Source organism: Schistocerca gregaria, chromosome X (genome assembly GCF_023897955.1).
Source record: "Schistocerca gregaria isolate iqSchGreg1 chromosome X, iqSchGreg1.2, whole genome shotgun sequence".
In the NCBI taxonomy this organism is placed as follows: domain Eukaryota; kingdom Metazoa; phylum Arthropoda; class Insecta; order Orthoptera; family Acrididae; genus Schistocerca; species Schistocerca gregaria.
In genome coordinates, this window is record NC_064931.1 from 719,234,467 (window position 1) to 719,306,555 (window position 72,089).

Below are 72,089 nucleotides of genomic sequence, written 5' to 3' on the forward strand. Positions count from 1 at the left end.
GGCGTCAGTGCCAATTACCATATTCACATTGCCAATGAGCTCCAGACATCACCCTCCACACTGCCGGGTATGTCCACAGTAACTTTGGGACTCACATTCAAGTTGCAACGACACTGCACTCATGTATACTCTCCGGGCCTCCATTGTCTCGAGGGTCAAGACCAGATCAAGCGCCACGCTGTGCTTCTGTGACTGATTCAGTCAGCGAACTTGTGGGGAAGTACAACAAATGAACACTTGACTTGATACGTATATGCAGTGTCACTCTGAAAAATTTAAATAGTGAACTTTCTTCTATTGCAGTGATTAACTGCAGTACTAGTGAAGTCTCTGCATCGTTATTAAGATATCAGTGCATCTACCTTCGAGATGTCTTCCCAGGTGACTCATAGCTGCACGCCTACACTGTGCATTATTATGGACAGTTTGTAGCCAGTGCCTGCTGCCACCACTATCACTAGCTAACCATGCAAGGACACGCCTATGGCATGCTCGCGAGTCTGGCACACTGCCGTCATGGGCTGCCATCCTTCCACCACTAACCGACTCGCCGCCACCATGCCTCCACTGCCACCATGCAGCACGTGAACTTTAAACAAACATGTGCCACAGACCGATCGTCGCATTTTTCTGCAGCAATGGAGTTCCACTGTCCAAGGGGGGATCTGTGTGGTGGCCTTACCACAGAAATGTGCAAAGGGCAGAGCTGTGGTGCAGCCGACAGAACCAAAGAGTGCCTCTCATTCACGTGGCCTGCGTGCACAGCTTTCCCATTGAGCCAGATCTTGGCAATGATGTGTCACAAACCGGCCCACATGGGACAAAGCAGTTGGGAAGTGCAAGCTCATCAACATTACGTGGTACATATCTCTGACCTTTCTCACCACATGGATGAAGTTAACGTAACTCCACACAAACGAATACGTGAGGTCTTGCGCATTTGCTCATTTCACAGCATGCATCAGTTTGTTTTGCGGTCCTTTTTCTCCTATCCGTGAAAGAAGCATTTGTGTCATGCAGTCCACATGGTCGCGTCATGGCTCATCACTGTAGTGTATCCCCTCCAGGATCAATGCTCAAGCTGTACCACTGGTGCAACACGCCTTTATGGATGGACGTTAATGATCAACATTCAGTGTTATAAGTAAAATGAAATTCGAGGAAAATAAGGACACAAATAATGAATGCAATTACATAGACGAAAAATAGGGTTATGAAACGAAAAAAATTAAATCGAAGTTAATACATAAAATTAATTAAAATCACGTGAACAAATATTTCAAGTGGAAAAAGAATGACAGGAAGAAAAATGGCAGCAAATGAACTTGACCTAATGATTAAAATGGCGTGACAAAGGAACAGAAATAAAAAATTACATGCAAACCAATTAATTGAATAAAAATAATGATCAAAATAATTTCAATAAAAATTTGAAAGTAAAAAAAATTTAAAATACCAGCTACAAATCGAACAAATGATCTTCTGAAACTAGATACCTTACCCTATCAATTTCACCACACCAACTGTCAATAAGATGTTGCTTTTTTATCTTATTCAGCATGACATAAAATTCTGAAATTTTTTTCATCAGGACCTCGCAGGCGAGGACCGACCAGGGTAAATCGCTCCAGGGTGTGATATCTGGGATCTTAACCTACATAATCCTATAGAACATTTCAAAAAGTCAATCCCACCGCTGGGGACCTCTCCTTGTTAGTCCTAGTCTGCAGAAACAGTGTGTCAAACTATTTGTTTGAGGATATTTTGCGGCTGGTAAATACTGTTAACTGTAGTGTACTTGCATGTATAATAGGGTAATGACCTATCGTGAAATTAGTTAAAGGATCAGGTACTAGTTGTCTGACCAGTAACAAATCTTTATAGATTTTCGAATAATGTATGGGGGGGGGGGGGGGGGAATGCAACAGTTTCCACTCATAAACAGCTTCAGATAGAGCGACAGAGCAGCTACAACAGATGTACGATTGTTTTCCAAGGAAGCAACAAAAATATATTATGCCTTGAAAAGATAAAAGAGTCTATAGATCAATTGCGCCCCATACGTGGAATACAAGTTGCAAGTTGTGTACAATGAAATATACGATTCGGTAAAGTTGTCAAGAGAAGGGCGTCACAGTCAGTTCTATTCAGATGCAAGATTTCTAGACATGTCAGTATTCTGACATATGTAGCTGTATGGTAAATGATGAATTGTAAGTAGGCACATAATATAATTGTTTTTTTTTTCATTACAGCAGCAATGGGTGCTCTACAACAAGTACGTTTTTATGAATTATCGAACATTGTGCATCCACTTTTGCAGTTTTTGAGCATATATAAATTCTGGTCCTGTGATGTAATTATAAATATTTGTACTGTGCATATATAAGAACAATGAGATACCAACATTTACAATAAATAACCGTTATCTTTATTTTAATCCTTACGTAGAAATGTACCTATGGCACATATCCAAATTGGAGGTGGTTGTTATTGTACCTCACCATAAATGTTTCAAGAACAGAAACTATTTCATATGTCATTTTAGCTTGTGCAATCATCTCTAGCAGCTGTATGTAGTTTGGAAGGGAATGGGAAGCAACTGTTGGCATGGCGTCTTCACTGTGGTCTTCTTTATTTCCTACAACCATCGACCTTAAAACTGTCAGTTTTGTTTTCAGAATAAAAATAACTGTTGTCAAATGTGAAAGAATTCACAGAGTTGCACATGGTGCTGCTTTAAAAATAGCATGACAAGAACCAGAGAAGAGAGGATGAACTGTATTGGTTAAAAAAGAGCTCAATATTAGGATCAGAAAATAAAAATTAAAAGAAACGATTTCTGAATAAAAATATATTAATCCATATATGTTTGTGTATTTTATTTTCATTTAATTAAACAGAGAAGTGAAATAATTAACAAAACTGCTTCTTGCACATGTTTTCCAGTGTTGTACACATCATTTTAATAATCCTGCTGGCTGTCCGCTTGCCAATACCAATGAAGTCTCTAATCAACAGAAGGAAAATACCAGATGCAAAATATTTGAGTGTCAGTAGAAGTTGGTCCATTGATGGAACAGTCATTTCTGAAAGAAAGAGAAGAATGATGTGAGACAATCTGTGCAACAGTTGAAGAGAAATTTAAAAACCCAGCTTGCCGGCCACTTCTTCCACTGTTATGATTATGTAGACTCAATAGCTAAAGATTCCAGTTAGCTAAATGACAAGTACCTATGTTCTTATAATATGATAAATGATAAATATAGATGCGGTTATGTGGATAATACTAAAAGCTGAAAAAAACAACATGTACAGGGTTATTACAAATGATTGAAGCGATTTCACAGCTCTACAATAACTTTATTATTTGAGATATTTTCACAATGCTTTGCACACACATACAAAAACTCAAAAAGTTTTTTTAGGCATTCACAAATGTTCGAGATGTGCCCCTTTGGTGATTCGCCAGACATCAAGTCGATAATCAAGTTCCTCCCACACTCGGCGCAGCATGTCCCCATCAATGAGTTCGAAAGCATCGTTGATGCGAACTCGCAGTTCTGGCACGTTTCTTGGTAGAGTAGGTTTAAACACTGAATCTTTCACATAACCCTACAGAAAGAAATCACATGGGGTTAAGTCGGGAGAGTGTGGAGGCCATGACATGAATTGCTGATCATGATCTCCACCACGACCGATCCATCGGTTTTCCACTCTCCTGTTTAAGAAAAACCGAACATCATGATGGAAGTGCGGTGGAGCACCATCCTGTTGAAAGATGAAGTCGGCGCTGTCGGTCTCCAGTTGTGGCATGAGCCAATTTTCCAGCGTGTCCAGATACACGTAACGTTTTTTCGCAGAAGAAAAAGGGGCCGTAAACTTTAAACCGTGAGATTGCACAAAACACGTTAACTTTTGGTGAATTGCGAATTTTCTGCACGAATGCGTGAGGATTCTCTACCGCCCAGATTCGCACATTGTGTCTGTTCACTTCACCATTAAGAAAAAATGTTGCTTCATCACTGAAAACAAGTTTCGCACTGAACACATCCTCTTCCATGAGCTGTTGCAACCGCGCCGAAAATTCAAAGTGTTTGACTTTGTCATCGGGTGTCAGGGCTTGTAGCAATTGTAAACGGTAAGGCTTCTGCTTTAGCCTTTTCCGTAAGATTTTCCAAACCGTCAGCTGTGGCACGTTTAGCTCCCTGCTTGCTTTATCCGTCGACTTCCGCGGGCTACGCGTGAAACTTGCCCACCCGCGTTCAACCGTTTCTTCGCTCACTGCAGGCCGACCCGTTGATTTCCCCTTACAGAGGCATCCAGAAGCTTTAAACTGCGCATACCATCGCCGACTGGAGTTAGCAGTTGGTGGATCTTTGTGGAACTTCGTCCTGAAGTGTCGTTGCACTGTTATGACTGACTGATGTGAGTGCATTTCAAGCACGACATACGCTTTCTCGGCTCCTGTCGCCATTTTGTCTCACTGCGCTCTCGAGCGCTCTGGCGGCAGAAACCTGAAGTGCGGCTTCAGCCGAACAAAACTTTATGAGTTTTTCTACGTATCTGTAGTGTGTCGTGACCATATGTCAATGAATGGAGCTACAGTGAATTTATGAAATCGCTTCAATCATTTGTAATAGCCCTATATATCCTATAGCTCTCTAAAAAACTAACTTTCGTTTTAATTTTACTGTGTTAAACGTCGTTTGGGTAAGCACAAATAATTTACATGCTTATGGGAATAATGCTAGTTGGTGGAAAATTTTGTTGCTCTGAAGCATTCATTAAATATGGAAAGTTGTAATCCCAGTGGGAAATATGAGTGAACAATATTTTTGGCTGAGTGAACTTGGGAAATCAGTCTATTATCGAACTTTTTGTTACACTAAATAATCATAATAAGCCATCAATTTCAGAAAAAAGGTACATCACACAAGTGCAATATAAGAATTTAAATTTAAATTAAGTTCAGTTGGCTAGAGTTTGAAATGATGGAGGACACTGAAAATAACTTGATAATCAAGGAAAGTTAAAAACACAACATTACAGGCACGTCTTTCACATGCTACAACTATGTATATTCATTAACTAGATTCCTGTTCCGCTCTTATAACCTACATAATAACTACTGTTTTATGATAAATATGGATAGGCTTGTGTGGATAATACTAATAATTCAGAAACGCAACCCCCATTTTCTGTAGCTGAGGGGGCATCACCTTATTTTTTTTTTTAAAAAAAAAGGGGGTCATGCAAATAGAATTGCGGCTGAGTGACATTGTGGACTTGGCTGATCAGGTGCATGACGAGCAGGCTATGGAGCCCAATACCGCTGCTGCTGCAGCAGACTACAATGCCGTAGCTGCGCTGGCAAATTTGACTCCATGGCAACACACATCTCCCACAGCTACAAGCATGGCAACTGACCTGCCCCGCCTAGTGCAGCACTTGGCCACACAGGTGGTAGCACTTAGCATACAAGTCGACTAGTTGGCATACTCATAGACAGATGGCGGCAGACGCCATAGAGGCAGCAGATCCTGATACCGCTGATCAAGCTCGTACAGCTGGCACTGCAGTACCAGCCATTTTGGAGGTACACTGATGATGTTAGAGCAGCAGCCAAGTGGGTTTTGATGGTATCATTCCTACTTCTGCAATGAAGCAACGAAGTATTGTCCTCCCTGCTCACAACCAAATGCCAGCTGCAACCGCACCTAGGTGCACCTGGCTGCTGTGCAATATCCAGGCATCTCTTCATAACCTAACAGGCTGACAATGTGAAGTACTTTGTCGACACCAGTTCCAACTATTTTCCCCTGGTTTACCCTAAGACACTGCCAAAAGGCCGAGTGGCTGACTCTTATGGTGCCACACAATTCAACATTAAAAACATATGGCACTTATCACTTAAATTTGGGCCTTGAACAGCGCCACATTTTCCCATGGACATTTACTGTGGCTGATGTCAACAAACCAATCCTGGTTGCAGATTTTCTCAGCTACGACAACTTATTAGCCTGTGCACTGAACAAAGAGCATGTGTGTGATAGTAAAGTCAGCTTACTGCATGACTGACATGAAAGCGGCGATGCCCACATGTTCCCATTTCCACTACATTGTGACTATACCTGACCCACCCACCTCATGAATCCACATTGACTTGTGCCTGAGCAGCTCACTGTAGCAAAGGCTGAGTTTGAGGCTATGTTGCGACAGTACATTTTTGAACTATCATGCAGCCCATGGTCCTCTGCCGTGCACGTAGTGGCAAGGAAAGATAATTCGTGGAACCCATGCATAGATTATCATGCCTTCAATCCACAAATAGTGGTGGACCAATATCCGGTACTGTATCTGCAGGATTTTAGCCACATGTTGGTGGGCTCAGTTATATTTAGCAAAACTGACTTCGCAAAGGCGTTCTTGCAGATCCCTATGGCACCTCAACACATTCAGAAAATAGCAATTATCGTGCCCTTTGAGCTTTTCAAAAGCTTATACATGACGTTCAGCTTTTGGTATGTCGCCCAGACCTGGCAGCGTTTCCTAGATGGCGTCTTATGAGGCTTACCGTGGAATTTTGTATAACTCAGTGTCATCCTTGTCTATTCAAAGTCACCCAAACCACACCACCGCCACCTAACGACCATCTCTTGGCGCCTAAGCGAGGCTGGGAAAGTATATTAAGAGTAATGGAAATTGAGTTTCTAGGACATATAATCACCCATAACGTATCCATGCCAATGCCAATGCCAATACTGGGCACTGTACAGGCGATACTGATCATGCTGCGCCCACAGACACACAAAGACATTCACTGCTATCTCAGTATGATAAATTTTTGTCAGCGACATCTGCCTAACACAGCTGTGGTGCTGGAACCCCCAACTGCAGCACTGCACGGCCCTACCTTGGAGGGAAGGACCCCTGTTAATTGGATGGATGTAATTGGGAGAAGCTTTATTAAATCCAAACGAGACCTCACAGAAGTGACACTGATGCACAACACTGAACTGATCATGGACGTTGGCCACATGGAGTGGCCACTCAGTTTGAGGCGCCATGTCACGGATTGCATGGTCCCTCCCACCAGAGCTTCAAGTCCTCCCTTGGGCATGGTTGTGTGTGTTGTTCGTAGCACAAGTTTCTTTAAGTAGTGTGTAAGTCTAGGGACTGATGGCCTCAGCAGTTTGGTCCCTTACGAATTCACATACATTTGAACATTTGAACCATGTACGTGGACGCTAGCCAGACAGCCATAGGCTCAGTGCTTCAACAATGCGTTGGTGGCAGCTGGCAGCCACTCAGTTTCTTCAAGTGGAAGCTTTCAGAGTCACGGTGCACTGGGAGAGCTTATGATCATAAGTTTCTTGATGTGTTTGAGACTAAAATACTTCCACTTGTCAGTAGAAGCGCGTCCCTTCGTAATTTTCACTGAAAACAAGCTCTTAACTCATGTGTTTCGGAACAATAATACCAAGTGTACGCCATCTCAACTTCGGGAGTTTGAGTATGTGTTGCAGTTCTCCATGGACATCCGCCATATTTCCAGAATCTCCAACATCATTACTGACTGCTTGTTCCATGCTTGTGCCATTATCTCTCCTCCTGTGAACTTCGAGGACATTGCCCAAGAGCAGGACAATGGTAAACAACTGGACAGCCTCTGCACGACATCTCCAGTGGCCTACAGCTCAAGCTAGTGCCCATTCCTGGGTCTGCCCATAAAATTTTGTGCAGCATTTCAACAGGCACACACCGCCCATTTCTCCAGGAGAAATTCAGGTACAGTGCTTTCGACCATGTCCATGGACTGTCACACCCCATCATCAACACCACTGTGTCGCTCACGGCCATGTGTTTTGTCTGGCCAAGACTATAGGAAAACTGCCATCAGCCAGCATGCCAAAGCCGAGAGGCACATCCATGCACCTATCAGTGCCTTTTCCGACACCACATGACATGACACTTTGAACATGTCCATGTTGACATCATGTGCCCTCTTCCTCTGTCCCAAGGCAAGCATTATCTGCTGATGATGGTATACCACTTTACATCTTGGCCAGCAGCAAAGTCCATAGCGGATATCACTATATCATTGCCGGGATCCTCACTACAGCCTTCGTCGACACCTGGGTGGCATGCTTCAACTGCCCCAGTCACATCAAAATGGATCACAGCTACAAGTTTGACTGTATGGTGTTCAAACAAATCGCCTGTGTGGTGTGCAGTTACATAGAACTACCAGCTACCACCTGGCATCTAATGGCATGGTCAAGCGGCTCCATCAAACACTAAAAGCTGCCCAAACTTGCCACAGTGCTGCCTGGGCAGATGCACTCCTGCTGGTACTACTCGGCTTGCAAGTAACACTGAAAGAAGAGATCAGAGCTTCACCTGCTGACTTTGTATATGGGCAATCTCTTGCCATCCCTGGTGATTAATGGAGGAGGTACCACCGCATGGGATTAGCTGAACAGTCTAAGGCGCTGCAGTCATGGACTGAGCGACTGATCCCGGGGGAGGTTCGAGTCCTCCCTCGGGCATGGGTGTGTGTGTTTGTCCTTAGGATAATTTAGGTTGAGTAGTGTGTAAGCTTAGGGACTGATGACCTTAGCAGTTAAGTCCCATAAGATTTCACACACATTTCAACGTTTGGAGGAGGTACCATCACTATGTGATGCATCAGCTCCTCCAGTGACAGAACATCCATGCGCCCACATGGCCCGCCTCTGACCACAAGCACTGACATGGCATGCCACTAGCAAAGTCTTTGTACACGGCAACCTACAGTGCTGCATAGATGTCATGCTGCACACTGACACAATACAGTCACCACATTGGCTGCCTCATTCAGGTCCACGCCATGTCATCGTCTGCAGGGAGAGAACGTTAAATTCAAATGCAATGGCAAGCCGACTAAAGTGTCAATTGACTGAGTCAAGCCGGCTTACATCTTGATCACTGCTGCTGCCATTTGCTTCTTTGATCCGGAGGGAGACCTGTTAATGGATGACGCTTCCTCTGGCACCAGTCAGACAGAGCCTGCACCTGTGTCTGCCAATGACGTTGCATACCACTCAGCTGTCATTGCACAGCCAAATGTGTTGCAGCCCTCCTTCGCTTTGCCCAGCTAGCTGGCACAGCTGCCCATGCTGCACTCACCACAAGCACCCAGGCCACCCCTACCTCAGCGCCAGCAGACTACATCACATGCTCTGGCTACTGCATCTGCTTCAGATACCAGTCCTGTGTCATAACAACCTCTCAGTCATCACATGCTGTAGACACCCATCTCCAGTGAGCTGTGTCATCAGCACATCTCCAGTCAAGCTCTGGAAACCATCTCCCATGTAACTGGCTGCTTGTTCATCACAGCTCCTGGACTTGTGTTCACGTCCCTGTGCCTCTGCCATGTCGAGTGTTGATGCCAGATTAACTTCTGCATTGGGTTTCTGTATCCTTTCCCGTCGAGCTCCAGACATCTCCCTCCTTGGCACTGGTCTTATCTGTCACAGTTCGGAAACCGTGTTCATGCGACCAAATCTTCCTCATGCGAATACAGACACTTTGCATGATCTCACTACCTCTGCTGTGCCGAAGCATCAAGTCTGGACTGAATTCCATGCTGTGCTTCTGCGACCAAGTACGTCTGTGAACTTTGAACAGAGAAACTTGTGAGCGCTTAATCATTTTTTTCGAGATTACATCTTTTCATGCAACTCTCAGCCAGGGCTGTTCCTGCCGCTACTGTCACCAGCCTCATGCGTGACAACAGGTAAACCATACATCCACCCGCTGATATCATGCGCCACCACCATTAGCGTTCATCACCCTGCGCTCACACTGACGTCACAACGAAGCACATGAAACCCAAACATCTGTCACACAAGTTGAACGCCTACACTTTCTTGCAGCTTCCGAGCTCTGCTCTCCAAATGTGTCACAAAAATGCATGAATTGTCCAGAGCCATTCATGGCTGGCCGAAGTTAGCTTCATCTGATACTCGTTGGTATACATGTCTGCTGATAGGCAAAATAGTGGGAATGTGTGGTGCGCACAGACATGGGGCAGAAAAGAAACAATGGCAGTACGAACTGAGCCACAGTACAATACAGAGACGTTTTTCGAGAGTCTGTAACTTCAATTCCACAGAACTCATGGGTCGAACTTAATGTAAGTTCTCACAGATGCATACAGAAGTTTGTTTTCGGCTCTCTGTTTGTCTCCACATTCACTTTGTCATGTCCAAAAATACACACCACCCCACAATCACGAGAAAAAGGTTCATTTCATTCCAGACACATGCCCACTGCTCTCATGTGCACACACAACTGGATGACGCACTCGTCACCAAGGAATGTACACCCTCCAGGATCTGTGCTCGAGTGGAACTGTTATGCGAGGACAATTATTGCAACTGGCAGTTGATGGATATTACAATCTGATTTCATTTTTGTCACTTGTTCATTGACGCATTTGAAAGAATAAATACATTTTCAGTAAGTGTACTTATCAACTTTCGTTAACACACCGTCACCATAGTATATGTCCTGAACAAGGTGTGTGGGTGCGACTGTGAAGTCAGCTCACTGCATGACTGATATGTAAGCAGCGACACCGACAGGTTCGCTCTTCAGCACTGCTAAATGAAACGAAACAGTCCTTCCACTAAGGAAGGAATTTAAGCACGCGCCAGATAAATCAGACTATTTTGGCACGAATAGTCATTTTAATGTGTCTTATTTACATAAATAACAAAACGGAATTCGCAAAGTACTGAAATCAAATGCCTGTTACTACAAATAACAGTACTATTTTAGAAAACAAGGAAATAGTCTCACCTGTCGGTCATATGCTTCAGGTTCTCACATACAAGAGTGGAAAGACGAAGATGGGTGCCATTGATAAGCGAAATTTGGATATAAATTGGGAATCGGCGTCGTTTCATTTTCTTTTCCTGCCTCATTCTCATGAACGATTCATCCAAAATCTAGTGATCGCTGTCTGCAATTGCATGTGTCACTATTCCTGCCATCTTGGAAACTTATTCCCCGGTTAAGTTTGTTAACCAGCCAGAAATCGCCTGTTCAGTTATCCCAAGTGTATTTTCCAGTTACGCAGTATTCTGGTTTCGTACAATGTATTTCTCGCGCTATGTCGAGCATAGAGCTGAACCGGCTACTAAATGAAGATTGTACAGCCGGCACTCATTGAGGCATACACAATGATTGCGTATTCGCAAACAGCATTTCTGAAATGAACATAGTCTCGTTAGCCACAGTTATATGCTTGAAAGTAATTAGGTATTAATAACAAGAACGAGTCACATTGTTTCTAAGGATCATTAATTTACGGTAGTAAGTATACGAGAAGCGAGCTCGTGCTAAGGGGACACGGGATAATGGATGCCTCACAGCGCTCAGATTCGATACCAAAACCAAGGTCGATAGACATCCTAGCGATACACTCGACCAAGGATCCATGGCGCTCGAAAAAAAAATAGAAATAAAACATCCTCGACGATAGAAACTGGGCATGAATACATCGTCGTTTAGGTGATGGAGAAGTGTCACCGCGATCAATCTAGCATGTCCCGAATGCTCGTTCCAGAGATCTTTCTACTTGTTGCGTGTATGTAATATATGTCTGTGGTTTGGTGAAACTCAAGATCAGTGATATATGCAACAACTGTTCAGTGCGTTGCGTCGTTTGTTGCGTGGAGGGTGTTGCAACAAAGCACGTGCATTTTTGTTTTCCGAGATGGCCAGTTTGAGAATTAATGGCCAGTTGTCTGAAGATCATACCGCATTTTTCATGTGTGATGTACAAGAAAAATTTAGAGGTGTCATTGCATATTACGATGCGGTTATCAGCGTGGCTGATAAAATGGTAATGTGATCTTATCTTGTCTGTGATTGTCAGGTATTGTATTTTAGTTTGTTAAACTTAAACGGAGATTGCATGAAACTGTAGGTATGATTGTTAAGTACACGAAGAGAACACATGTAGTCTGTAGTCACTGATACAATGTGAACAATGTTAAGTACGGTATCCTCTACATTGGACTTCAGAGTGGCTTGCAGAGTATGGATACAGATATTTGTGATTACGGAAAAACGGGTGTAGACTTCATAACTTTGTTTAAACTACTGAAAGCCGTGGCCCATTGACTTAGAATTCATACCGTACTGAAAAATTACCGTGGCAGACATTGAATGTTTTTATAGCAGATGTTTAAAAGGCACCTAGAAATTCTTGCAGCGTATTCATAGATCTGAGCGGTAAGATTAGCCATGTTACGCACGCTCGAAGCACTAGGATTCGCTGATATATTCGTATATTGTGGATACCCTTCCTATAATGCTACCAATGGTAATCACTCATTTATTCATCTCTAAACAATATCCTTTGTGTATATGTAATCAGGCCACACTGAATTTCAGTTATATCTATTTATATATGTAAATCTACACAGGCATATCAGCATTCAGTGTCTCCACAGTTGTCATCAAGTTCCTTCCACTTCACCACAGATAACTTCAGGATCATGACCATGCTGTGATACCTCTGTTACATCTCTGTTTTTCACTCTTGCCTATATTCATAAATCATCTGCACAGTTTCAGATTTTGTGTCATGCCTGACTTTTATTTAATTTAGTAGGGAAGATGTATAAGGGTCATTTCATGTCAATTCAACCAATTTGAGAAAATTTTCCAGCTGGTAGTTTCAGATTTGGCTGAAATTTAGCACACCAATGCTACCAAGTGTGGAACACTCATGTACATAATTTTAAGTTCCCCTGCCAATTAGTTCCAGAATTATGGTTTGTGAAAGAAGGTGGCATGACCCAGAAACTGCAACCCCTATCTGGCAATCTATCTTTAGACCCAACTTCAGGTCTTAATAACTTTGGAACTATTCCACACAGTCCAGTGAAATTTTTACAACCCAGTAACATCCACTTAGAGAACATACTCTGCGAATCAAAACAGCAACAATGTATTTCTGAGGGAAAATAAAAAATTCCAAAATGTGATTTTAAAAAATGTAAGATGTTAAAAAGTACATAGTGTGGGTGCCCTCTATGCCAAATATAATTCACTCAAAAAGGGTATACATTTTTTTGTGGTAAGCTTAATGTGGCCTAAACACACACAGAACTCATCATGCCCATATCAGTCACAAAAACTGAGTTACATGCACACGAAAATACAAAAATTTGAAAAATTGCCTGAAAAACATGGATTTTCGAAGTGTGGTAGCACAAAAAGGACAAGTGGTATCCAATCCAAATTTCACACACTGCATAAGTAGACAATAATGATATATATCTCAAAATTTCAGCATGTTATTGCAAGACATTTGTGTATAATGGAAGTTGACAAATGTACTTGGTGATGTGGCCATTGTTTCTGAGGGAAAAACATGGATTTTGTAAGTGTGGTAGCACAAAAGGCACAAGTGATATCCAGGTCAAATTTCAAACACTGCATAAGTAGACCGTAATATAATATGTGGCAAAATTTCAACTTCTTATTGCAAGGCATTTGTGTACAATAAAAGTTGACAGAGATGTATTTGGTTACGTTTCTTTTAACATGATTTAGCAAGTAACAGTGATAATGCAGACAGCTTGTTTCAGATAAAGCTGCAGCAATTGTTGGGAACCATTAGGCAACATAAAGTTAAACAATGCTAATTTACAGGGACAGAATGAGTCATTGTTAGGCAGGAACAACAAAGGAAACAAGCAACAATTACAGATTACTCATGTTTAGTTCAGACTACTGTTGTGGAAAGTCAGTATGGAGGTAGAAGAGTGTACTAGTGGTGCTTTTGCTCAAACAAGTTGCAGTATTGGTAGAGCACAAGCATCTGAATGTCATGAAACAACATGTGGAACAAAATGTGGCATTCGCTTTGCACTGTATGATCTGGATGAATTGGACCAAGATTTGTTGCTATGGAGATCCGGGATACACCCTGTGGGCACAAGAAGTACAGTTCCAGGAATGTTTAGTGCTTGTTATCATCATATGAAAGTGTTTCTGGATAAGTATTCTTTCCTACAAAGAAGTTGTTTTGATCCATTTCGGATTCATAAGAAGATAGAGATGTGTAGCCTCAGAGAAATTGATATAAAATCCGTATTGAAAGTGAACCAGTGCATGGAACTTAACATGAAACCAGGTGTGTTAAACTGCTAAAAAATGAAGACTATATTCTTATAATTTACATGACAGTGATGAAGAGCATCAGCCACCTACAACCACAGCGGATGAGCAATTAAATACTTCAGTGACCGCTTTTGGTTTGTCTCCCATGAAGACACACAAAGTTGGGAAAAGAGACGGGCCCAGCTATGGTAGAAGAAAACTACAACAAGCTCAAATGGAATTAAAACACAAAATAGCTGTCACACTAATGGTGGAAGGGGAAGAACTATCTGCTCCAAAGGAACAGAAATCATGCAGAAATGCTCTGATTTGGACAAAATTGTGTGTGATTTGAAAGAAAAATGTGCCATACCCACAAGCCAGAAAAAAGTAGCTATTCTTACCCTTGCACCTTCCAGCTGGTCTATTGACTACATTGCAAAGTAATTCAGTGTTTCTACATATATGGCAAAGCAAGCTAGGAAAATAAAAGTAACCCATGGAGTGCTTCCACAACTTCAGCAGGCTCAGGGTAAGCAATTGAGTTCAGAAATAAAGGTGCTAGTGTCAGAGTTTTATGAAAATAATGACTACAGCCGAATAATGCCTGGAAAAAAAGACTATGTAATGGTGAAAATGGGAAATGTACATGTACAGATGCAAAAAAGGCTGTTGCTATGCAACATATCAGAACCATATGTAGAATTCAAGGAAAAGTATCCCAATACCAAAGTAGGTTTGTCATCTTTTTTCAATCTCCGTCCAAAATGGGTTGTGCCTGTAAGTGCAAGGGGCACACACAATATTTGTGTATGTGAGACCCATCAAAATACTAAGCTGATGTTTGCTGCTATAAAGGATTCTGGTCTGGATTACAAAGGTGCAATGAAGCTGCTAGGGTGTGACATCAGTTCCTAGCAGTGCATGATACACTGGTGTGAAAAGTGTTCTGGTAAGGCAAATCTTGCAGAACACATGAATAACAAACTGTATGGTGAACTCCTTATGGATGACAATGAACTTGTTTATTATAAACAGTGGACACACATGGATCATACAAGTCTTGAAACAAAGCAAAGTACAGTGGAAGATTTTGTTGAAATGTGTTGTCAAAAAATGGACAAACTGACCACACACAGCTTCACAGCAACAGCACAGTCGGCTTATCTCCAGTTTTGTAAGGATAATTTGAAACAAGATGAAATTATAGTAATACTAGACTTTTCTGAAAATTATGCATTTATAGTTCAAGATGCCATCCAAGGATATCATTGGGACAACAGTCGAGCAACTCTCCAGCCATTTGCGATTTACTATAGAGGTGAAACAGGTGATGTGTCTGTCATGAAATTGTGCATTTTTAGTGACTGTTTAATTCATGATGCCATTGCAGTTCATGCCCGCATTCACACTGTCATGGCATATGTGAAAAACAAGCTGCCTCACATACATTTTGCGAAATACTTCAGTGATGGGGCAGCTAGTCAGTACAAAAACTGTAAAAATCTCAAAATTTTATCCATGCATTACCATGATTAAGTTCTTCAAAAATGGTTCAAAAGGCTCTGAGCACTATGGGACTTAACATCTATGGTCATCAGTCCCCTAGAACTACTAAAACCTAACTAACCTAAGGACATTACACAACACCCAGCCATCACGAGGCAGAGAAAATCCCTGACCCCGCCGGGAATCGAACCCGGGAACCCGGGCATGGGAAGCGAGAACGCTACCGCACGACCACGAGATGCGGGCCTTTACGTTCTTCGTGATTTTCAGATTCACACAGAATGGAATTTTTTTTCGCAACAAGTCATGGTAAAAATGTATGTGATGGTATTGGTGCTACCATTAAGTGCATGGCATCACGAGCTAGTCTGCAGCACCCTACATAAGGTCACATTCCAACACCTCTTCAATTATTTACTTGGGTACAGAAAAATATCTCTGGCATACTATCAGTCTATGTTTCGAAAGATGAGGTGAACTAAGTCGAAGAGCAGACTAGAACATGTTAAAACTGTTGCAGGGACAAGGAGCCATCATCACTTCTCTCGAGTGGACTCAGACAATGTGCAGATGAGTAGACTGTCCAGTTCTAACTATAGGTTTATGCACAACATGTGTCTTCACAGTGTGTCTGACTCAGGATTCAGAAGCAAAAGCAGCAACATACAACCAGGTTGCTATGTTATTGCTGTTTATGATGACAACTGGTATTTAGGATGTGTTGCAGAGTGCTGTGAAGCAGAAGCAGAAGGTGATGCATTTGTGAACTTCATGGGACCAGCAAGATCATTTCATTGGCCATGTTTGGCAGACAGGTGTTGGATTCCTTTTGAACATATTCTTGTGACAGTTCCAGTTCCTACCTCAGTGCCAGGAAGACAGTACAATTTGCCACTCAATGTACAGAGTACAGTAGCTAAAGTATGGGAGAACTTCTATTCGAAGCACAATCGGCTGGTTTTTAGCAGTTAAGATGCAGTAAACATTAACAATAGGTTGTGTTAATCTGTCTATATGTTGTTGCTTAGTGATTAAACAGTTGTGGGAGAGGATAAGAAGAGACAGAACAGTTTACGATATGTTTTTACAAAATTGTGTTGGGGAACAATGGCCACATCACCAAGTACATTTGTCAACTTCCATTATACACAAATGTCTTGCAATAACATGTTGAAATTTTGAGATATATATCATTATGGTCTACTTATGCAGTGTGTGAAATTTGGATTGGATACCACTTGCCCTTTTTGTGCTACCACACTTCGAAAATCCATGTTTTTCAGGTAATTTTTCAAATTTTTTTATTTTCGTGTGCATGTAACTCAATTTTTGTGACTGATATGGGCATGATGAGTTCTGTGTGTGTTTAGGCCACATTAAGCTTACCACAAAAAAAAAATGTATACCCTTTTTGAGTGAATTATATTTGGCATAGAGGGCACCTACAATATGTACTTTTTAACGTATTACATTTTTTTAATCACATTTTGGAATTTTTTATTTTCCTTCAGAAATACATTGTTGCTGTTTTTATTCATGGAGTGTGTTCTCTAAATGAATGTTACTGGGTTGTAAAAATTTCACTGGACTGTGTGGAATAGTTCCAAACTTAATAAGACCTGAAGTTGGGTCTGAAGATAGATTGCCAGATGCGGGTTGCAATTTCCGAGTCATGCCACCTTCTTTCACAAGTCATAATTCTGGATCTAATTGGCAGGGGAAACTAATACTTTGTACACGAGTGTTCCACACATGGTAGAATTAGTGTACTGAATTACAGTCAAATCTGAGACTATGAGCTGGAGCCCCTGATTGAACTGACATGGAATCATGGAATCTCAGGTTGGCACTTTGTAAGAAAACACCCAGCCATATGCCTTGAAATGTTGTCCATCTTTGTTTAGGTATTATCGCTATGTTAACACCACATTTTAAGATAAAGATTATACAAGCAACTTAGGCTTTGTTTGTCTGAGAATGAATGTGTATGAAAGCAAGGGAGGCTGGAAGAGGGCAAGTGGCCTTTTAACGAACATTACATGCTGTCAGTGTTTCTTTAATGTACTTTAATAGCAGGTATCATGGTCTTGTTCAGTGGATGTTTGGAAGTTATCCATTTATCAAATATCATTGACTGTTTATAACATGTTAAAGGTTTTAAAGCCTCAGTTTAGTTCTGAGAAACATGTTGCAATTGCTTGATATTTTAATACCTCTTAGTACACTGTGATTAGTCTATTACTGATTTTACTGCAACTATGACATATACTATGTGATCAAAAGTATCCGGACACCTCAAAAACATAAGTTTTTCATATTAGCTGCATTGTACTGCCACCTACTGTCAGGTACTCCAAATAAGCGATCTCAGTAGTCATTAGACATTGTGAGAGAGCAGAATGCGGCACTTCACGGAACTCATGGGTGATTGGGTGTCACTTGTGTCATACGTCTGTATGCAAGATTTCCACACTTCTAAGCATCCCAAGGTCCACTGTTTCCGATGTGATAGTGAAGTGGAAACGTGAAGGTATACATACAGCACAAAAGTGCACAGGCTGAGCTCATCTGTTGACTAACAGAGACTGCCAACAGTTGAAGAGGGTCATAATGTGTGACAGGCAGACATTTATTCAGACCATCACTCAGGAATTCCAAACTGCATCAGGGTCCACTGCAAGTACTATGACAGTTAGGCGGGAGGTGAGAAAACTTGGATTTCATGGTCTAGCAGCTGATCGTAATCCACACATCACATCGGTAAATGACAAACGACACCTCGTTTGGTGTAAGGAGTGTAAACATTGGACGACTGAACAGTGGAAAAGTGTTGTGTGGAGTGATGAATCACAGTACACAATGTGGCGATCCGATGGCAGGGTGTGGGTATGGTGAATGCCTGGTGAATGTCATCTGCCAGAGTTGTGTAGTGCCAACAGTAAAATTTTAAGGTGGTGTGGTTGTGTTTTTTCATGGAGGGGGCTTGCACCCCTTGTTTTGTGTGGTACTATCACAGCACAGGCCTACATTGATGTTTGAAGCACCTTCTTGCTTCCCAATGTTGAAGAGCAATTCGGGGATGGCGATTGCATCTTTCAACATGATCAAGCACCTGTTCATAATACATGGCCTCTGGTGGAGTGGTTACATGAGAATAACATCCCTGTAATGGACTGGCATGCACAGAGTCGTGACCTGAATCCTGTAGAACACCTTTGGGATGTTTCGGAATGCAGACTTCATGCCAGGACTCACCAACCAACATCAGTGCTGCACTCTGTGAAGAATGGGCTGCCATTCCCCAAGAAACTTTCCTGCACCTGATTGAACATATGCCTGCGAGAGTGGAAGCTGTCATCAAGGCTAAGGATGGGCCAACACCATATTGAATTCTAGCATTACTGATGGAGGGTGCCACCAACTTTTAAATCATTTTCAGCCAGGTGCTTGGATACTTTTGTTCATATAGTGTATGTAGATTATGTAAGTTAATGTTTTTGTACCATTGTGTTTCTTTTTGATAGGTGAAAACAGCAAAAATATTGAATATACCTTTGATAGTGACTGAGCAGTACCCAAAGGGCTTGGGACGGACTGTATCTGAGCTAGATATCAGCCATGCATATCTTGTGGAAGAAAAAACAAAATTCAGTATGATAACTCCAGTAGTTACTCAAGCTATGCAGGAAATTTGCAAAGGAGCTGTGAAAGCTATTGTACTTTTTGGTGTGGAGGTAATTTCATCATATTTTATTTAATGCGATTTTAGATGATAGTGTGCTCCTTTCCTGTTCATGAATATATGATATTTATTTGTTTAAAATCACAACTTTATCATATTTTTGTACACATTTTATATACAGAATACACTTCAAACATATCAGTACATGCCCTATCAACTGATCCTTTCTTTTCTCAAGTTGTACCATAATTTTTTTGCCCCCAATTTGGTTTGGTGCATTTTCATTTGGTTTGCGGTGTACCCAGCTAATCTTCAGCATTCTTCCCTAGCCCCACATTCCAAATGCTTCTGTTCCCTTCTTGTTTAAATTACTTACCTCCATCTTTTTCGCTTCCATATAAGGCTTCACTTAAAACAAATATCTTCAGTAATCACTTTGTAACATTTAAGTTTGTGTTTCCACCAATAAATTCAGCATAATGAACCAGAGAGCTTTGCATGCAGATGTACAGGTAATTTTGGATATCTTCCATCTAGCTTTTAAAACAATTTCAATGTGTTAGCCAAGTTTTAGTATGCATCAATGGATGACCAAAATTGCTACAGTTGTAAAGAACCCAGAGACCACCTTTCCCTCTGCTAATTCTTTGAATTAAGGGCACTTGGATGCTTAATATTGAACGCCCTATATGTAAGGTGTGTGAGGAAAGTAATGAGACTGACAGCACTGTGAGTAAGTTGGCAGTGCTGTACTGTGTGTGTAGACCAGTATGTTCATCCCTTCAGATGCTCAGTCCGAGTTTCGGCTCCATGAAGCCATCACACGATTTTTGAGAGAGACATAAGTGAAGTTGCGTTTTTGTTGTGTATTACAAAAATGGAACAGTGGAATTTAGAGCAATGTCATGCCATCAAGTTGTGTGCTAAACTTACAGAATTGCGAGTGTGACCTTTGAAATGTTGAAATATTCATATGGGGAATATTCCTTATCAAAAGCACAAGTTTTTTGCAGGCACAAGTCAGCTTTGGAAGGCTGAGGACACAATGAAGGTAAACCTCGCTCAGGGAGACCATCAGCTTCAAAAATGTCAAACACATGTGTGCTCTTGTGAGATCAGACCAACATTTAACAATGAAAATTGGTGACCTGTTAAATGTAAACAATTTCACAGTACATCACATTTTGACTGAAACTTTGCACATGCGGACAAGTGGGTGCTGCATCATGACAACACCCCATGTTACACAGACACTTCCATCATGGAATTTTTAACCTCAAAAGGCATTCCTGTTGTCCCTTGATCCCCATGTGACTGACATGGAAAAGTCCTACTAGCTTAAGCCTCTCAGCACTGCTACCGTAACTGAGAATGACAACTCTGCCAGTATGTAGCTGCCGAAGAACACACCTCGCACATAAATTGAAGTCACCTCCTCATGCCCGTCCGTACAGGCAGGCCAATCTCAGGAACTGACTAATGGATGCACTGATTCATGAAGAAACTTTTTATATGTGAATTACATGCCCGTCCGTACAGGCAGGCCAATCTCAGGAACTGACTAATGGATGCACTGATTCATGAAGAAACTTTTTATATGTGAATTACATGCCCGTCCGTACAGGCAGGCCAATCTCAGGAACTGACTAATGGATGCACTGATTCATGAAGAAACTTTTTATATGTGAATTACAAATATTTCATACAAATTGTCTGAGTTATGATGAGCTATAGTTTCATTGTGAAAGCAATGCCATTGCCAACTAGCATGCAGCTGCCATAATTCAAGAGATGAACAGTTACTTGAGAGTGTGGAAAGTGTGACACAATTTGAATTTGGTATAGTGGTCTAAAGGTAAAATGTCTGCTTGGAAACTGGAAGGCTGGCTCACTTTTCTTCACTCTCTCTTTTAACCTAGCATTAACCTGTCAAATCATGTGGAGATTCACCACAAACTAAATGTGTCTTGGATTCCATGTTACACTTTAGCTCCCCTTTTCCAGGTTGAATGACTGGTTAGGGACAAGCAAGTCATCCAAGTGTCATCCTGTTGATTGCAACTGTTCCGGAACAATTGCAAAGGAAAACTAACATGCAAACCCAAGACCTGTGGTATTCAACTCTTTATGCACAAAATAAACCCCAGCATGGGATGCAGCTTTACTTTGTTTGTATAAAGTAAGTTATACAGTAGTGTGCTATATGACTTCAACATCCAGCTATCTGCTTTCCTTGAGTCAAACATATGAGGGTTGGAACTTAAATATAGGCAACTATTTAGTGACAACCGATACAAAACAGTTACGTGTTTGCACCTGTTACTGTCCTTCAAAGTAGTCACCATTGTTGTGTACAACCCGTTACCAGCGATGTGGAAGGCATAGTATACTTTTAGCAGAGCCTGTTCTGTTTTTATGGTGTCAATGGAGCAGTCTAAAGTTATGCTGAGTCTCGTGTACGATGGTGATGGTGTTGTCCTAACGCATTATGTTCCTCCACGGCAGACCATCAATGCACAGTATTATTGTTCGTTTTTGGAGCATCACCAGCGACCAGCTTTGTGAAAAAGACGGCGACACTTTCTGCGCAACCCACCCATCATTTCGCACACAATGTGCAGGCGCATACAGCACAAGCTGTGGCTGCTCTGTTTGGTCGATGGGACTGGAAAGTACTGCACCATCTATCATACTCCCCAGACTTAAGTCCTTGTGACTTTGATTTGATCCCGAAGATGAAGGAACCACTTTGTGGCATTCGCTTCAGAACTGTTCCAGAGATTCGATAGGCAGTAGACCACTCCATTCACACCATGAACAGAACAGGCTCTGGCAATGGGTTCTGCACAACGCTGGTGACTGCTTTGAAGGACAGTAACAGGTGCAAACATGTAACTCTTTTGTATTGGTTGTGAATAAATAGTTGCCACTATTTGAGTTCCAACCCTCTTAGATGCAAACATGATTCTCTGCATAGTGGGTTGGAATATATTATATGATTGGGCACTTTCAAATTATGTGGAATACTGATAAATGAATCTCTGCTATTGACACATTTTGAAATATGATGACAATTTCAGCCAGCCAGTTTCTGCTTCCCTCACATTAGCAACTACAATTTGCGTTCTTAATCCACTGCAAATCTTTTGAACAATGGGCAGTCAGTTACCCAACTTTTAAGTATTATAATAAATGTGACCAATAATGAAAAGAGGACCACCTCATCATGTGATGTGGGACTTAAAACTTTAAATAATCAGATATTTTTAACCAATAGTTTCCTTGCAACCATTTGAGAACAGTTTCATAGCAAAAAATAATGTGAATCCAAAACATATGGAGTCTTTACTTTTTTTATGCTTCAAGTAAAATATTTTCTGGAAAAACTACTGCAGCATCTTTGTTTTATTCACATACAGTATGTTCCTTCAGTAGACGACTTGTCTTTCAGCTTTCTGCTTTACTTGAATCAAACCTAGAAGTGGATACGATTTTTCGCCTGGCATGGCCAAGAAGTCTGCTATAAAGAGTCCAGGAAAAAGAAATGCGCCAATGAGTCTCAATAATGCTTCACAGTCCATACTATGCTTCACAGTCCATACTATGCTTCACAAGAGGAGTTCTTTAACATGAACTGAACATGTAGATCATGTTTACATTCCTCTTTTATTTGTGCCATGTCAACCACCCTCCAATACATTCTGAACACACACACACACACACACACACACACACACACACACAAAATTCACATACAGTATTTGAATTGGTTGTAAAAATATTATTTCCAACACTATGTACTCCCATCACTGCCACGAGATATTACCCCAAATGTCAATGCAAATAGGAACACATAACATTCATACTTTGAGACAACTTTACTGACATGCGCTCTTACAAGGCATATACTATATGAAAGGGATGATATTTGCTTAGTTAATATTGTTCTCTGAATTTTATTCATGGCCCCCAAACAAAGTATGCTACACCATTCAAGTCCTCTGGCTGTGCGAAGCTGGGCTGCATTGTTAGTATTGAAATAATTACCAGTATGACCAATAAACCAGTTCATTATCATGCTATATTTTGAGACTATAAGATGTGAGACAGGCATTTTTAGAGTGAATAAATCTTGTAAAATTCCTTGACAGATCGCATACATATAAAAATGTCTGAAATGTAGTGCTTTTTGATTATTATGCAAAAGTTAAACATCTGCAGTAAAAAAATAAAAAAAAGCTTTAAAAATTATTGAAGCTATGCTGCTGTTACTGTAAGCTTTTTCTTTAGAGGTCCAGTTGATGATATAAAATCCCTCAGTATATTTCTGCTCTGTTGCTACATGTCTTGCAGCTTCACTGTGCATAGCAGACACAAGGCTTCTATTCCATAAAAATACCACTCATGTCTGTCAAATGTACTCCCCTCTTCATACAACATAATGTGCCTGATGTTGTTGTGCATGGGTCTATGAAAAAGGGAACATACTAAGCATATGGAGCCAGAGAAACTACTGCAATTTGGTGACACCTGGCCCCCACCACTCAGCTAACAGAAACATCACTCACAATGTTATTGTTATTAAAATAAAATGTCCCACTTGAATAGTTGTGTATGAAGTCTTGAAGTCTTTGTCAACAAGATACATGCTGCTGTTAATTATACGCAGTGCACCAAATGAGGAAGTTTAGGGCCCTTTCTCAACAGTTTTTGAATGTGTTCAAGCCTAGTTTAAGGTAATATGTGAGGATGTCTAATGGTTGATGACACATGGACACAATAATTCTATAATAAGAGTATGGAATGTTCAAACCAGTGGATTTTCCTCCAAAGAAGGGGAAAGCTGTTCTATCTCATGGAAAGTAGGAGTGATAGCTTTTGGAATTTATAAGGTTTGCTAATTATCTAGTATCTAGTACACAGAGAAAAATCAGTGTTCAGTGTAGTGATTTTCAATTAATAAATTTTGTAAGAAATTGATTGTAGAATGACCTCACAGTTTTAGAACAGAATTTCTTCTACCAGAACACTACACATCTACAGTTGCTTATAACCTTACCACTACTACTGTAATTTAGTATGGTTTTACCTAAATAGTAGAAAATGCTGTCTCTATGTTTCCACATTTAACCCTCTTACTAAATTTAGTTTAGTTTCCAAATAAAGTACATTATGGGAGGATTGTCCTGTTGAGAGGAAAAGCTAATCAATAGAGTTACCCTTTTTACAGGAGTTGACTGTGCGTTGTGTCAAATAGATAAGTAAATCAGACTATGCACTTCTTTTCCTAATGTCTTACCCAGCAGCTAGAAAGAAACACAGTGTGAATAGTATTATATTTAAGCTAGGACAACACAGTTCCAAGTTCATTTAGCGGTTTAAAATATATACTGATGGTAGCCAGCCTATCCTTGCAATGAAACAGTGAAGTATTGGAAAAGCACGAGTATGAATTTTGCCTACTTTCTTATTACTGTTTAAGTTGCTTCTTCAAATAAATATTACTCCACATAAACAATGTTGGTGCAGACACTGGAATTATTTGACTACTACACCCTAATACATTATGTTTTTAAAAGAGAACAAGCCCAGTAGATAACTTCAAGGCAGCTAAAAAAAGACTTGGCCAGGGGAGACATTTAGAAAAGTAGTTTGCGTAACCATCAAACTTAAATACTAAAATACTTAGATACTCAAGCACATACATTTTATACTGAACATTTCACTTCTGGAAAACCTCTTTTGTATTGGAATTTACTTTTAAAAGCTATTACTCTTTGAACTAACTCTGTATAGTCAATAAACAGATTCTAGTCCTTTTGCTTCACTCTGAATTTTACATAAGCAAATTTTTACTGTAACACTTTGCAATAGTTAAGAAAACTTTTAAAACAAGAATAGTTTGACTTTGTTTCTCTGTAATGTACTAAAGCATGGACATATATTACTCTAACTAAAATTTTCATTATACCTTTCAGTGAAACAACTAAGACAACTTTTCTTTAACTGTTGCTCAAGATGAAAATATTTATGAACTCTTTAACTTTATGATGCAAAATTAAATTTACTTTCACTCTATTCAATTTACACTCTTCCACTACTGAGATGTAATTTAATTACTACAGGACTTCCACTACTGAGACGTAATTTAATTACTACAGGGCTGAGTCCCTCACACATATATCTCATTATTTACACAAAAACAATTTAAATGGTGCCTCTTTATATTAACTTGGCACTTTATAAGTCTGTAAATTCCTTCACCAGGGAAGACGAATGGAATATTCCAGAATTTGAAACACGAACATCTGCTAGCATGAGTTTCTTAGAAGTAGATACCTTAGGGGTTGCGAAGCAACTGAAATCGCTTGATACGGGCAAGTCTTCAGGTCCAGATTGTATACCGATTAGGTTCCTTTCAGATTACGCTGATACTATAGCTCCCTACTTAGCACTCATATACAACCGCTCGCTCACCGATAGATCTGTACCTACAGATTGGAAAATTGCGCAGATCGCACCAGTGTTCAAGAAGGGTAGTAGGAGTAATCCATTTAACTACAGACCTATATCATTGACGTAGGTTTGCAGTAGGGTTTTGGAGCATATACTGTCTTCAAACATTATGAATCACCTCGAAGGGAACGATCTATTGACACGTAATCAGCATGGCTTCAGAAAACATCGCTCTTGTGCAACGCAGCTAGCTCTTTATTCGCACGAAGTAATGGTCGCTATCGACAGGGGATCTCAAGTTGATTCCGTATTTCTAGATTTCCGGAAAGCTTTTGACACCGTTCCTCACAAGCGACTTCTAATCAAGCTGCGGACCTATGGGGTATCGTCTCAGTTGTGCGACTGGATTCGTGATTTCCTATCAGGAAGGTCACAGTTCGTAGTAATAGACGGCAAATCATCGAGTAAAACTGAAGTGATATCAGGTGTTCCCCAGGGAAGCGTCCTGGGACCTCTGCTGTTCCTGATCTATATAAATGACCTGGGTGACAATCTGAACAGTTCTATTAGATTGTTCGCAGATGATGCTGTAATTTACTGTCTAGTAAGGTCATCCGAAGACCAGTATCAGTTGCAAAGTGATTTAGAAAAGATTGCTGTATGGTGTGTCAGGTGGCAGTTGACGCTAAATAACGAAAAGTGTGAGATGATCCACATGAGTTCCAAAAGAAATCCGTTGGAATTCGATTACTTGATAAATAGTACAATTCTCAAGGCTGTCAATTCAACTAAGTACCTGGGTGTTAAAATTACGAACAACTTCAGTTGGAAGGACCACATAGATAATATTATCGGGAAGGCGAGCCAAAGGTTGCGTTTCATTGGCAGGACACTTAGAAGATGCAACAAGTCCACTAAAGAGACAGCTTACACTACACTCGTTCGTCCTCTGTTAGAATATTGCTGCGCGGTGTGGGATCCTTACCAGGTGGGATTGACGGAGGACATCGAAAGGGTGCAAAAAAGGGCAGCTCATTTTGTATTATCATGTTATAGGGGAGAGAGTGTGGCAGATATGATACACGAGTTGGGATAGAAGTCATTATAGCAAAGACGTTTTTCATCGCGGCGAGACCTTTTTACGAAATTTCAGTCACCAACTTCTTCCGAATGCGAAAATATTTTGTTGAGCCCAACCTACATAGGTAGGAATGATCATCAAAATAAAATAAGAGAAATCAGAGCTCGAACAGAAAGGTTTAGGTGTTCGTTTTTCCCGCTCGCTGTTCGGGAGTGGAATAGTAGAGACATAGTATGATTGTGGTTCGATGAACCCTCTGCCAAGCACTTAAATGTGAATTGCAGAGTAGTGATGTAGATGTAGATGTAAAACAGGATACTTGGATTAATCAAACACCAGGAAGGAAGCCTATATAGGTGTGTGATTAGGATGAAATAACTGGGTGAACCAGTTTCTTTAAAGTTCAAGAATGATTATTCACTAATAAAACACAGCTTAAATTAATGGTTCACACTGTACAAAAAAAAAAAAAAAAAAAAAAAAAAAAATCATGTCTGTTGAACTGTAGACTTGAGTGTGGCAAACAGTTCTAACAGCTATACTACCCACAGTACAGCCTGAAAGTATCTTGCTGTATGGACTCAATTTCTCTTCTTGGCACTGTTCAGTTTTACCTACAGTAGCCCAACAACTCTCAACTATGCCATCAGCCATTTGCAGTCTTCATCCGAGGCATTTTTGTGCAAATTTGCAGACAAAGCTTCTCCTGCTCCACAAGGGCATTGCCTCAATCACTGCTGTCTACAGACTGTGTGACTTACTCCCTGCACTTGCTCTAGGTAGTGCGCCAATTCACCCTTGCCACCTTTTCCACTTCCCAGAGCCATTTTCGTTTCAAACAAAAGCACACTGGCTTTTACATTACACCTATTTCTTACATTGTTCCTAAGCATTTCCTAAAATTGTCAAATTTACATCAACATGAACAGTTTATACTTACAAATATTTTTAAATACAAAATGTCATCAGAAAATTATTTAACATAATAAACAATTTACACAGTATTTTACATACATTACTCACATACAATACAAAGAACTTCAACCTCCAGTATATTACACTTTACTCTACATATACAGAAAATTTAGTACCAATATGCAAAAATTTTAAAGCAAAAACTTATAAAAATTTAGATGAGCCATAAACAAATAGTGTTATATGCTGTGGCTTGAAAGAAAACAATTGTTTTGCAGAGTTAATGGGAATACATACATCCTATACCCACAGTGTTAAATTTGCAATATTGATGACCCATTATCTCAGAACCTGTGACAGATAGAGATCTGAAATTTTTGGGATGTGTAGTGTCACTCCTTTTCTGATTGCTGAACCAGAACCAAAATGTACAGAAAAATAATTAGCTAGTTATGATTTTTTAAAAGTCCACTTTTTCTTCTGTAAGTAAAAAACTGTTAGAGGTAGTGATGTTTTTTGAGGTTCAGTAGCTGAAGTATACTATGTGGTAGCATAGTGTAAAATTAGAGATATGTATCTATAATAGTTCCTGAGATAATGGGTCAAATAATTTTAAAAATGTCATTTCCGGCAAATCAAGCTTCTAGAAACAGCCAGGCCCACAATCAGCATTATCTGGATCCTGTTCTTGACTATCCTGCAAACCTAGAAGCTTCCTTCTTTTCCTCCCTCTTGCTTCTTTAGTCATTTTCTCTTCTGCATGCTAGGCTTTCATGATCCTAAGTTGATCCATTCATTGAAAGGCTTGCAGTGTGTTAGCACCTGGAGTGATACAAAGTTCCTCTAGTACCCCAATTCTTCCCTTTATACCATCATTAAACGTTATCACAGCATCACAAACACCCAAGCATAGAGTTTTCCTTCCTACAAAGACATTTTTTGGTGTGCGGGTCCAAATTACATTATTGAAAGACTCATTGGGGTTTGTGTTCGACCATGGAGACATTTTGAAAAAAGGTCAGGATGAGCTAATTCTCTATATATTCGTTTAATAGTTTCCATTACTGCAGATGGTATGCTATTTTTGTGCCTACATTGTTCCTCGCTACCCACTGCCTGAGCTTTGCGGTACTTGCACCATGAATCAGCACCAGGTGGATGGTATAGGTGTATCATCAGTGGAAGATTTGTGGAAGAATGTAACCCACAGTGCTCGTTTCATCCCTTGTAGGTCATGTGTATTGTTTCTTATTGCCATTCCATAATAATGCTGGAGTTCATCAATGTTTTTGTTTGTGAGTCTTCCTTTACTGTTTAGTCTTTCCATCTGATAACTTCTCTTTTCCTTTTGTCTGCTTCAATTTTTGGAGACATATTCCCATCCGTTTTTGAATGTGGCCCACACATTCAATCTAAACAACCTGCTTATTACCATAAGGATTTGTAAGCTTTTGTATCACCATCCACCAAGTACTCAGTGTAACACACACCTGCTGTGGTGAACGTCTGAACATAGAAACAACTGCAGTAGCCTCCATACCCCCACTAGTTCCCTCATTATTCTTAGCACAATTTGTTTATGGCTTTCACTTGTTCATCAACTGATTTACACTGATGACAGTATTTAGTTAGCACTTGAATGCCTACCGAGAGAGGTGGCGCAGTGGTTAGCACACTGGACGCTCATTCGGGAGGACGACGGTTCAATCCCGTCTCCAGCCATCCTGATGTAGGTTTTCCGTGATTTCCCTAAATCGTTTCAGGCAAATGCCGGGATGGTTCCTTCGAAAGGGCACGGCCGATTTCCTTCCCAATCCTTCCCTAACCCGAGCTTGCGCTCCGTCTCGACCTCGTTGTCGACGGGACGTTAAACACTAACAACCACCACCACTTCAATGTCTAAAACTTTACCTGTGTCAACACTAGTGACAGTTGCAACTGCATTTTTTGACGTGTGACCTCTCTTCTTCCATGTGCCATCAACTGCCACAGATAAATCTGTTTTGTTATTTAATTCTACTGCTTCTTTAGCAGCAGCTTTCATAGAAGCAACAGCAACAGATTTGACACATTCACCAATTACTTCTGTGTACGTACTTGATCTGGTTGGTGGGTTTTGACAAGTTCAGGGTTGCACATAATACTTCAGCTGCAGTCAATCCTTTCCCAATGCACCTCATTCCATACAGGAATCTAACATTGCTCTCAAACAAGTCGTTCTTGCACTTTTCAGAAGTCCAAAATGATGTCGAGAGCTTGCAAACTTCGCACTGAATATGAAGTTTGTTAGCCAGTCCAGTCCTTGCAGATGAGTCTCAGAGATGCTAATTTGCTCACCACAAACCTTACATGACACAGCATCTGCAAAACTTGTCCTACCACACTCAAATCTAAAAGAACATAACCTAAACTATTTTGATCTTTGCCAATAAATAAATCCTCATGGTCTCCAAGTTTCCTCTTCGCAGCACTAGTAGGCGTGTCCTTATCAGGGTCTGTGAAAAATCTATTTCAGGATCAACACTGGATTCAGATTTTGTGATATTTTGATTTCCATGGAAACGTCGCTTCTTAAAACAACATTTTCTATTTGTCATGTTCAAAAGAGGTATAAGAGCGTATAATAACACACCAAACCAATATGTTTTCAGTTCAAAACTTATGAAACATGACAACCACAAAGTAAATAAACAAAATGCATGTGCTATACCGCTATTTCTGTTTACACAGTGCATCCAACCTCTTAACACGAACATTAACATGATTTCGAGGAATAAATAGCTGAAAACCACAGCCTTCTAGGTTGAATAGTTCAAGAGATAGAGATACTTAGGCAAGTCAGTGCAGAATGACCGGATAATTTTACACACGCACTATTAACTTTGAAATGATAAAATCAACACTTCCAATGGAATTTTTCGACAAATAATGCATCAGATTATTCAGGAGATAATAATCCGAAAATGTCACTTTTTGACCAATTCCGCCATACGTACTCCCCTTAAAGAGGTAATAGGTTTTAGACAATTACTCTGCTTTTATGTGGATTGTCTGGTTTCATAGCACCTTTGTCTTACTAATGTGATGTGGTTAGTGCCCTTGGCAATTGGAGACAGAAGGGAGGGCTTTGGTTTTATAATGGAAGGCATTTAATCATTGAAAGATGACTGAGAGAATGATGTGGGACATTGACATATGGTTAGAGCTAGGAAAGGATTGGTATTAGGCAAAAAGTAAAGCTGTTTCCAGCCTGATAGCTAGTTTGAGCACCAAAGTCTTTACTAGCTGTGCTCCTGTTTGGCTGAGGAATGCCCTTGCCTTCCTCCAACCTCTTAACTAATTTATCCAGCCAGTTATATATGGATGTACCTTTTACTGTGGACTTTAAATCATGGTACAACTTGACATTTTAGACACTTACAAATTGTTACCAAAGGTGAAAGAATCAACAAATGTGAGCGCAAACACTCCAAGTAACGATCCATGCCAGTGTTATTGGGTACCTGTAAAAGGGGAATGAGCCATGTAGTATCAAAAGGATGAAAGAGTGTGGGCAGATAGCAAATAATGCAGTATATGAAATAATCATCATAATCTTGGGATATGTGGCACACGTGACTGATGTTGAGAAGCAAATAGCATATTAGACCAAGACCGTCACACAGAGAGACTGCAAAGTTTACTCTGAGACAAGGATGATAAAAGGTTTGAAAATTAGAAAAGGTATTCCCTGTGCAAAGGCAATAGAAGCTAAATGGCCATGCAATGAGCAAAAAGTAGTATTTTGTGTTGACTCTGATATGCTCTATATGGCCTGGGAAAACTGTTTGTTATAGGCAAGGACAGTCTTACAAAGTTCTACTGTTACACAACTGCTTTAATTTTCCTGACAGACCACAGGTGAAAGAAATGTTTTAGATCTCCTGGATACAAACACACATGATCTTTTTGAGAGTGGCACCAATGACGGAGGGCAAACATAAACATAGTCAAAGCCTTGCAGAGAAACAAAAATTACGCGAAGTGAAATGTAGTGTGAGGAGGGCTATGCGAGAGGCGTTCAATGAATTCAAAAGTAAAGTTCTATGTACTGACTTGGCAGAAAATCCTACGAAATTTTGGTCTTATGTCAAAGCGGTAGGTGGATCAAAACAAAATGTCCAGACACTCTGTGACCAAAATGGTACTGAAACAGAGGGTGACAGACTGAAGGTCGAAATGCTAAATGTCTTTTTCCAAACCTGTTTCACAGAGGATGACTGCATTGTAGTTCCTTCTCTAGATTGTCGCACAGATGACTAAATAGTAGATATCGATATAGATGATGTAGGGATAGAAAAACAATTAAAATCGCTCAAAAGAGGAAAGGCCATTGGACCTGATGGGATTCTAGTTCGATTTTACACAGAGTACACAAAGGAACTTGCCCCCCTTCTTGAAGCGGTGTACCCTGGGGTCCCAGAAGAGTGTAGCGTTCCAAGAGATTGGAAAAAGGCACAGGTCATCCCCATTTTCAAGAAGGGATGTTGAACAGATGTGCAGAACTATAGGCCTAACGTCAATCAGTTGTAAGGAATTTTGCAACACGCATTATGTTCGAGTATAATGACTTTTCTGGAGACTAGACATCTACTCTGTAGGAATTGGCATGGGTTTTGTAAAAGACGATCGTGTGAAACCCAGCTCGCGCTATTCGTCCACGAGACTCAGAGGGCCATAGACACGGGTTCCCAGGCGGATGCCATGTTTCTTGACTTCTGCAAGGCATTCGATACAGTTCCCCACAGTTGTTTAATGAACAAAGTAAGAGCATATGGACTATCAGACCAATTGTGTGATTGGATTGAAGAGTTCCTAGATAACAGAACACAGCATGTCATTCTCAATGGAGAGAAGTCTTCCGAAGTGAGAGTGATTTCAGCTGTGCCGCAGGGGAGTGTCGTAGGACTGTTGCTATTCACAATATACATAAATGACCTTGTGAATGACATCGGAAGTTCACTAAGGCTTCTTGCGGATGATACTGTGGCATATCGAGAAGTTGTAACAATGGAAAATTGTACCGAAATGCAGGAGGATCTGCAACGAATTGGCGCATGGTGCAGGGAATGGCAACTGAATTTCAATGTAGACAAGTGTAATGTGCTGCGAATACATAGAAAGAAAGATCCTTTATCATTTAGCTACAATATAGCAGGTCAGCAACTGGAAACAGTTAATTCCATAAATTATCTGGGAGTACGCATTAGGAGTGATTTAAAATGGAATGATCATATAAAGTTAATCGTCGGTAAAGCAGATGCCAGACTGTGATTTATTGGAAGAATCCTAAGTAAATGCAATCCGAAAACAAAGGAAGTAGTTTACAGTACACTTGTTCTCCCACTGCTTGAATATTGCTCACCAGTGTGGGATCCGTATCAGATAGGATTGATAGAAGAGATAGAGAAGATCCAATGGAGAGCAATGCGCTTTTTTACCTGATCATTTAGTAATCGCAAAAGCGTTACAGAGATGACAGATAAACTCCAGTGGAAGACTCTGCAGGAGAGACGCTCAGTAGCTCGGTACGGGCTTTTGTTGAAGTTTCGAGAACGTACCTTCATTGAAGAGTCAAGCTGTATATTGCTCCCTCCTACGTATATCTTGCAAAGAGACCATGAGGATAAAATCAGAGAGATTAGAGCCCACACAGAGGCATACCAACAATATTTCTTTCCACGAACAATACGAGACTGGAATAGAAGGGAGAACCGATGGAGGTACTCAAAGTACCCTCTGCCACACACTGTCAGGTGGCTTGCAGAGTATGAATGTAGATGTAGGTGAGTAACCTTAATGGTATTACAAAGACTAAGGTCAGCAAAGGTAGTGTTAGCCCCAATCTGGCTGCCTTACTGCCCCACATCAGCTACTTGCCTGTCCATGCCAACCACTGCCTGCAGCTGTCTGGGGGGCCACTCAAGCTTTAACAGCCTCGTTTAGCTAAATACATACTTGGTCATAATAGATGGTGTCCACATTGTTTTGTGGTAACATTTGGAGAATAAAACGGAGATTACTACAACTTTACTGCTAAAGAGAATATAGAGAAAGTAATAGAGAAAACTTGGCGTCAGTTTGTGTGTCAATAAGAAAGGCTATGCATAAAGGCTACAATAATTTTTACAGTCAGATGGTGAGAGATCTATCAGAAAAAAAATTAAGTTCTGGACGCTCATAAAGTTGGGAAATTACCCGAAACCTTCCATTGAAACTCTTGTGCATTGCTCTGGTGTTGAAACTGAAGACTTCTGTTCTGGAATAAGCTAACCAGTTATTGGAAAAACAAGTAAGACTGCTCAAAGCAAAGAAGGCACTAGTCACTGACAAAATTTGTATCAGACTTTTCATTGAATATATTGCAAAATTGACTTTTCCTAGCTCATATGTATTAAAGCATCATTGTGCAGTAAATAGTTGTGGGTGAGTGGACTGACTAGGGCTTCTGTATCTTATCACAACTGGACCCAGTACAATATGTTGTGACACTTGTGAAAAGAATCAGAGGAAATACTCATTTAAAGTTTTAATTCAATATTGAAGACTGGACAGTTTTCCAACTTGTGGTGGGAGACAATTTAGGTTCCTCTTCTCAAACTAGAGAAAGACTTAGTAGTTGACGAAGTAGCACAATCATAGGCTCATGAGTTGTGTAAGACCCTGGAGCTAATGTCAGTGATTGTTGTGGACACTAGTGATCAGGCAGCTTCTTAGCTGTTCTTTGTTTGGCTTCAGTAGGTATCAATCCACTGTCAACAATCTGATCCAATTGAAGGTGGCTATAAAACAAGCTTGTACATGAATAATTGTTTGATAAGCCAAAGGCATGCAACACTACATGGAGTGACAATGTTCTGAGACAGCTCCACTAATGGAGCACCTGGCTATATCCATGTGGTCCTTCCCATCCCATTCTTCTTGCAGGTGTAACGTTGGTGAAGTTTAGTCTGACATGTGTGAACAGGAATATTTTAAGGGCAATCCTCTTTTCCCACTGACATAAAAAGTCTAACAGTTATACGTGAGAGTCCAATTCAGTGCCCATTATTTGTCTACAGCTTCACAATTTTCTGTTTCTTCTCCAACCCTGCCTCAACAACTTGCCATTACCAACTCACAGTTTGGAAGTTGGAGCAGATGGCTGCTGAGACAGCTTTTTATTTTCTACAGATAAGAGTATGTGGGTTGGGGGTCTGAAAATACTCAATGCAAGATTATTAGCACCCTTGTGAAAACAGTGTGGATTAAATATTTGGATCACACACACACACACACACACACACACACACACACACACACACACACACACACACACACACACACACAGTGGATAAATTAAGAATGAAGGGAATAAAGGTGATGTGACCATTTCTGATAAATGGTACATTATGTTTCTTGACTGTCCCAGTAACCACCAAAATATCTAGACATGAACATATGTGTTCCATATATCTATCAAATGAAGAGGTTTTCACTGACCTATTGATGTGGCCCTCCACACCTCCACACTAGATGATGACTATACCAAGGACTACCTTAACATCTGACTCCACTGGCTAAACTGTGGTGGTGCCCAGTAGGAATCCACCAAGGTGTGTGCTGAGCTAGATAAATTGACTGACTGTTTCTACATGGACGAACATTATTAACCATGCTGTTTGGAGAAACTGTCACACCGTTTTCAGATCACCAAAAGAATCTTGTGTATTGGTGAAGTAAGGAACAAAAGAGACATGCAGACTGTAGTGGAATATTTTACCATTTTTCAATCACATTATGTAAGATACAAAACTTTGTTCAAATATTGCTTCTCCTGCAACATGAGATCAGACTTCTAACTGATTGGATGTAACATGCTATTGCCACTTACCAGTCAGCACAACGGTATTCTCTGAGGTCTTTGATAAAAGGATTCCAACAGGCAGTATCCCAGAGCAGACTCTTCAGTTAAATGACATTCTGTATAGGGGTTGTGGTTGCAGATTGTGAAGATTTAAGGAATTCCTAGTTTTCACAATATGGTTACATTATTGTTTAAAATGAATTGGTTTTTTATTTTTATTTATTTATTTATTTTACTGCTGTCAGTATTGTATGGCACAGATATTAGGCTTCTTTGATTATCTCTTCAGTATGTTGAAATTTTCACAAGAATGAGTATAAATGCTGTTACTACATTATTTAATAAGTAGAATGAATTTCGGAAGGAAGAAAAGGGAAATTAAGGAACTGTGAATAGAAAAATGAATCCTTAAGCTATAGGAAAAAGCATTGTGGAATGTTAATGGGAAAAGGAAAGATGGGGTTGGGGGGGTGGGGAGGGTGCATTTGTTTGATAAAGAAAGAGAATTATGTGGGAGAATGGTTGAGGTGCTCATGATGAGTGAGCTCTTGACTTTTGTGTTCTTATAATAAAATGATGTGAAGATCAATGTGTTTCTCATTTTGGAATTGTAATCTCATTGGGAGCAAGCATGTTCTGAGTATATATTATCTGTTTTCATATTGAAAGATGGATATCAATGCCTATATGTTATGTAGAATTTATGTCTCTGTTCTGGTGTTTATGTATTGCTTGTAGATTAGGAAATGAAATTTAAGATTTCTCTCTGCCATAAAATAATCAGTGTAACTAAAATCAGAAGAGACTGTATTTATGTATGCATGCTTAGAACTTTTAAAGTTACTTTCAAATAATTTTCTAAGTTTGGATTTCATGCTTTTAGAGTTGTAATAAATGGGAAAATTACTTATGAATGTTATGTCAGGTCATATCCAAGCAAAAACTGCTACTGTATGCAAACAAGATAAAATGTAGAACAAACATATTGTTCCAGTGTTTCTTTTCCCTTACCTATTATTAGAAAAATCTTGAGAAAAATTGCCTCTTTTGCAGAGTGCATTTCTTTATTGCATGTAAAAGGTTTTTTTTGTATGTAACAGACATTTATGTAGGTGTTTTGTGTGACGTGTATTTAATTCTGATGAACTCATTGCCATTAACAGGGAGTAAAGAGGGGGAAAAATCTCTACAGGGAGTGAAAAATAGCCACAATACACCGGTCTTATGGAGCAACTGCTGGTTGTAGGTATGGCAACAGAAATCCCTGATAATATAAGTTGCGATTTTGTAGACTGAATCTGATATCATTGTAATGGGAGATGAGTAAGGAAGTCCATTGTTTCTGTTAGGTCCTGACAATTTAGCAGACAAATATCAGTGGTGAGAAGACATAATAATAAATCACTGAAACAGCCTTGCATTTACTTTTTTCATTTAATGCATGGAAGGGTTCATGACAGATGCAGTATATTAGGTGAGTCAACTTGAAATTATTTATAATTTGTTCAGTCCGTGCTTGCTTACTCTAAACAGAAAGTGACTGAAAAATAGAGAAAAAATTTATTATTATTATATTCTGTTGTTGAGTGTGTGCACCATGCAGCATGCTACAGCTTTCCAAGTGATAACAGTGATTAGTATTAATCCTCCTGGAAGCTGTCCCTTTGGCTCTTATCAGCTTAGTGCTGTCAGGATTTATTTCTACTAAAATGAAATTATCACATGCTACATTATTTTTGTGGGAGAAGCCATTTCCTTAAATCACAGTTTTCAATAGAAGGTACAACAGTTTTCCATGTAGGACATCAGAGAAGAAAATGCTTCAAAAGTAATAAAATGCATTTTCCTAGCTTTCCTTCATACAGCTGTGGATCATCAGTCGTATCTGTCCTTTCAGACATGCATGTAAGTTTTTCTTGCTTGTCATCACCAGTCACCACATACGTAATATTTGTAATTTATTGGTTTCATTTATGTAAATGTGTTATTGTCTGCATCAACTCTGTTGTCACAATTTTTATAAACTGTACTTTCTTCAGTTAAGTTTATTTTGAAATTCTAGAAAAAACATGTTGTCGTTAAGTATTTCATTATTATACTTACATTAAATAATAATTAGAGATTTGTCCAAGAAATGTTTAAAAAGATATCTTGTGTGACATACATGTCATATTTAAGAAATGAAGTCTTTTTTGTTTTTCATTGTTATAGGCTCATGTTTGTGTGGAACAAACTGCAGCAGAGTTACTAGCCCATGGTATGCAGGTGCATGTTGTCGCTGACTGTACATCGTCACGGTCACAAGAAGATCGTTTCTTGGCTCTTCATGTAAGTAGCATTTATTAAAATGCCATTAAAATATCATCATCTTTTCACTTCAAGTAAATACTTTATAAATACTGAAGTGTCATTTAGGAAATCTCCCTCCCTCCCTCCCCCCTCCTCCTCCCATTGTGTGTGTGTGTGTGTGTGTGTGTGTGTGTGTGTGTGTGTGTGTGTGTGTGTGTGTGTTCTAAATTGTTTATACATCTACATCTACATGACTACTCTGCAATTCACATTTAAGTGCTTGGCAGAGGGTTCATCGAACCACAATCATACTATCTCTCTACTCTTCCACTCCCGAACAGCGAGCGGGAAAAACGAACACCTAAACCTTTCTGTTCGAGCTCTGATTTCTCTTATTTTATTTTGATGATCATTCCTACCTATGTAGGTTGGGCTCAACAAAATATTTTCGCATTTGGAAGAGAAAGTTGGTGACTGAAATTTCGTAAAAAGGTCTCGCCGTGACGAAAAACGTCTATGCTGTAATGACTTCCATCCCAACTTGTGTATCATATCTACCACACTCCCTCCCCTATAACGTGATAATACAACACGAGCTGCCCTTTTTTGCACCCTTTCGATGTCCTCCGTCAATCCCACCTGGTAAGGATCCCACACCGCGCAGCAATATTCTAACAGAGGACGAACGAGTGTAGTGTAAGCTGTCTCTTTAGTCGACTTGTTGCATCTTCTAAGTGTCCTGCCAATGAAACGCAACCCTGTGGCTCGCCTTCCCGACAATATTATCTATGTAGTCCTTCCAACTGAAGTTGTTCGTAATTTTAACACCCAGGTACTTAGTTGAATTGACAGCCTTGAGAATTGTACTATTTATCGAGTAATCGAATTCCAACGGATTTCTTTTGGAACTCATGTGGATCATCTCACACTTTTCGTTATTTAGCGTCAACTGCCACCTGACACACCATACAGCAATCTTTTCTAAATCGCTTTGCAACTGATACTGGTCTTCGGATGACCTTACTAGACGGTAAATTACAGCATCATCTGCGAACAATCTAAGAGAACTGCTCAGATTGTCACCCAGGTCATTTATATAGATCAGGAACAGCAGAGGTCCCAGGACGCTTCCCTGGTTAACACCTGATATCACTTCAGTTTTACTCGATGATTTGCCGTCTATTACTACGAACTGCGACCTTCCTGACAGGAAATCGACTACTTAGCTGTGACATAAACAATTTAATAATCACCATTTTAATTTTTTTGAATGATAGAAAAACAGAAAAGTGGTTTTGCTCTGAGCTGATGTCAATCTGAGTGTAAAAACAGTGTCTTGAATGATTTGACCCAGACACAAAAAGTCACTCATGTATTTTGAACATGCCTGGTATTAGACTGCATTCTGCCCTGCCAAATGTGTTTTCTTAGATATATAGCTTAATGCAGATGAGAAACAACATAGTTTGATATGTGCATCATGTGTGGTACTTGGGCAACATTTTATATAACCAAACTGCAATCAGTCAGCAAAATTTGAAATTTTGAAAAGAAGTGTGAAGAATGAAGCAGTTGCCAAAGATGGACTGTGTGGAAACTTGTTTCACTACTGTGACCTTACTCACAAGCATACAACAATACTGAATATGCACACTCCTGGATCATTCTTACATGTCCGATCTGCCATTATACAGATTTTTTTCTCTTCCTGAGATTGAAAGAAATAATGTATGGGCATCATTTTAAGTCTTAGCCCCTGTATATGCCTAATAGAAGAGTTGCTGAATGACTTAAGTTTGTTAATAGATGAATCTTTCCATACCGCTTATATAAGCACTATTTTGAATTCTAATAGTATATGGCTAAGCCATTTCTCTGCAAGATCCTTTCTCTCATGTCTTCTAGTTCAGCAAGATATGCCCGACAGCTTCTATGAAATCTGGAAAGCAGGAGAGAGATAATGGCAGAAGTGAAGCTGTGAGGTCAAGTCATGAGTCATACTTGGATAGCTCAGTCAATAAGAGCAATGCCTATTAAAGGAAAAGCTCCACATTCCAATTCTTGTATGGCTCATAATCTGCAGAAAGTTTCAAATCTGAAACAATTAAAAAATGTCAGAGAAAAAACACAAACAAAATTACATTTATATAATGGTGGAAGTGAAGTTTTGAGGGTGGGTTGTGAGTCATGCTTGGGCAGCTCAGTCAATAGAGCACTTGCATGCAAAAGGCCAAGGTCCAGAGTTCGAGTCCCTGTCAAGCACACAGTTTTAATCTGCCAGGAAGTTTCAGTTACAGCATGTTGAGGTGATAAGTAGGACAAAAGTTGTTGGAGTTGGTCAAAGCCATAGAGATGAAACAGATTTTTATTTGAATATTTTTCTGGTCTTTTAGCAGTAGTCTCATTTTGTGCAAGGTATTTCATGTTAAAAAGTACATAGTACAGTAAATCCCACTTTTACACTTTTCAAGAGACTTAAAAAATTTGTGAAAAATGCAGGAAAATGTAATATATGGGAAATAGCTTTTTAAGCAGAAGAAGTTATGTGTAAAATTCTCCACCCCCCTCCCCCTCCCTCCTGCATTTTCTTAGTTTTTGCATGATATATTTACATAATAGGGACTCATTTACTATCTAATAAAGGTCATCTGATTTTTGTACTATGTTTAGCCACTGATGTGACATTTACTAACACTTTTATATAACAAATGCGACTAAAAATTATGTATTTTGGAGAAAGCAAACTCAGCACCCACCTTGTTGATTTATGTATTTGTGAAGTAAAGGTGCCGTATTTTTTGTAGACTGCAAATATAAATTTTGCAGTCTACAGAAAATGCAGTTCAGGTGTACAGCGCATTAAAGAGCTCTCCTAAATGCATCATTTTTAGTGTAACTTGTCCAGCAAAATTGACGTCAGTGGATGAACACTGTATGCTGAACATATCAAGCAGTTTGCCGTTTTGTAAGGGAAAGTGCATGAAATATTGTGAAGTGCATTAAATATGGCACTACACTATGGATCAATCTGTCACCACAGTCTTTGACATTCACTGGCATTGCCAACTTGTAACAAAGCAGCAGACAGGCACATGAACAAAACACACAAACACACACACAGAATTATGAGCTTTCGCAACTGGCAGTTGCTTCGTCAGGAAAGAGGGAAGGAGAGGGAAAAATGAAAGGATGTGGGTTTTAAGGGAGAGGGTAAGGAGTCATTCCAATCCCGGGAGCGGAAAGTCTTTCCGCTCCCGGGATTGGAATGACTCCTTACCCTCTCCCTTAAAACCCATATATATATATATATATTTCCATGACTTACCAAGCGGAAAAGCGCCGGTAGATAGGCACAATAAAAAAACACACAAACACACACACAAAATTACGAGCTTTCGCAACAGGCGGTTGCTTCATCAGGAAAGAGGGAAGGGGAGGGAAAGATGAAAGGATGTGGGTTTTAAGGGAGAGGGTAAGGAGTCATTCCAATCCCGGGAGCGGAAAGACTTACCTTAGGGGGAAAAAAGGATAGGTATACACTCGCGCGCACACACACACACACACACACACACACACACACACACACACATATCCATCCACACATATACAGACACAAAATGTCTACTTGTGTCTGTGTATGTGCGGATGGATATGTGTGTGTGTGCGCGCGAGTGTACACCTGTCTTTTTTTCCCCCTAAGGTAAGTCTTTCTGCTCCGGGGATTGGAATGACTGCTTACCCTCTCCCTTAAAAATGCACTTTCATTCGTGACAACATTGTCATTAACGTGTAGGAAATCTTGCACTGGATACTCCAACTGCAGCTTTCCTCACAGTGAAGCAAGTAGAGTTTCAGTGTCATCATTATTACTCTTAGCTGGTGTGTCAGATCCATTTACTTCATCTGCTTGAATGACTACTGCTTTTCACAATCAGTTGGACATGGTTGTCTTCTTCACCTCTGTCCATGCCTTGGAAATATAATGCAAAACGGAGGCTTCCAACAAAATTATTGCCTTCTTCATAATGGCTTTCCTGTGGTAAGCTTTAAAGACATGGATAATACCCAAATCCAAAGGCTGCAATTTGCTGTGCAATTCAATTTAGGAAACTTGAACTGTGCATTAAATAAGCTTTTATTTTTTGGATGTGCAGGTCAACAATCCACAAACAAGAGAATTCTTGTGACATGGCTATGCAGTTGCTTCTCGAATAATTCCAATGTCATCTGCACTTTATTGGCACAGTAGTTTATTGGCAGTATTTTTGTAACTTCTTAACAATATAGTTCTCTGATTTGCCAACCTCGAACAGTTTAATTTTTTCTGAGCCGTCAGTGTTTGTACCTAACATTACTGTCATGCAAACTTTATTGTTTTTCCCTGCATGGCAGTTTTTGTTTTGTAATCTGCCTTTATGTGATTCACTAAAAGTTTTTATATTTACCCTGTTTCCTTTGTCATATACAATTTTGTACACAAGATAGTACTGCTTCTTGAACCTTTCAATCTACCCTTTAGATGTGGAGAAGTCCTCGATTCCAAGCACACTGACTACATTCAGTGCCCTTTTTGCGCAACTCACACTGTTCATGGGGTGTTCCAGGCACTTGCTGTCTGAAACAAGTTCTTTGTAATTTCTTTCAGTTCTGCATAATTAGAATAACTGGCATATTTCATGTTTTTTGGAATTTGGACCACTGATACTTGCACTTTCCAAAATAGTCTTTGTTTTTAATGATAGTGTTCAGCGTAGACACAGGTATTCTTAAACTCTGTGTTTGTGCAACATGTGTTCTGTGATTAACTTCAACTCTTTTAAGAATTTTTACTCTCTCTTCCATCAAAAGGGTTTTCGTGTGAGTGACACTACACAGTACACACAATTAACTTTTGGCATGGCAATTAACAAACAATAATATAAGGATACTACTTGTTGTATAGCACACAGTATTGAAAGCTAAGGTTGGTAGTGACAAGAAACAAATGAATGTTCATCAGGAGTCGCACCTTCCTCCGACTTCTATTGAAGCAATTCCTCCCATCAGCTACCACACCAAGTAATGCTTGGCAGCAACAGGAGACAAAGCACAAATTGTTCTGACTTGAACTGATTCAGACCTGCTGAGTAGAGCACCTAGGTGTCAAAAATGTTGACTGCATGATGTTTGTAAACACTACTTGAAGGTCAGTGCCATGTCAGCATCATTTTATGTCAATTACTTCAGTTTTTTTCTTCAAGAAAATTGTTTCATAAAGAATAACTCACCAGAAAATTGCAATTATGTTAAGGCAAAAATGGCTGTGGATAAACATTGTGTACATAAGAAATTTGACAGGAGTGGTAAACTATTTTCTAAACACGTGGAAAGACGTTAATTCCGGGAATGTAAAAGTGGGTTATCTTTGTGTAATATTGTGGTTTGTTTTCTGCCATGCATGTGCTATTTTCTTCTTTATTCTCTCTCTCTTCAGTTTAGCTATTTGCATGTTCCATCTATCATAATTGCAATCTTTCACTATGATTTGAAATGAAATGAGCCAGTTTTACAATAATTCATAAAAAAATGTTGCAATAAAGTAGGGAATCTTAATGAAATCTCCACTGCTATGACAAAGTGTGTTTCTTGATTGAATTTTCATTGTTAATAGTGAATCTACATTATTCTCATCTTTTAGTTTACACATTTTGAGCCACAAGAGGTGATTGAGAAGGTAAACTTCTTTGCCAAGATCAGCAATAGTAACCTTTATTCTTGATGAATGGTTTCATTAATCAGTATTACCATCTTCAGATCCAGAAGGCATTTATGCAGTGCAACTATATACAAAACAACTGTAATATATGATATCAGGTAAAAAAAGAAAAGAAAAAGTAAGTATGACATACCTTGACAGACAGATTTTTGCACATTTTTAAAATAGCAGTAAAATTGCTTTTTCTCATGAATTAGCAATTATGTAAGACTAGAAGACAGATGCATTGGCATATCAAAATTAAAACAACTGTGTACACAGTTATTCACCACATACACATCTGTCTCATATCACCCCCTTTGGAGCACATCATTGCAGCCAGGGCACTACTAAGCTGGTAGGCACTGACCAGTAAAGGACAAACATTGACAATTGCACCCACAGGTGCTGGAAGTTCGGCCATATGTCTTCCTACTGTACTTCCAGCATCCCATGCCGAGATTGCGGAAGCCCATCGCATCCCAGTACTCCATGTGCCCTGCCTCCCGTCTGTGTCAACTGTGTAGAGCACCATTCGCCTTGCTCGCCAGACTGCAGGATTCTCCAGAAAAAAAGGAAAGTCGGGAGTACAAGATCCTGGACTGACTGACCTACACTGAGGCTAAGAGAAAATTTGAATGCCTTCATCCTGTGTATGTGACATCACCTTACAGCACCGCTGCAACAGTTCTGGCGCTATCAGCTCTGCCAACTCCAGTCACCTCTCAGAGCCAGAAGACTACACCTGCCCCCTTGATGCTGGGGGGCATTTCCCTCCCTGTTCATCCTGCACCACCTACTTCGGGATCTACACTTCCCCCCTCCCCCCAACCATTGGTGACGTCCATCCCCACTTCTAAGCCGGAGAATTGTAAGTCTTCTTCAGCTTCTCTTGCTAGGAAGGGTTCCATTGGGTCACTCCCTTCCCAGGTTTCTGCTAGTGGGAAAGATGACATCCACCAGTGGCTGAAGAGCCCAAAAGCAGCTGGTCATAGGGCTTCACGCTCATCCCCAGTCCCAGAGACTGAGCCAGTGTAGTCCCAGCCAGGGAAACCCAAGGAGCAGCAAGAGAAATCCAAAAATAAGACCTCTAAGACCAAGGAAATTGCAGTGCCACCCACACCATCGCTACCTACAAGCTCTGTGTCTGAGGATGGCTTGGAGATTTTGGCATCCGCTGAGGACCTAGATCTCGCCAGATCCTCAGACACAATGGTTATAGACTGCTCAGGCAATAAGTCGGTGGCAGCAGGTGATTCTGAGGTGTAAAATACCTCATTGAATGTTCCATGCCTTCCCAGTCTCACGATGACATCATCCTCTTGTGGAATTGCGGCAGTTTTTTCCACCACCTGGCTGAGCTACGGCAACTGTTAAGCTTTACATCTGCTATCTGCATTGCCCTCCAGGAAACCTGGTTCCCGACAATGCAGACCCCTGCCCTCTGCGGCTGTAAGGGATATTACAGGAACCGTAGCGACTATAATCGAGTGTCAGGTGGAGTCTGCGTTTATGTCCTAAACTCAGTCTGCAGTGAACCTGTGCCCTTTCAAACCCCTCTTGAAGCTGTGGCTGTCAGAATAAGGATGACACAGGAAATAACTGCTTGCAATGTTTATCTTCCTCTAGATGGTGCATTCATTACCCCTGAATATACTAGCTGCACTAATTGATCAACTCCCTAAACCTTTCCTACTTTTGGGAGATTTTAACGCTCATAACCCCTTGTGGGGTGTCACCGTGCTTACTGGCCGAGGCAGAGATGTCAAAATTTATTGTCTCAGTTCGACCTCTGCCTCTTAAATACTGGGGCCACCACACGTTTCAGTGTGGCTCATGGTAGTTACTCAGCCATCCCAGGGCTTCTCCCATCTGTCCACTGGAGATCACATGACGACCTGTGTGGTAGTGACCACTTCTCGATCTTCCTGTCACTGCCCCAGCATCAAGCCCAAGGACACCTGCCCAGATGGGCTTTAAACAAGGCGGACTGGGAAACTTTCACCTCTGCTGTAACCGTTGAATCTCACCCACACGGTAACGTCTATGTGATGGTTGAGCAGATGACTGCAACAATTGTTTATGTGGCAATAAACCCAAGCCCTCACTCTTTAGGGTGCCTGGGGCGTAAGGCAGTCCCTTGGTGGTTCCTGGAAATCACTGAAAATTAAGGAACATCAGCGAGCTTTGCAGCAGCATAAGCGCCACCCTTCCCTGGAGCACCTCATAGCCTTTAAATGACTCCATGCCTGCCAACTTATGAAATGACGGAAGCAGGAGTTTTTGGGGAGATACGTCTCGACCATTGGGTGCTATACGTCACCTTCCCAAGTCTGGGCAAAGATTAAATGTTTTTTTTGGTACCAGACCCCAACAGGTGTTACCATAAATGGCTTGTTATCTACAGACACAAACAAGATTGCCAAGCAGTTTGCTCGAGCCTCTGCGTAGGAGAATTACTCTCCAGCCTTTCACACTCTCAAACGGCAGCTGGAAGGGGACTTCCTCTCATTCGCTACATGCCACAGTGAATCCTATAACACCCCATTTACAGAGTGGGAGCTCCTCAGTGCCCTTGCACATTGCCTCGACACAGCTCCTGTGCCTGATCGGGTCCACAGCCGGATGATTAAACATCTCTCATCTGACTGCAAGTGACATCTCCTCATTTTCAACCGGATCTGGTGCGATGGCATCTTCCTTTGCAATGGCGGGAGAGCACCATCATTTCAGTGCCCAAACCCATTAAAAACCCGCTTGATGTGGATAGCTATCGGCCCATCTGCCTCACCAACATTGTTTGTAATCTGCTGGAATGTATGGTATGTCAGCAGTTGGGTTAGGTCCTGGGGTCACGTGGCCTACTGGCTCCATGTCAGGGCAGCTTCCGCCATGGTCGCTCTACCACTGATTACCTTGTGTTGCTAGAGTCTGCCATCCAAATAGCCTTTTCCAGGCGTAAACACCTGGTCGCTGTCTTCTTTGATTTATGAAAAGCGTATGACACGACCTGGTGACATCATATCCTTTCCACATTGTATGAGTGGTCCGCTCCCAATTTTTATCCAAAATTTCCTGTCACTCCATACTTTCCATGTCCAAATTGGTGCCTGCCATAATTCCATCCATAACCAGGGGAATCGAGTCACACAGGGCTCTGGATTGAGAGTCTCTCCATTTTTAGTGTCAATTAACGCTCTAGCAGCAGCTGTTGGGCCCTCCATCTCACCTTCTCTGTATGCAGACGACTTCTGCATTTCGTGCTGCTGCTTCAGTACTGGTGTTGCTGAGCATCGCCTACAGGGAGCCATCCACAAGGCGCAGTCATGGGCTCTAGCCCATGGCTGTCAGTTTTGAGCCACAAAGTCGTGTGTCATGCACTTCTGTTGGCATTGTACCGTTCATCTGGACACAGAACTTTACGTTCATGACGATCCACTCACTGTAGTGGAGACATATCGATTCTTAGGACTGTTTTTTTGATGCCTGATTGACTTGGCTTCCTCATCTTCATCAGCTTAAGCAGGAGTGCTGGCAGCACCTCAATGCCCTCCATTGCCTGAGCAATGCCAGTTGGGTTGCAGATCGCTCTACACTCCTGCGACTCTACAGAGCCCTTGTCCAATCCCGAAATGACTATGGGAGTGTGGTTTATGGTTTGGCAGTGCCCTCAGTTTTGCATTACTTGACCTTGTGTACCACTGCAGGGTTTGACTAGCGACAGGAGCTTTTAGGATGAGTCTGGTGACTAGTGTACTGTTGGAGACTGGTGTCCCTCCATTGGAAATCAGATGTGCACAACTGCTTGCCAGTTACATAGCACACATTCGTAGTTTTCCTGAGCATCCGAATTACTGTCTCCTTTTCCCGCCCACAGCAGTCCATCTCCTGCTTAGGCGGCCTAGGTCAGGGCTAACAATTGCAGTTCGCATGTGGTCTCTTCTCTCCAAACTGGAGTCCTTTTTACCACATCTGGTTGCGGTCCATTCACGTACACCTCCGTGGTGAATGCCCCGGCCGCAGCTTCATCTGGAACTTTCACGTGGCCCTATTGACTGCGTTACCCCTGCGGCTCTCCGCTGTCACTTCCTCTTGATTCTTGACGTGTTCCAGGGCTCAGAAGTGGTTTACACCAACGTCTTGATGGCTGATGGTCGCTTTGGCTTTGCCTACATTCATGGCGGCCGCATTGAATAGCATTCCTTACCCAATGGCTGCAGTGTATTCGCTCCACAGCTGGTAGCCATTTCTCGTGCACTTCAGTATCTCTGTTCATGCCCTGGGGAGACTTCTTTTATGTACTGACTCCTTGAGCAGCCTGAAAAGTATCGACCAGTGCTACCATCATCATCCTTTGGTAGCGTCCATCCGGAGTCCATCTATGCCCTGGAATGGCCCAGTCGTTTAGTGGTGTTCATCTGGACCCGTGGACACATCGGAATCCTAGGAAATGAACTTGCTGACAGGATGGCCAAACAGGCTACACGGAAACCGCTTCTGGAGATGGGCATCCCCATAAGTGATGTATGTTCGTTATTACGCCGCAAGGTTTTTCAGTTTTGGTAGACGGAATGGAACAATCTCAGTACACACAACAAACTGTGAGCAGTTTAGGTGACCACAAATGTGTGGAAGTCCTCAATGAGAGCCTCTCGCAGGGACTCTGTGGTTCTCTACTGGCTCCGCATTGGCCATTCCTGGGCGACTCGTGGCTATCTCCTGTGCTGTGAAGACCTACCTCAGTGTCAGTGTGGCACCTGGTTGATAGTAGCCCATATTCTGGTGCCTTGTCCCACTTTGACTGCCCAGGGTTGAAATCTTGGGTTACCGGACTCGTTGCTGCTCATTTTACCTGACAATGCCTCATTGGCTGATTTAGTTTTACGTTTTATTCATGAGAATGGGTTTTATCATTTGATCCAAGTTTTAGCGCATGTCCGTTGTCCCTCTGTGTCCTCCACCCTAGTGCTTTTAGGGTGGAAGTTTTAATGTGTTGCAGAGTGGTTGGCTTTTCCTTTTTAATTTTGTGGTCGGCCAGCCACTATAATCTCCTTTCTTGTTTTACTCTCTTCTAACTGTTTCTTGCATCTCTCTGTTGTTTGCTTGTCCTCTTTTGTTCCTTTTAGTGGTAGTTGCCTTTCCTTCGTTCTTGTGGTCTCTCCTTTCTTTTTGTTTGGTGTTATATGTTTTGTCTGTTTTATTCTCACACTTGTGGCATTGTTTTATTAGGAACAAGGGACCAATGACCTCGTAGTTTGATCCACCCCCCTCTCTTTTAAACCTACCTACCAGCCAGCCAGTAGCCTTTACTGGTCACTGCCTGCCAGTGTCGCAGCACCCTGGTAGCGGTGATGTGCTCCCTTGTGATTGATATAAGACAGATATGTGTGGTGAATAACTGTGTATATAGTTGTTTTAATTCTGATGTGCTGATGTATCAAGCTTCTAGTCTGTTACACACCTGCCAATTTGTGAGAAATAGCACTTCCACTGTTCTTTTAAGAAATATGCAATATTTGTTGTATTTTTTTTCTTTTACACTGTACCTGATCGTGCATATTACAATTGTTTTCTATACAGTCATATAAATGCTTTCCAGATCTGAAGGTAGTAACACTGATTACTGAAACCAGTTATTGAGAGTAAAAGTTATTATTACTGATCTTAGCACCTTTTTTATTGTCAAAGTTATGGTGTACTGCGTCACTGTTTGCACTTCAGCTTGTGTTTATCATATTGAAACAGTTTGCTTTGAGTAAATTGCATTTTATATTTGAATGTTTGAAATGTTTTGAATGAATGCGATTTTAATTCATAAATGTCTTTGTAAAGTTCAAATTAATGATCTTGTATTTTTCATTAAATACAACTGAATTTATTTTGGTTTGCTTTAGAGAATGAGTCAGATGGGTTGTTACATCACCACCAGTGAAACAGTTATATTCAAATTGCTTGGTGATAAGAACCATCCTAAGTTTGCTGAAATAAGGCCATTGATCAAAACTCCATCACCACCAACGGGATTGGTTAATTACTCTAAAATGTAAGCATTAAGATCATCTATATTTGCCTCAACATTTCTCTTAATAGTGTTGAGAGAAACTTTTTTTTTTCATTGAAATATGCATGGTTTGTTGGATATTATTTGTTGTTAATTAATTATTTAGTCTTCTTAAAATAGATGAATTGTGTGAAAATTCTTCCTGATTGTTCATTCAATTTTTTAGGTGTAACTAGTATATCCACTGAAGGGGCACTACTGCTTTGTATTAAATTCTTGTCATGTGTGGATTCCAGAAATATTTGGGTAGAGGGAAATCAGTAAAAATTTATGGAACAAGTTGATGTTCTTGTACTTGGTGAGAATACAATGATGCATGCAATTTGATTATCTGTTGCTATTGAACAAGATTGTGCTGTGATAATTGTAACATAATTAGTATCTTCAGTAAAAAACACCTAATTCAACTCCTTTACAGGGAGGGTAAGGACATGATCACATAGAAGAAAAGAAAAAGCAGAAAAGGAAATGTCATTGAATTTAACTGCATTCATTATCAGTAATTCTGACTGAAATGTTAACCAGTGCTAATAAGTTATCCTTATTGCACCTACTCAATGTTTTTCCATGTCAAGTATTTCATTTCATTTTTAACTACCACATTATAGACTTAAGTTTTGTATGAAAATATGATTTCCATATCAGATTGTCAATCATTTTCCTTTTTATTGTAGACATATACAGAACAGTTTCTGGCCACTATTTAGTTATTGTGTTACCAGATGTTGTGTAGTTCGTATGATTTTGCCACAAATATATGCAATTAAACCTGCATTAGCTATCATTATATAACTGAAATTACAAGTGAGTTCAACATAATACAAATTTTGATTATGTTGTCATTGTCCTGCCTTCAAAATAATTTGTATTAGTGACTTTTGTAAACAGTTTGGGGAAGCTCACAGTACAGTTTAATTTCCAGTGAGAAATATGCCCAATTTTCTCCATGCAGCTTGCTTTAAAAATAAACAGTGATGGTGATGGATTTAACATTGATTGTTCATGTATCTTGAAAGATACTGATTTATAATTTCAGCAGCCATAAAATGGTTTGTGTTATTTGATTAGTTAAATAAGTGCAAGTAAATATTGTGTAATAAGAAATTATATCATGGAATTAAGATATTACAACAGTGGTGGTATATTTTATTTTGTTCAAATTAGTATCAGGACAAGAAAGACTAAGACAGCAGAGAATGAGTAATATTATTCATTGTCTCAATGTAATTTGATGTTATTTCATATATGTGTGGCATATTCTCAGTGGTGCTTAAATTAAGTGTTCTACACAGTTACAAGAATAACTTTGGTTCATTGTTAAATTACACACCTACATGTGAGAAAATAATGTAAAAAATTGCATTGAAATATTAAGCTAATTTTTTTTAATAATTTGATACAGAAATGTAAAATACTTAATGAAAAAATAAATTTAACTTCATTTAATGGGCATTACAAAGCATACAAAGAAAAATTCCTTTTGTAGATTTCAGATATGAGACAGAGCTAAGAATAGAAATATGATTTACCATAAGGGCATGTCATTTCAATGCTGGTTGTGTTGTTGCACATTAAAATCAGACATTACAAGGATCAGAAATGAATTGGAGCACCAACATACACATTAAGAATAGAAGTTATAAAATTAGTAGTGATGGAAACATCAAGCAAACATCCACATTTGCTGAGGTGGATAAGTAACTCACAGAATGGCAAACTGATGTCGAAGGCTTTATTTGTTTAGATTGATATTTGTACCTCCCAAAGACAACACAAAAAATGCAAAAGGAATAATAGTTGTGTGTGTGTGTGTGTGTGTGTGTGTGTGTGTGTGTGTGTGTGTGTCTTAAGTATGTAGAGTACCTTTTCCAAGCTTTCATTTTTTGCTGGTTACCTGTTTATATGAGCAGCTTTGCTCTCAAATGATTTAAGAGTTTTGAATGTTCATTGTAAGGCTTGTTTGTAATATTTAAGTAATAAAAAAATTCTTCAGCAATTATTTTCTGGGATTTCCTGCCCTCTGCCATTTGTAACTAGTTACTGCTGGAATAGTCCACACCAGTGAATGAAATGATTCATATTCATGAAAAATAAACAAATAAAACACACATAAATCTGCATATTTGTTTTAATGGAGCAATGTGTAAGTAATATTGATGTATTACAGGTGATATGCTTCTGCACTTCATCAGCCTGATGTCTGGCTCATCCAGCAAGCTACTGAGGAGGGCAGTATAGGTTAGCATGAAATGCGAGACATTGCCTGACTTGACATTTTCCATGTGTACAAAGCATTCAGAGAAATGTAAATCATGCTAAATGGTGGAAAAAGGATAGAGCACTATTAGTACTGTACTTGCAATGGGAGTAATGGGGTTTAAATACCCATACATGTTGAATCAGAGTGTGTGCGCAGTTTCTAATGATCATGTCTTCAGTGAGACACAAACCATTAATTTCACTCATCATTTAGATCCCACAAAATTGTCAAGTATCCCAGTCAGTATAAACTGTACAAATGTTTTGTAAACAATCTATTTTGTGCACAAATGGCAGTTGTACTGTATCTTCTTACATCATGAGAGCCTGCCAGATAAGTGTGCGATATGATTTTTTCAGTGTTGATTAATGAATAATTTAGTCAAAGACTACTACATTTTTACATTTTGTATGGTGAAGAATTTAATGTTGCTCTCCAGTAGGAGCTAGTTGTCAGTGTCCGAACATGAACTGCCTCATCAACCTGCAATTTATTACACTAAGCTGTTGTACAGTGAGACACTTGAATGAATGGTGCATAGAAAAAGAGTCCTGGTATTATGCAATATTTCAAGAGCTTTGCCAACTGACATGCAAACATCCAAGAAGTGACTGTGCAAAAACTGAATCAGTCTGCATGGACACCTTAGCCGTAATTGATAAGAGTGCAACAGTTCTGTAGTTGGGTATTATTCCTTTGTGTCATTACAAGAACGTACTGCCATGAGCAGATGCTGGCTGCCAAGGGATGTGATGAAGTACTTGCTGGAACTGGACAAGTCTCTTTGGAATCTTCATGGCAGTCTGGAATCTCCTTATGAGGCTGCAGTGAATCTGTATGCTGCCACATCATGACCCCTCTCTCACTTCCTTATAGGGAAGCTGGAAAAATGCTGTCAGCCCATAGGATCAGAACATACTGGCTATGGCACAGACTGGAGGGTGAGGAAGTTATTTGTGAACTGACCACAGTTGCTTGGACCTGCCCCATAGATGGCTGCATATAGAGGCTGCTTCATTTCCAAGTCTGTTAATGGTTGGTGCTGTGATGATGTCATCAACTGGCTACAACAGGGCAGTTGGGTAGGTGGCAGATGTGTCTTAATGTTATCTGGCCCAAAAGGTCTTTTCAGGGTGAAACTGATGTGGCAGATGACTCCTATGCTACAATTGTGATGTGATGTGAGAAATGGCAATATTTTGAGGTTCAAGTTCCAGGGGTGACCTGAAAGGTTGGCCTTTGATGTCAAATGGTGCTTGTAACCTTCCACCTATTCACCAGTTTTGTAGCACTTTTACAAGTTGTGTGAAGGTACAAAGTCAACATCTCTAGATAATAGGGCTTTCTGCAATGGTGGCTGGTGAAGCTGACACCATGACTTACATCCTCCTGTTTTGTTGGACAGGTCTCTGGACTCAGTGACACTGTAACCTGCAAAACCCATCTGTCTACCTTTTACTGCATGCATTCTTCCATCGTTGAAATCCTTTTGGTGACACATTTGTAACATGGAAACCCACATTACATCTGCAGGAAGACCCACAATCCACCACGTAAAAACTAATCCTGACCTTAACATCTTACATACCAACAAAGGCTCTACTGCTGTGGCTATGAACTACTGGAATTGCTTTACTTGGCTGAGGGCTTTCACCACTGTCAGACACCAGTTCCTCCTGAAATCCTTAGGTCCATTCCAGAACCCACCTACCCCCCCCCCCCCCCCTCTCTCTCTCTCTCTCTCTCTCTCTCTCTCTCTCTCTCTCTCTCTCTCTCTCTCAACACCTTCTGCATATTACCTGCAACCAACCCTATATGAAAGACACCAATAATTTCCTCCTCAGACTGTCCACAGCTTTTGTCACTCTACCTCTTGGTGGCCTGCTTATATTGTTCAGCTAAACACAGTGTTGACTTGTATTTCAACAATTTTTCTGGCACCGTAATTAGATAAATATGATTTTTTACTTCCTGTATAATGTTTTATCCTATCCTAAATGGTAACTGGCATTGATCATGCTTACTTCTTTAGATAGAGTGTTAATTATGTGTAGGCTCATAAACTTTATTGATATATAAGAAAATATTCATGGATGGCTGATGTAACTGTAATAAGATTGATGTGTGGCTGGTATGGCTTTGAACTTTGTACCTCTGTATCCACAAATACACTATTGCATACCTGTGTTTCTTGTTTTAATGTAATTAGGTTGTGATATGGCAGTGTAGTTTTAGCATTTTCTATGTCTTTATTATTTTCAACCTGCGTTTTTATTGTATGTAATTGGCATATGGTGTTTTAATACTCAGCCTGTAACATCTACAAATTAGCTTTTTCATAAGTGTATTGGTAAGACTACACAAGGAGAGCTGTCAGAGTTTTTGGGATCTTGTAAAGATCAGTTATCTGGATTGTAATAACAGTAAGTTCAGTACAAATTACTCATTAAATACATGTATTAGTGCATTTTTAAGCATACGATTAAAGGTATCACTTTCCTTTATGTGTTAGTCCAGAAAACATGAAAAGATCCTAAGATCAGGTTGTAGTTATATAGTTGTTTAAGTTTTGGCGCACTCAACTTAGAGAATCCCATTTAATTGTTCTGTTTTTCTATCCAACAATTTAATTTGTGTGTGTCCATTCATTATTAACTTCATATTTCCAGAAAGTAGCATAAATCTGAAGTTATAATTTTATTAGATAAATAAAAAATCTACTCACCAAGTGGTGGCAGTTCACACACACACACACAAAAGAAGGTTATGATTATGCAATCTTTCAGAGCCATTGGCTACTTCTTCCAGCAGAAGGGTAGAAGGGGAAGGAAGAGGGCTGTAGGAGAAGGACTGGAGAGGTCTAGAGAAAGGGGTAGATTTTGAAATTTCACCCAGAACCACTGGTCGGGGGGGGGGGGGGGGGGGACTTACCAGACAGTAAGCTGAAGCTGAAGGCTTGCATAATTATAACCTCCTTTTATGTGTGTGTTCCACCACCGCTTGTTGAGTAGAATTTTTATCTACCAAATTATATTATACTGTCAATAAGTGATTGTAAATCTTAAGTTGTTTGATTTAGAATCTCACGCACTAGTTGTTTATGTGCAGTTTACATACAGTAAAGTTACATTCTGTTGTGATTATAATAATTCACAGATACTCAGTTGAGTGAGTGCTAAGTTGTTGTTGTAAGAGGAAATAAATAACTTTTTACATTATATCATACACCTGAAGTGCTTAGGACTGAATTTTGCTGCGGTTCCATCCCGCGTCCGGCCATCCTGATTTAGGTTTTCCGTGATTTCCCTAAATCGCTCCAGGCAAATGCCGGGATGGTTCCTTTCAAAGGGCATGGCCGACTTCCTTCCCCGTCCTTCCCTAACCCGGTGAGACCGATGACCTCGCTGTCTGGTCTCCTTCACGAAAACCAACCAACCAACTGAATTTTGCTGCTCATAAATAATGGAGATGCATGTAGTGTAAAGTGTGTTAAGTGATTTATTTATATTTTTAAGCTTGTAATCTGTGTTACAATCCATGATAAGTGTGGATGTTGCTGTAGGATAGTCAAAGAGGGAGTGTTATGGGTAGACTGTGGGTTGGAATTTCACTGGAGTGATTGTAGTGGGGTACTGAAACTCGATGAGGTTCTTCCAAGGATCTGTAGGTTTTGCAAAAAAGACAAAGAGAATCACTGAGCGGTAGGCTGAGATTTGTGCCCTTCAGGAGGTATTAGATCATAAGAAATTTGAACTAGATAGGTCGAAGGAGGTAAAAGATGCTGGGAACTGGGTAAGGGTAACAAGCTACAGATGAAAGGGGAGCAGCTCTTCATCCATACTTGAGCTAACGGCATTGAATAAATTTGACTTATGACCTGAAGCAGGAGATCACAGTAGGGCACAACAGATTTCTAGCAAAGAAACTCAATGTAGGCTGGTACCAAAAGAGAATAGGAAGAAGAGGGTCTTGCTGCTAGGTAGTAGCCATGGGAGGGATTTAGGCCAGATGGTATGGGACAAATTAGGAAAAGGGTACCAGGCCACAAGCATTGTGAAGCCAAGTGCTTGCCATAGTCAGGTGACAGCGGACATTGAGAACTTGTGCAAAGATTTTAGCGAAGAGGCTCAGGTTATTATAGTAGGTGGAGCAGGGAACAGTCTGACTAAGAACATTAATTACGGCATCAGGGTTGACCTGGATGAATTAAGAATAGCAAATACACACACAAATGTGAGTTTTGTGAAAGTCCTGCAGCACAATGACTAGTTCTGGGTTAATACTGGTGTGAGCCATGTGGATACTGAGTTGAGGAGGTTGCTGCTGACTGAAATGAAATCTCATATGAGTGCAGTGCCTGATGTTACAATTGGGAGATGGGGATATACTATACATGGCTTACACCTGAGTAGGAGAGGGAAAGACAGGTTGACTGAGCTTCTTGCAGATGGTATATGGAGGGCCACCATCACACATAGCAAGATCCCTGTGGTTACTGGTGTCAGAGGGGCACCTTAGAATCAGGATTCAGGCACCATATTTTGAAAGAAGAGAAAATCATGGAAGAGCCCATAAAAATGCTTAAGAATGAACAGAAAATTAAGCTTACTTTATTTCTTCAAAAAATTAGGTGATTGAGTAGTAAGGTAGAAGAGATTCTTATTTGTTTGGAAAATTTAGAGAGGTCTGAAAAGATAAACAATGTGTGCCTGTGTGAGCACCACATAACCACAGGTTTCGATAAGTTACATTTAAAAGATTTACTCTATAGCAGCATATTCACGCAAAACTAATACGGGAAAAGGAGGAGTTGTTACATATATTAAGAGAGAACATGAGTTCAAAGACATTGGTTCAAGTATACTTTGTAGTGATCAGCACATAATACTAAGTACATACAGAACACTTTCAGGAAACATTAACCTCTTCATAAAAAATCTGGAAGCTTTGTTGTCTCATCTCACAGTAAAAGATAAGGAAATAGTGGTTCCCAGTGACTTTAATGTGGGCTTATTTAACAATGCTGGCAGTGAACAATTATTACAGTTAGTAACACTATCATTCAATTTAATTCTTACAGTGAACTTTGTAACTAGGGTACATATATACTCTGAGACTGATGTTTATATATTTATAGGAAAATCTAGGCAACAAAGTCATATCACAAAATCAATAGTAAATGGACATGCAGCATCTTATGTTAAAAGTTGAAACTTGTCAGGATAAATAATTATTAACTCTGAATACAGGAGGTAATAAATTGGCCAAAAGTTGAGAATTTTAGGAGCTTACTCAAAGACATGAACTGGATAGATGTTTACAATACTTAGCTGTTAACTGTTGAGGTGATATTTTTGTAACACAACTGGTGAAGTTGGGTTATATATACCCAATAATTTCCATGGCCCTCATACTTCAATGGTGAAGGAGAAATGAAAAATTTCTACATACATTGCAAAAGTAACTTTTATTGACATCTCTGAACAACTTCTGGCAGCAGAAAATTATTTAAAATTGTTTACAGTGAACAGAATAGACAATTTTTCAAATTTTGCAACATGTCATGAAATACATATATCTGCAGATTTTTTATAAACAAATAAACCAAATTTGAATATTACAGTATAAAGCAACAATGAACCTTTATAAAAGCACATTATTTTTTGACAAGTTATTACACACAGAAGAATTGGCAAGCCATTACTCTACACAATCTTGGCATACAGGAATTGTGCAGGCTCCGCAAATCGGTACATTGCAGGTGTTACAGACCTTTTACGTTTTTCTGTCGGAGTCTGGTGGGCACTTCTTACACCTCACTTGTTTGCCCAAGTCTCGTCTGGCTTCACATGGAACTGGTATCTTCAGAATTCTGCTGATGTTTAGCCGCAATTCACGGGGCAAATGATCATTTTGAAGTCGACGCTTGAGATGAGGGTCTACGCGTTCCGTGGCAAGATTTTTGATGTATTCCAATCTGTTTAGCTCTGGATTCCCTGGGAATCCACGGTAGATAACATAGACATTCACTAAGCTAATGTTCAATAGAGTGAAAAATATGGCTAATGCTCATCGCATTGTGCATCAACTTGTTGAGTATACTGTGCATTTCTCATCTAAGGTGTCGACCCCACCTTTTGTGTTGTTATAAGAGGCAGTGATTTCTGGTTTCTGGATCAGTTGACTGGGTATGGTGTATTGATGCTACAAGTAGGATGGCCTTGCCTTTCTTTGGCACATACGAGAGTAGTGTTGTCTCCTATGTGAAACCGTAGAGAGCTTCTCCTACTTCTCTTTCTTTGGCAGGTAAAAATTATTTCGGTATTTCTTGTTAATTTTTTTGCAGTGTTCCTACGTATTTCAAGCCAATTATTTGCTGTGATATTGTGGTTACTTCCGATAAAGGGTTTGGTCAATTGCAACACTGCTTGAGTTGGCTTGGAAAATTTCTTCTCCTCATCAGTGAATGTTCTGCCATCACTATCCTTTCCAGAGTAAATGTAGGCGTTTAGCAAGTAGTGGGTTTTTGCATCTGCCAAAGCCATTATTTTGAGTCCATATTTTCTAGGTTTGCTGGTGATATACATTTTAAAGTGGCATCGACCACAAAAGCCCACCAACATTTCGTCAATGCAAGCGACCATTCCAATTGAGTAACTAGCCATGCAGTTTTTCATAAACTCTTGGAAAACTCATTTTATAAGAGCTGCTGCATCACATTTTTTCCTCACATCTCTGTCTGAGACATCATCAAAACGTATACTGAGCAGTAACACCAAGACCCTCTTCAGTGACATTGTACAACGAAAAATATCACGACCAGTTCCGTCAGCTTAAACATAGCTTGAAGATCTTCATTATTAGATTTGAAGATGGCTGTGAACATGAAAATCCCCAAAAAAGCCTTGAACTCGATCAGATCCAAGTCTTTGTAGCCAGTTCTTGTATCATCAGACAACTTTTCCCTCAATAGGCTCAATTTTTTATTGGTTTTCAGAATTATTTCATTCAGTATTCTCTCACTAAAAAGTAGCGTCCAAGCAGTCTAGGGTCTACAAATCTGACCAAAGACTTGAGCAGGGCCAATTATTCCTGGTAAATGTGAAATGATATTATGTTTCCTTGTGCGAACATTTGAAGCTGGAGGTTTTTTGGACCATAGGAAATGGTTCTTCCCATAATACTTCTTTCGCTCGTATTGACGATTCTGCCTTTTTGAAAGGGGTTTGTTTTCATCTGATGATGATGTGTCTGTTTCAAAGGAATGTGGTGGTTGTAATGAAATTGGTGATGATCCAGGAACTGTTGTTGTTGTTGTGGTCTTCAGTCCTGAGACTGGTTTGATGCAGCTCTCCATGCTACTCTATCCTGTGCAAGCTTCTTCATCTCACAGTACCTACTGCAGCCTACATCCTTCTGAATCTGCTTAGTGTATTCATCTCTTGGTCTCCCTCTATGGTTTTTACTCTCTACGCTGCCCTCCAGTACTAAATTGGTGATCCCTTGATGCCTCAGAACATGTCCTAACAACCGATCCCTTCTTCTAGTCAAGTTGTGCCACAAACTCCTCTTCTCCCCAATTCTATTCAATACCTCCTCATTAGTTATGTGATCTACCCATCTAATCTTCAGCATTCTTCTGTAGCACCACATTTCAAAAGCTTCTATTCTCTTCTTGTCCAAACTATTACATGGCTACACTCCATACAAATACTTTCAGAAATGACCTCCTGACACTTAAATCAATACTCCATGTTAACAAATTTCTCTTCTTCAGAAACACTTGCTTTGCGATTGCCAGTCTACATTTTATATCCTCTCTACTTCGACCATCATCAGTATTTTGCTCCCCAAATAGCAAAACTCCTTTACTACTTTAAGTGTCTCATTTCTGAATCTAATTCACCCAGCATCACACGACCTAATTCGACTACATTCCATTATCCTCGTTTTGCTTTTGTTGATGTTCATCTTATACCCTCCTTTCAAGACACTGTCCATCCCGTTCAGCTGCTTTTCCAAGTCCTTTGCTGTCTCTGACAGAATTACAATGTCATCGCCGAACCTCAAAATTTTTATTTCTTCTCCATGGATTTTAATACCTACTTCGAACTTTTCTTTTGTTTCCTTTACTGCTTGCTCAATATACAGATTGAATAGCATCGGGGAGAGGCTACGACTCTCACTCCCTTCCCAACCACTGCTTCTCTTTCATGTCCCTCAACTCTTATAACTGCCATCTTCTTTCTGTACAAATTGCAAATACCCTTTCGCTCCCTGTATTTTACCCCTGCCACCTTCAGAATTTGAAAGAGAGTATACCAGTCAACATTGTCAAAAGCTTTCTCTAAGTCTACAAATGCTAGAAACGTATTTTTGCCTTTCCTTAATCTTTCTTCTAAGATAAGTTGTAGGGCCAGGCCAGGCCAGGCCAGGAACTGTAGCATTAGGTATACCATGCACTTCATTCTCAGCTTCACATGCTCTGATTTGGTTTCATGGGCACTCTTGAAACCTTGTTCTATAACATTTTCATCCCCACTACATTCACTCTCAGACTCATCCAGTATAGATCTCGCCCAGTCACCAAATCCAGGATGACTAGCTTTCATAGACCACCTTCTAGATGGCATGTCAGCTGAAAATCGGAAAACGGGAAAATCTCAGGGTAACTAACGTGGTTATCAATAAGCAGAGCCGGCCGCGGTGGTCTCGCGGTTCTAGGCGCGCAGTCCGGAACCGTGCGACTGCTACGGTCGCAGGTTCGAATCCTGCCTTGGGCATGGATGTGTGTGATGTCCTTAGGTTAGTTAGGTTTAAGTAGTTCTAAGTTCTAGGGGACTGATGACCACAGCAGTTGAGTCTCATAGTGCTCAGAGCCATTTGAACCAATAAGCAGACTTTCTAGTAATAATGAATCAAATAAACTCACTGCTTTGATGAGAACTGCGTCCAGGATTATTAGTTATCACAGGAAACCTGCTAGATGCCATACTACCTATAAAATAGAATACGAGAATATTCCAAAAAAATGTTCCGCAACTGGTGAGTTTGGGTTAAAAATATCCATTAACTTTCAAAAATCGTGTATAAAATCAAACAACTCACCGCTCTGTTGAGTACCGCGCTTCAGGCTGACTTGCAGACTGGGGTTATCAGGTGCAGCAAACAGTGCAAAGGAATATCAGAGACCAGTCTTTACAAATAACTTAATTAAAATGGAAATGACACTCATGTCACCCAAAGAAGTTACATCCTTCACAAAATTCTTAAAATCTAATTATTCTAGTGGTTATTATAACATATCAATGAAGTTAATCAAAGATTGCTCACGCGAGTTGAGTTCCGTCTTAAGTTATTTGTGTAATCAATCTCTTATCAGCAGAACATTTCCAGACTGGCCCAGAACTGCTGACGATAAGCATCTTTAGAAGAAGGGGGATAAAGTGATACCATCAAACTATCTACCAATTTCACTCTTGCCAGCTTTTTCGAAAATATTCAAAAATATTGTGTTCAAGGATCTCCTTAATCATCTGACTGCAAGAAATATATTGTCCAAGTGACAGTTTGGGTTTCTTAAGTGCTGTGATGTAGAGAAAGCTATTTACACACACAGTGAGAATGCATAGGGGCTACTGGCATTTTCTGTGACCTGTCAAGTGCCTTTAACTCTGTGAATCACAGCATTCTCTTAAGTAAGGTTAGAATATTATGGTGTCACTGGAAGTGCTGTGAAATGGTTTGAACCTTATCTGACTAACAGGAAACAAAGGGCGTTGTTCTGAAATGCCTGTGGGAGGGTCCATTTTGGGTCCTTTGCTTTTTCTTGTGTATATTAATGGCCTCTCACCTGTTAAATTGCCAGATGCTAAGTTTGTTTCATTTGCACACAATACATACCCTGCAATAATTAGCAAGTCAAGTACAGAGGTAGAAATGGCTACTAATCAAATTTTCACTTACATTAGTAAATGATTCAAGCTAATTCACTGTCATTAAACTTTGAAAAGACCCACTATATGCAGTTCAGAACTCATAAGAGACTTCCTTCCAGTTTGTGTATAGCATATAAAGACATGCAGATCCAAGAGGTTGACAGTAAATTTCTGGTATTACAACTTGATAATCAATGCAGTTGGGAAGGGCATACTGCATAATTGCTGAAGCACCTAAACAAGTCTGTATTTTCACCACAAATGATGTCAGATGTCGGAGATACAAGTATAAAAGGATTGCATGCTTTGCGTACTTTCATTCTACACTGAAGTGCCAAAGAAACTGGTATAGGCATGCATATTCAAATCAATATATGTAAACAGGCAGAATATGGTGCTGCAGTTGGCAACCCCTATAATAAGACAACAAGTGTCTGGCGTAGTTGTTAGATCAGTTACTGCTACTACAATGGCAGGTTATCAAGATTAAAGTGAGTTTGAATATGGTGTTGTAGAGGGTGCATGAGTGATACCTCCGAGGTAGCGATGATGTGGGGATTTTCCCTTACGACCATTTCACGAGTGCACCATGAATATCAGGAATCCAGTAAAACATTAAATCTCGACATTGCTGTGGCCGGAAAAAGATCCTCCAAGAACTGGACCAATGACAACTGAAGAGAATCTTTTAGCGTGACAGAAATGCAATCCTTCTGCAAATTTCTGCAGATTTCAATGTTGGGTCATCAACAAGTGTCACATCTGGCGCAGCACGAATTCAAGATGACATCATCAGAGCGTGGCATGGAGACAAACGCTATATAAGTGATTTTTTCAGTGAGACGGCGTCAGTTGTCGTGAAGCTGCACGTGCAACAGCATTGAACGGCTCACAGAGATGCCTCGTTACAGGAGAAGATATAGACATTCGCGTCTTGCTGTTTATAAGGCTATAGATGATTTGGAATTTAAAGTTGCTAATAAGGGAGCACAGAGTTTTCTGCAAGGGCCTTCTATGTTTTGTGGATGTGTAATTAATTTTACGCTTACTCAACAAGGTGTAAATATGTCTGGTAATGGATGGATTACTGTTGCTGTAATGCATTATCCAAGTACTACTGTGAAAGGTGTGACTTCTTTGGAAGCATTTAATAACAGAGATGTTATAGCTTATCGTACATATCATGTTGGAGAAGTTTTTTTAACAAAGATATGGGTTCATCATATTTTACCTCTACAATGCCATTCACGATAAGGACAAGGAATCATAGGAAAATAAATGAGCAGGAGAGTGTTTCTGTTTGGGCTAAAGGTGGTGAAAGATGTGCTAAAGTAAAACTTGTTGGTGATATAACACATTATTATAGATATTAATAAAGTTAATCCTTTCGTTTATATCCTGTGAATTTTTTTTAAACAATAAAAAAACTACACATTGATCTTGCCAAAAGCTGAGAAGCGATTCTTCTTGGTGTTGTAGCTCTCAGGGGCACTCTGGGGGGCACACAGTGTCTCTGGGCACCTCTGTGAGCCGCGGCACATGATTTGCGTATTCGCAGTACTGTGCCATTGTGTGACATTGACGCCGCATGTTGGCGCCAGATGTGGCCATACTCACCATTCAATGAAACATCATCAGTATGGGCTTTCAGAGCTGAAAGCACACTTGCGTACCCTTGATGACTGCATGATGCAAAGCTTTACGCCTTGCCTGGGCCCGTCAACATTGACATTGGACTGCTGATGACTGGAAACATGTTGCCCAGTCGGATGAGTCTCGTTCCAAATTGTATCAAACAGATGGACATCTATGGGTATGAAGACAACCTCATGAATCCTTGGACATTGCATGTGAGCAGGGGTCTGTTGAAGATGGTGGCGGCTCTGTAATGGTGTGGGGCGTGTGCAGTTGGAGTGATGTGGGACCCCTGATACATCTAGATATGATTCTTGACAGGTGACACGTACATAAGCATCCTACCTGGTCACTTGCATCCATTCATGTCCAGTGTGCATTCTGACAGACTTGCAGCAGGACATTGCGACATCCCACACATCCAGAATTGCTACAGAGTGGTTCCAGGAACACTCTTCTGAGTTTAAATACTTCCGCTGGCCAACAAACTCTCCAGACATGAACTCCCTGCGGTATTGGGGGTAAGAATAGGCCCGCAGTATTCCTGCCTGTCATAAGAGGCGGCTACAAGGAGACTCAAACATTTCGGCCCATATGTGATGGTCCCTTCTTGGGTTTGACCACCATATTTCAAAATTATTCTGAAGAACGAGCCAACTGGGGAAGGGCACCTTACTTGGTGCATTGTGTCCATCATGCATTGAGACCTTTAGCCATCTTATTCATCGTTGCATTGCAGTCCTGCTCGCTCTCCATCTCTTGAGAGAGGATACATTCGTGGGTGCTATTTCCACCATGCACTCTGCAGTGTTGCTTTCTGCGCTGACGATGACCATGGACCACTTGCCACCTAATATTCAACATGGTAGCCATTCCGTTGTGGTGGGACCACCATGTATCATGTTAGTTGTAGCCCACTGACAACAAAGGGATCGCTGTACTGATGCCTGTGCCGTTAACTCCCCATGTATGCCAAGGAGTAGATGCCTATCTCCCTGGGGCATCAGGACTCCCGGCAATGGCCATGCTGCCAGGTGGCCCTTGCTGTGGCTGGGTGGCAGCTGTGGGGAGGGCCCTTGGTCGGAGTAGGTGCCATCAGGGTGGATGACACGCATTGAAGCATGGCACATCTTCTCTTACTGGTGGCCAACCACCAGCAGTCTCTAAGTGTTCGAGGTCTCACTTTAATGCAAACATGTATGACCCCAAATCGTTCCTCTCCCCCATGGGAGGAACGAAAGGTTATGAATGACAGTGAGACATTTTCACCCCGCTGTCTAGTCTGAACGAGAGCTGATGGGGAATCTTTTGTGTCTATGAAGCCTCAGTTCTTCATAGAGCATTTAGAGGACAAGTTTGGGGAGATGGAGTGCGTGCCAAAAATGCAGTCTGTGTCAGTCTTGATAAAAACAGCATCCTTTGCCCAGTCACGGGCATTACTCGCTTGTAAGAAGCTGGGGGATGTTTCTGTTACTATTATTCCCCATAAAGGCTTAAATATGGTCCAGGGCATTATCTTCCACAAGGACCTTCTTTTACAGTCCGATGACAAGCTGCCCACCAACTTAGAGTGATGAGATGTCCATTTCGTCCGGCACATCCACTGGGGTCCGAGGGATAATCAGGTTGCCACTGGTGCCTTCATCTTGGCCTTCGAGGGTGACATGTTACCCGAGAAGGTGAAGGTGATGGTCTACTGCTGTAATGTCAAACCATATATCCCTCTCCCAATGCAGTGCTTCAAGTGTTGGAAGTTCGGCCATATGTTTTCCTGCTGTGCTTCCAGCCTCATATGTCGCGATTGTGGTCGTCCATCCCATCACGATATTCCTTGTGCCCCGCCTCCCATCTGTGTCAATTGCGGAGAGCGCCATCCCCCTTGCTCGCTGGACTGTAAGATTCTACAGAAGGAACAGAAAATAATGGAATACAAGACCCTGGACGAACTGACCTACACTGAGGCTAAACAGAAGTTTGAATGGCTTCATCTGCATGACATCATCTTATGCTGCCACTGTCACTCCTGTTACAGCTCCATCTGTTGCACCACATACAGTCAGTTCTCAGAGCCGAAGGACCACACCTTACCCCCTTGATGGTGGGGGGCACTTCCCTCCCTGTTGCTCCCACACCACCTACCTTGGGAGCAGCAGCAGCACCCAGCACCCCCCCCCCCCCCGCCCCTTCCCCCAACCATCTGGGACACCAGTCCCCACTTCTAAGCCGGAGAAGTGTAAGTCTTCTTCGGCTTCTCTCATTAGGAAGGGATCCCTTGGGTCACTCCCTTCCCAGGTTCCTACCAGTGGCAAACCAGACACCCGCCAAGGGCTGAAGAAGGCCCAGGTAGCTGGTTCTAGGGTTTTGCGGTCCTCTTCAGTCCTGGAGACTGAATCAAAGAAGCCCTCCCAGTAAGGGCAACCAAAGAAACAGCGTGAGAAATCGAAATCAAAGACCCCTAAGACCAAGGAAATTATGGTGGCACCCACTCCACCGCTACCTACAAGCTCTGCGTCTGAGAATGTGGTGGAGATTCTGGCGTCTACTGAGGACCTAGATCTCGCCGGTTCCTCAGACATGACGGATGTCACTCCCGTTGGTATTCAATCAGTGACAGCAGGTGACCTAGCGTCGTAACCTGCCTCCTCGGTCCCTTCACGCCTTTCTCGGCCATGGACAATGTCATCCTCCACTGGAACTGCAGCAGTTTTTTCCACCATCTTGCTAAGCTCTGACAACTTCTCAGCCTTCACCCTTTCCTCTGCATTGATTTTCAGGAAACTTGGTTTCCGATGGTGCGAACCCCTGTTCTCTGTGGCTATCAGGGCTATTATAAGAACTGGGCAGATTATGAGAGGGTATCTGGTGGCGTTTGCATCTACAGCCTTCACTCTCTTTGCAGCGAGTCTGTCCCTCTAGAAATGTCTTTAGAGGCTGTTGTTGTTTGGGTGTGTACACCTCAGGCTGTTACTGTCTGCAGTCTCTATCTTCCACTGGATGGTGATGTCCCGCAGCATGTCCTGGCTGCGCTGATAGCCCAATTGCCACCACCTTTTCTGTTACTGGGCGACTTCAACGCCCATAACCCTCTGTGGGGTGGATCAGTGGCAACAGGCCGAGGCAGCATCATTGAGAAAGTATTGGCACAGCTCAACCTTTCCCTTTTAAATACTGGTGCCTTTACAGATTTCAGTGTGGTGCATGGCACATTACTCAGCCATCGACCTTTCGATCTGCAGCCCTAGACTATTACCATCTGTCCAATGGAGTGCGCATGACGACTTGTGTGATAGTGACCACATTCCAATCTTTCTGTCACTGCCACAGCGCCACTCTTCTGGGCGCTCCTGCAAATGGGCTATGAATAAGGCTGACTGGGACTTGTTCACCTCCATTGCCACTATTGAGTCTCTTTCCAATGACACCGTTGATGTGGTGGTTCACTCGGTCACCACTGGCATCGTTCCTGCCGCAGAATCTGCCATTCCCTGTTCTTCAGGGTCCCCTCAGCGGAGGACTGTGCCTTGGTGGTCGCCCGAGATCACTGAGGCGATTAATGATCACAGGCGGGCACTCCAGCATTACTAGTGGCATCCTGCATTGGCACACCTCATCGCCTTTAAACGACACCATGCGCGAGCCTGCCGCCTCATTCGCCAATGCAAGCAGGAGTGCTGGGAAAGGTATGTCTACACCATTGGCCTCCGTACCTTTCCATCACAGGTTTGGGCCAAGATTAGGAGACTCTATGGCTATCGGACCCCCATCAGTGTACCTGCGCTTTCACTGAATGGAGCAGTCTGTACTGACTCCGACACAATTGCAAACTGCTTAGCGACAATCGCAAACTGCTTAGTGGAGCATTTTGCTCAGAGTTCCACTTCTGTGAATTACCCACTGGCCTTCCGCTCCCTGAAAGAGCGGTTGGAATGTCGGAGCCTGTCATTTCTCATGTGTCACCCTGAATCGTACAATGCTCTGTTCAGTAAGTGGGAATTCCAAAGTGCCCTAGCCACTTGCCCTGATACGGGTCCCGGGCCAGGTCGCATCCACTGTCAGATGCTCAAACACCTCTCGGTTGACTGCCAGCATCTCCTTCTAGAGCTTTTCAACTGTATATGGGTTGAGGATGAGTTCCCGTCGCAATGGCGGGAAAGCATCGTAATCCCCGTGTTGAAACCTGGCAAGAATGCACTGGAGGTGGACAGATACCACCCATTAGCCTCACCAACGTTCTTTGCAATTTGCTCGAATGCATGGTGAGCCAGAGGTTGAGTTGGCTACTTGAGTCTCGGGGCCTTCTGGCTCCGTCTCAGGGTGGCTTCTATAAGGGCCGCTCTGCCGCCGATAATCTGGTGTGCCTGGAGTCTGCCATCCATATGGCCTTTGCCTGCTGTCAGCATCTGGTCGCCATCTTTTTTGACATGTGGAAGGCATATGATATGACATGGCGACATCACATCCTCTCTACACCTCATGGTTGGCGTCTTCAAGGTCTGCTCCCGATTTTCATACAAAATTTTCTGTTGCTTTGTTCCTTCCACATGCAAGTTGCGGCCTCCCATAGTTCCTCCCAAATTCAGGAGAAAGGGGTACTGCAAGGAACTGTCTTAAGTGTCTGCCTCTTTTTAATTGCAATTAATGGGCTCTCTGCGGCTGTGGGAACGTCAGTCTCAGCTTTCTTGTATGCTGACAACTTCTGCCTATACTTTAGCTCCACTGGCATTGCAGCTGCTGAACGGCAGGTGCAGGGTGCTATCCGCAAGGCCCAGCCTTGGGCTGTAGCGCATGGCTTCCAGTTTTCAGCTGCCAAGACTTGCATTTTGCATTTGTGCCGGCATCACACTGTTCACCCTGAGCCACGGCTTTAACTTAATGGCGAACCTCTTGCTGTGCTGGGAACGCATTGGTTTTTGGGATTGGTTTTTGATACCTGGTTGACTTGGCTCCCTCATATTCGGCAGCTTAAACAGACATGCTGGCGGCATCTTAACGCTCTTCGTTGCTTGAGTCACACCAGCTGGTGTGCTGATCGGTCTAACCTTCTACGGCTGTACCAGGCGTTAATTCAATCCCGTCTAGATTATGGGAGCCTGGCTTATGGTTTGGCATACCTTCCGCATTGCAGTTGCTTGACCCCATCCTTCACAGCGGGATCCGACTCGCCACTGGAGCTTGCCGGACAAGCCCTGTCAACAGCATTCTTGTGGAGGCAGGTGTCCCTCCATTACAGTTCCGGCACCAACGATTACTGGCCACTAATGCTACACATGTTTGTAGCTTACCCAGGCATCCCAATTATCGTCTCCTGTTCCCTCAGTCAGTTGTCCATCTTCGGGGATGGCGGTCCCGGTTAGGGTGTACGATCGTGTTTCGCGTCAGAGCTTTCTCTCTGGGCTTGAGGTTTTCCCTCTTCCACCTCTTTTCCAGGCCCCTCTGCACATACCCCCGTGGTGTGTGCCCCGCCCATGCCTTCAGCTTGATTTGGCTCAGGGCCCGAAGAACTCAGTCCCTCCTGAGGCCCTCTGCTGCCGCTTTCTTTCAATCCTTGCCACGTTTCAAGGCTCTGACGTTGTCTATACAGATGGTTCAATGGTTGCTGGTTGTGTCAGTTATGCTCTTACTCTAGGGGATAATTATTTACCGGGTGGCTGCAGTGTTTTCACTGCCGAGCTGGCTGCCATCTCTCGCACCCTAGAGTATATCCACTCCTGCTCAGGTGAGTCTTTCGTTATCTGTAGTGACTCCCTGAGTGGTTTACGAGATATTGACCAGGTTTCACTCGTTATCGTCTGGTGATGTCTATCCAGGATACCCTCCATACTCTTGCCCATTGCGGCCGCTTTGTGGTCTTTGTGTGGACCCCAGGTCATGTTGGCATCCCGGGAAATGAACGTGTTGACACGTTGGGCGAGCAGGTTGACGGTGCACCAGCCTTGGAGATTGGCCTTTCGGAGAGTGACCTCAGGTCAGTTTTGTTGCAGAAGATACTTTGCACCTGGCTCACCGTTCCTTCACCCAACAAACTTCGGGCCATCAAGGAGGCTACCGGTGTGTGGCACTCCTCCTTGCAGGTCTCTCTCAAGGACACTGTTGTTCTCTGCCGGCTGTGCATTGGCCACACCTGGATAACACACAGCTATTTATTGCGCTGTGAGGAGCCACCTTAATGTCGCTGAGGGTCAGCTTTGATGGTGGTCCACATCTTGTTGGACTGCCCACTTTTAACTTCACTCAGGCAAACGTTTTGCGCTGCCTGATATGCTTCCTGCACTTTTATCAGATGACATTGCGATGACAGATTTAGTTTTGAGTTTTATTCGTGCAGGGGATTTTTATCGCTTGATCTAAGTGTTGGTACTTTTTTTGTGTTGAGTCTGGCCTTTGGCCTACGATTTTAGAGTGGGGTTTTTAGTGCATTTCTTGGTGGTTGGCTTTTCATTTTTTGTTTCTATGGTCAGCCAACCACTGTCACACTCGATGTGACTTTAATTCCTTTTTTCTGGTCTCTGTCTGTGTCTCTCTTGTCCTGTGTTATGTCTTGTCATCTCCATTGTTTGTTCTTATTCTTTGTTGGTGTTTCAAGTCTGTGGAAAAAGCGAGTGATGACCCTAGTAGTCTGGTCCCTTCAATCCCACAAACCAACCAATCTCCAGACATGAACCTTATTGATCATATCTGGAATGTGTTGCAAGGTGCTGTGCAGAAGAGATCTTCATCCCCTCGTACTCTTTCAGATTAATGAACAGCCCAGCAGGATTCCTGGTGTCAATTCCCTCCAGCACTACTTCAGACATTAGTCCAGTCCATGCTGTGTAATGTTGTGGCACTCCTGTGTGCTCGTGGCAGCCCTACATGATGTTAGGCAGGTGTACCAGTTTCTTTGGCTCTTTGGTGTGCTATGTCATATGGGATTGTATTCTGGGGTAACTTGTCAAACTGAGAAAATGTTTTTACTGTGCAATAGCATGCAACAAGACTCATGTCTGGTGTAAATTCAAGAACACATATAGAAACCTGTTTAAGGAAATGGTTATTCGAACCACTGCTGCTCAGTATATTTATTCCTTAATGGAATTTGTCGCAAGTAAGATATCTCTATTTCCAAACAATAGCTCAACACATAGTATCAGTACTTGTAATAAGAACAGTCTACATAAAGACCTAAAATCACTTACTGTGTTCTAAAAAGGGGGCCAATATTCAGGAACACACATTTTCAGTAAATTACTAACAACCATTAAAACCTGGTTTCAGATAAAGCACAGTTTAAACAGAGTTTGAAAGACTTTTTGATAGGCAACTCCTTCTACTCTATAGATGAATATCTTAAGAGGGACTGTTATGCCAACATAACTAAAAACATGTTAGATTTCAGTTTTGACAGCATTTGGTCACAACACTCAAGATTAGGTATTTTGTGTATGATAAATTTATTAAAAGTGTGTAATTATGTTTCATTCTTACAGTGTATTACTTCTGTGAATATTAGCAGTTCAAGTGTACTGTAATGTGCTCACATATTTTGACAATCTTCTAACAAATGCTCAAGGAAGGGAGTGCTATATTCAAATTTTCTGTATTTTTTATGTTGTACTTTCTGCAGCCACAAGAATCATCTCATTTTTGGGTCTGTTAAAAAAAAAACTGAATCTAATCTAATCTCTAAAAGTGTGTGCATTATTGATACTGAAAAATAGTTCACTTTTAATTGCAACTGTATGTAGATCCCCACAGGGAAATTTTGAACTGTTTATGAGGAATCTTGATTCCTTACTGTGCTATCTGTCAGAGAGCAACAAGCAGTTAATCATCTGTGGTGACTTCAGTGTAGATTTTCTAAACGATTCTGATGGGATTACTGGATCCTACAATTTGATATCAGTAATTAACTTTCCAACGTAGGTGGATAAAAACAATAGGACCACATTCTAACCGAAGAACAGAAGAACACTGTAATTTATTGCTAAAACAGTATACACATGAAAGACATGGAACAATACAATTAGCAGTACACAAGTGACCAGCAGAGCCTTGCAGTCTGGCCTATATATCCATTAGTTCCGAAAGGGGGTGCAACCAGCAGGCTGGGCACACAACTGCTGTTGTAATAGCAGGCTGGGTGGCCTCTAGTGGCCGAATCAAGCATAAACTTTACATGTGACATATGAAGTGGCTCACACACAAAATTAATAACTATAGCACTCCTATTATTTTGTAAAGAAGTGAGCACTGTGCTCATTTCCATTTCTTCGGTGGTTGACATGGGTTGCTGAGTCACGTGATGTGCTACCCCTAATGCGTATGGTCGGAAGTGGTGTGAATGCGGACTGGTGTGGCATCTGCCCCCACCTGCGAGGCAATGTGGCAAGACAGATGATACTTGTGCAGCATCCATTTCCATGTCCAAGCCCAACCCTAGGGAAGGAGGCTGCAGTGATGGCAACTTAACAGGGGTGGCGCCAGCTGTGATGGAGC

The 72,089-nt window shown here is 41.1% G+C and overlaps 1 protein-coding gene across 4 annotated transcripts; it reads left to right on the forward strand.

The window, feature by feature from the left end:
* The first annotated feature begins 11,468 nt into the window (after positions 1–11,468).
* LOC126299216 (isochorismatase domain-containing protein 1-like) lies at positions 11,469–55,259 on the forward strand. Of its 4 annotated transcripts, XR_007552744.1 has the most exons (6): positions 11,504–11,899; positions 19,203–19,412; positions 37,909–38,025; positions 49,615–49,763; positions 49,948–50,079; positions 50,200–51,899. XR_007552744.1 is itself a non-coding variant. In XM_049991000.1 (5 exons), exons 1-5 carry the CDS (start codon positions 11,690–11,692, stop codon positions 49,955–49,957), a joined length of 696 nt encoding a protein of 231 aa, XP_049846957.1. In that variant the 5' UTR covers positions 11,469–11,689; the 3' UTR covers positions 49,958–51,899. The 4 variants fall into 4 exon arrangements, 3 of the variants coding, with proteins under 3 accessions (XP_049846957.1, XP_049846958.1, XP_049846956.1); XM_049991000.1 differs by having other exon boundaries at positions 11,469–11,899; positions 49,948–51,899; XM_049991001.1 differs by lacking the exons at positions 49,948–50,079; positions 50,200–51,899 and adding an exon at positions 51,949–55,259 and having other exon boundaries at positions 11,495–11,899.
* Positions 55,260–72,089: the final 16,830 nt, after the last annotated feature.

Coding starts and splice junctions, on each gene's coding strand:
- LOC126299216 (XM_049990999.1), top strand. CDS start 11,690: ATGCAACAACTGTTCAGTGCGTTGCGTCGTTTGTTGCGTGGAGGGTGT. Junction 19,413..37,908: donor TTGTACTTTTTGGTGTGGAG/GTAATTTCATCA, acceptor TCATTGTTATAG/GCTCATGTTTGTGTGGAACA. Junction 38,026..49,614: donor ATCGTTTCTTGGCTCTTCAT/GTAAGTAGCATT, acceptor GGTTTGCTTTAG/AGAATGAGTCAGATGGGTTG.